The sequence below is a fragment of the Brachionichthys hirsutus genome, unplaced genomic scaffold (assembly GCF_040956055.1).
Source record: "Brachionichthys hirsutus isolate HB-005 unplaced genomic scaffold, CSIRO-AGI_Bhir_v1 contig_914, whole genome shotgun sequence".
Classification (NCBI taxonomy): Eukaryota; Metazoa; Chordata; class Actinopteri; order Lophiiformes; family Brachionichthyidae; genus Brachionichthys; species Brachionichthys hirsutus.
In genome coordinates, this window is record NW_027180409.1 from 13,006 (window position 1) to 85,094 (window position 72,089).

General features: G+C 42.3%; 1 protein-coding gene across 1 annotated transcript; it reads right to left on the reverse strand.

Moving 5' to 3' along the window:
• Positions 1-2,406: 2,406 nt before the first annotated feature.
• Positions 2,407-38,706, reverse strand: LOC137914716 (tomoregulin-2-like; the record flags this gene model as incomplete). Its single annotated transcript, XM_068758214.1, has 4 exons — positions 38,517-38,706; positions 29,409-29,518; positions 10,086-10,215; positions 2,407-2,433 (listed from the first exon to the last, which is right to left on the reverse strand). Coding segments are annotated over exons 1-4 (457 nt in total), but the record flags the coding sequence as incomplete, so codon positions are not given.
• Positions 38,707-72,089: the final 33,383 nt, after the last annotated feature.

The window sequence follows — 72,089 nt, forward strand, 5'->3', positions numbered from 1 at the left end:
TTTTTGAAGAAAATGTAAAAGTTTTTTTCTTTTAATATTGAAATAAAGACGTTCTGAATTCTGTGTGCAGTTGACATATATAAAAATGTATGTTTCATTTAGTTGCTCCTTCCTCATTTTCTTTATCGCCCTCCATCCCCGAATCGCTCGCCTTCTGTTTCGTCTGTTCTGTTATCTATTTTGTGACTTTCCCCGGGCCATTTCTTTGTTCAGCTCCCCTGTCTCCCTCTCCCTCTCCTCCTCTCTGGTTGACCTAGCACCAGTTTCATTTCCGCTCGTTCATCCGTCTGTCTGCCTTCTTTTTTTTTTTTTTTTTGGAGGGGAGAGCGAGGGAACTAATCTCTTTGCAAATCTCTCTCATACATGCTTGGTAAAGCTCCATGCATGAGACTTAATGAAGGAACTGCATGGGTAAACACACAGGGGGACAGATATAGAGGGGTGAGAGTAAATATATGCATGCAGACACACACAGTCTAACAAACGACGTTAGAGCGGAGACTTGTTGGTCAATTAAGCTACAAATCAGAGCTAGAGTAGAGAGGTTTTCACGTGATTAGTTATTCACACGAAAACACCTGCAGCTTTAAGCGCCTTTCCATTGTAAACGAGACAATCACACACTCGTCAACCCCTCAGACTTGTCATCCTCAGATCTAGTGTTTATTAATTGCACCGTTTTTCATTCAGGGAGGAAGAAGGACAAAAACGGCATCTTCATTTCACTCACAGCGTGAGGGAACAGGTGACACTTTCACAGCGTTAAATGAGAAGGTTGACGATTGTGAGGTTGCCTTGATCAAAGTAGTCTGTGTTTGTTAATGGAGGAATTAAAAAAACAAAAGGTAGTAAGCATGCTTGGTATGAATGGATTTATACTGGAAGTCTGTCTCTAGTAGAACAAAGAATGTTATTAATTAACTTGAAATGACGGATCCTAACGGACTGGTGCAGCAATACAGTTGCGTAACCACGGCCATTTCCCAAACCGTCTTCCAGGTCGCAAATTTTGCTGTGCGATTAAAATTATCTTGGATCTTGCAGTAATAAACTTGTTTTTCAATTTTCATTGAAATAAAGGAAACAGCAATCGGAACAAGATTTGTTTCAGATTAGTTTGAGCTATAGAACATACAGCGCTGGCCGGCGGACGTAGCTTTGATGCTGCCTGGCAGTCGCCGCGTCTTGGCATTGAATCAGAAAGCTGCAATGATACTCGCAAAAGCCTGACGTCGTGTGTTTCCTTTAATCACGCGGATAAAGCCAATGGCAGCAGCGGAATCACACGCTGCCATGTGTTATCACATAACGGCGTTTCTGCGGTGAATGCAAACAGATGACCAGCAGGCAGGATTCATGAGTCACTTGCAATGGAGTATATAAAATAATGATGATGAACTAATTGATGAACCAACTTTAAACAGCAAATCATTGTTATTCCAGTCGGACTGTAAATGTTTCATGTTTCGAAGCTTAGCTTAATTGTTGCGTCTGCATACAACTCAAGATGAATACTGTAATATTTCAGTTGTTCTGGATCACATTTTCAGTTTCTTCAACATCAGAGGATATGGGATTTTGTTTTTACATTTTTTTTTTATTTCTTTGGCTAATATTACCCATTCTGGATTTGCTTATCCTGTGTAGCGTCGCTCCGGGACAGGAACCATTCCCAGGAGAAGGTGGATTTAACCCTGGAATAGTTGCAAGTTTATCCCAGCAAGACAAAGAACCATCGCTCACTCGCATTCAAGCCGACGGTTAATTTAGAGTCAGCAGTTCACCTCTAATGCGTGTTTTTAAGTGGTGGGAAAAAGCCAGCTGGAAAACCCAGAGGGAACCCACACAGACACAAGGAGAACATGATCCACCCTGCTAATATCAGCAAAAACAATAACAGGCCAATCAAAATAGCAAAGATACCCAGGCGCACACTCATCATGTTCCACTCCGCAGCACAATTGGATTCTAGCAGATTAAAATATACAATAACAGAGACGTGACACTGCTACTCAATGACCTGGATCAGGTGAGGAATCAAAGGGATTCTGTGTATCTGTTAAAGGTGAGAAGTTATATCCAGGAGAAAAAGGTAAATCCAGATTCTCCCTTTATGGAAAATCTATTTTGTTAAATAATTTCTAAATCACTGATGATGAATATATGATGACAAATGTTTGCTCAATTATTATCTAGTTATGGAAAACAGTGTTTAAATCGTGCCATCGCGTCTCCTTCATACAAAACTGAAATGATCTCGGATTGCAGACGGCTGCTTCAATGTCACCGGGTCGTGAATATAGATTTGCTGGAGGAAAAACAATGACTTTCAGAGCAAGAGATGGGAAAAGTAGCCGATGCGGAGTGAACAGAGGAGGAGGAGGAGGATGAGGTGAGAAATCTTACCGTCGTCTCCTGACCCTGAGCCAGCATCTGCGGAAGAGAACAAACAGTTATTAACCAGAGGTTGAAGGTGCCACATGCATCGGCTGAACAAGTGCATGACTGGGCATATTTCAGCCCGTCTCTGGGTCGACCCCAGTGTCTGCTTGCGAGTTTATGTGTGAAAAAATCAATTTGCATGGTTGTTGGTAAGTTTGAACGTAGCATTTCTCTCTAACTGGGAAAAGGGGAAACTCATGCAAGAGATAATCGTGAGGCTGCCCTGAGGCATTAAGTATCGTGCATCCTCCCAATTCCGCGGCAGCTCATTGATGCCGACACCGCCGACCTCTCTATGGCAGACCTGTGGGAGGGCACTCTGATTCCGGCTGTTCATTTGTTTGTGTGTCAGCGACTTCTTCTCCACGGCTTTCCCACTGGATCTGTGCAACCCGGCCTCAAACACAAACCGGGCTTCTCGACTTGTTTCACAATATATGGCGGTGAAAGGGATAGCGATGAGTACTTAGGAGAACGGCAGCCGTGTAACCTGAGCTGTAGTAGCGGAAAGCGATCCGCTAAAATGCCCGGGGCAAGAGACCTGGAGCGAGTCCTCAGAGGGCTGCAGGCGGAGGAGGGGGGGGGGGGGGATAATAGCTCAGCTCCATAAGAATACTAGCTGGAGTATTGGGGGCATCGCAGCTCTGAAACACTTGGTGTCTGATACACATGGTCCTGATACTTTAATGGCACAAGCCTATGGTTCGATAAAATATGTTGGATGAAACCATGATGTAAATGCAGCAGACGGTCAGACGTCCTAAGGGAAGACGCTCTGAAGACATACTCAGTTTCTATATTGCAAATTTGACAGTCACACTTTGGAAAATAATTCAGTAGTGCGTGCCAACTGTTTTAAAATAAAATGCAATTTGGGTCTGGAATTACAAACGATCCAGATATGAAAACCTGGTATACTTGCATAAAAAAAACAAAAAAAAATCAAATAACGCGTGTCCGTTTTAGCTGTGGGGCTTAAAAATAGTCAATTATTAGCCGCGATATTTAAATACGATCAAGATTCCACAGGCTTTACAATAATTCTGGCGGGGCTGTGCATCTCTGACGGTTGCGCTGGGTTGCCGGGATCGTCGAGTTGGTTTAATGCACACGCAAAGTCAGGGTGGGAGCGAAGGAAAAATACTCAAAAGTGTACACTTGATGCACTTGAAGCCTTCTACAAGTTGAAGACGGCGGTCCTTTAAGCCAATTACTTTCAGTGTCATCACTCTCTATCCCTGATATGAAAAGCACTGCCACATAAATATTATACTTGCAAACTGGAAGTGGAGCAACTATTGTCATGATCTCTTATTAAAAGCTGCATATTGCAGCGTATACAGTGCATGGCGTTGCACATGTCCTGTCTAAACTCGGATTTCGTTAAAGTGGCTTGTAAATTAACCCCTCGATGTGTATCTCGAGTGTTCAAGGATAGTAGGCATAAAATGCAAGCGCGTATGCACGTTCCCAGCAAAGCCGGTGTAACGTGCACACACACACACATGCGTAGTAGCGGCGGTCCATGGATGAAGGCATCTGAGGAATTTCAGAGACCTTCAAACACAAGGGACGCTAAATGTGCAGTGTTTCATGAAAAGGCTTAGCTTGAAGGATCAGGCTGGAGCCAGAAGGGGTTCAAGGGAGATCAATAAAAAAAAACGTTAGTATCTGTGCAGGAGCAAAAGTTCGAGGAGAGAAAAGACTGGTGATGGAAAAGAGAGCAAAATGGCAAAAGAGATGGGCGCAGCAAGCGTATTTTTCTACTCGCTTGTCTGCCAAACGAAAAGGTCGCAAAGAGGAGATACCACACAATTTCACTTTGTGAGAGGCAACGAGTGAAGGCGCAGAGGCAGAGTAACGAAGGTTCCATTCCCTAAAAATACACGAGTTTTATTATTCAGGTTTAAATGGATTGATTCTGGAAAGGGAATCCTTAAAGGGGAGCTGGTATTAACATACAGTACCTTTGATGCTGTCAGCGCCAGTACAACATCACACGCTGCACACACACACACACACACACGCACACACACACACACACACAGTCAACCTTGAGCACCTTTGAAATTGAGCTCCATCAAACTGTAACATGACAGGACCATTTTCAACTCAGGAGGAAACACAGGTTTTTAATAAAGTGACCACAGCCGGAATATTTAGCCTCTTGCTGAGCAAATTAGCTTCCGAGACGGGCAACAAAAACAGACCCTCAAAAGGGGGGGGGGGGGGGGCTTCAAGCTAACTGCAATTGTAAAAAAATAAATAATAAAAAGTCCCAGCAATTAAACAAAGCTTTTTCCAAACTCCCAGTCGCCCTGGGAGTCGCATGAATATTTAACGACTTGGCATTTCATGATTCATGTTGAATGCCAACACACAACAACACAAAGGCAGGTGGTGCTGTACCTTTCATTCAGCGAGGCGGTACGTATGGCAGGGCGAATGAGAACACAGCTATTTATATTTGCATTGGATGTCATCCAGAATTCAGCAGAATCATCCAACACTGACATTCCGGTCTAAAGACAAGGAGACAAACCGGGCGTCGCCTCTGGGGTTCTAACTCTTCCGTTCATCTTCACCTCTGGCCTCCCCGGAGGAGATCAAGCGAAAAAGGAAATCTCCCCTCAGATCAATAACAAATTCGATTATCACTAAAAGTAGTCCGAATTCACAGTGATCTTGGACACTAATTGGAAACAACGAGACATGAATCCTTTGTTTAGCAGACAGACAATTAGTATTGAATTGATTAGGCGCGCTACGCTACAAGCTACACCATTCTACTCGTTGTCATCCAGCTCCTTGTCTAAAGGTTGCGCGTCTTAAAATAACCAGCGCAGCATATGGCTCCCGTCAGCCTTCCGCGCTGGGAGGATAGCACAGAAAATGCTGATTAAACATGTCATCGACGTTTTAAATCGTCAATTAAACCTTCTCCTACCTCCCCACTTAATGCATTCCTGGAAGTCACCCTGTTCACTTTGCAAATGGACTTGGCAAACGCTACATCGGTACCTAGTCGCCATTTTTGCTCAATCCCTTGAGGAAAAGAGACGCTGCTTGCTTTGTTCCCTTCGGCCAAGCTAACGCCTTGTTGCTCCTCGCTGGGCTGGGCTCGCGCCCGATGTCAGGAAAGCGCCGTCCTGCGCTGATCAGGTTTAACAGCATCGGTGCCACCTGAGATCTCGTCCTGTCGTTAACTCTGGGCTCAGAATTTCTGTCTGTCTGTGGTGACACAGCCACAGGAGAACGTCTGGCCTCGAGCGGCACCGAGGAGGGTTAGGGACAGTAGGCTACGGGAGGGTTCTTCAAGGATATCTTATTTATGGTAATTTAATGTGATCATGTGTTCTTCTAAAATAAAATCCCAAGTGTTCTTATCAAACCTGAACCAACAAAATTCGACAAACAACCCACTATCGATGTTGCTGAGATTCCCTCCACCAAAGGGCTGATGATGCAAGTTCTGATTTAATGGAGGGTGGCGTCCAGCTCTGCATGTCCTGTTTCACCTGAAGACACGTCACAATGCAGAAGCCAGACAGCCCCCATTCCAGCTCGGATGTTACAGCTGCAGCAATCCCCCGTTTTGCACCAACAGTAGGGCAAACGACGACTATATGTAAAACAGTTGCTCAGAGTTATGATTCCCTAAAAAAAAAATAACAATAATATCTACATTTAGAACCTGTATAAACTTTGTACACACTTATGCAGATCAGGTGATGAGAACGTTTATTCGACATGAGCATATAGCTTTCTATTTTAAACCGACACCCCTGAACAAGGAGCCAAAGTCTCATTCTGAGACCCCCCCCCCCCCCCCCCCCGCCGGGTTTCCCATGAGATCTCTGTTTCATGATATTTCTTACACCGGCAAGAGAAACAAGTATTGGCAGCGGCGAGCTGTCATACATCCATTACACCGTGTACTGTTGCTGCTAATGGGATTTTGGAGGATGAAAACGCAAGAGAGGACAGCGAGAAAGAGGGAGAACAAAGGGTTTGTGGTGGTTCTTGCGCAGGTCGGGCGAAGCTGTTTTTTGATGCTACGTGGTATTATATATTCAGATTGCTTGTATTTATGATATATTAATGGTGCTGCGCTTATTTTAGGTGGCTTTGCTGTGGGTATCAAGTAAATGGCTAAGTGGCCAAGAGAGCCAGAGCGGGACTTCCGAAGTGGCTGCCTGGCCTACTTTTCCACATGAAAGCTTTGGCACTGGATTATGTAAGACAAGCCCCCACACAGAAATCCCATGTGCTCAACTTTCAAGCATTTGTAAATGTATAATCCTTCCTTTTAGACATAGTCACACTCTCAGAGATTTCATATTTCAAGAAATCAGGATTAATCTTTTTTTTTTTATCACAATCCTCAATGTCAGGGTTTGGTAAGTCTGATGATGATGATGAATATATTTATTAGATAGAATGCTGGAGTACAAGTACAGTCACACAATAGCATGTATTACAGTACAAATAAAGTCAAACATCCTGTCTAAGAGGAGCATTTCAAAAAAGTCCTTGCGGTCTTGTTTCCGTTGAAAGTCCTTGGTACATAAAACATCGACATTTAACAATACAAATTTAACAATACAAATAAAACTAAAAATCAGAATCAGAATCAGAAGTGGTTTATTGCCATTGTCAGTGAGGGTTCACAGACTAGGAACGTTTCTCTGTGAAGTCGTGCTACATCTAACATTAATGACAAAATACAAAAACCATACAAGATACAAAAACCATACAAGAATTACTTTACGATCAACAGATCCATAAACTTAAGAAAAATAATGGTCAATCAGGAAACAGGAAGTTCAAATGGTGTGCCACAGGGGTCAGTTTCTGGACCATCTCTATTTTCTTTACACATGCTTCCACTTGTAAAAAGTGTTTTCTCTTAAATTTGTTATTGTTATGATAACGAGGCACAAGGTTTTGCCTTGTTATGTTGAACTCTCCAAACAAACACTTCTGTGATATCAGGAACAGGATGTCGTAAAAAAATCTTCAGTCAAACTCAAACAACTCCTGGATGACATCACATGAAAAAACAAATTCAACCCCCTGTCGGTTTCTAATTAATAAAATGAAGCCTCTTGCAATGATTTCTTTTAAATCTTTCCATAAAGTTCATTCGTATGCTGCACACAGCTATTTTATACACTTAATTATGCTGTCCTTGAGAAGCACTCTGCACAAAGCACAATATAAAAAAATATTATTCTTATCATTAATATAATTAGAGCCATGCATCTATAATTACATCGTGTGTATGCCTTTCTGCTGTTTTGTAAATTTTCAAATAATTACTTCACTCAAATTTACACTGCGTACCCATTCTGAATCTAAAGCAGGTTTTCTCATTTGCAACTTAAGCTGGAAATCCAGTGAGTCCAACACCTTCAATAAAAGTTCAGCTCCAGCGTTTGTCACTGTTCCTCATCTGGAATCTACGACCACACTCCATGACTTTAAGTCACAAATTAGACAGCGGGTTTAGTCAAAAGCAAAAACCACTGTGCAGAAGATCAAAAAAGGAAGGACGTGAAGTCAACAAATCAGGGCCAAATCCAATTAGAACCTAATTACCCCGAGAAAGGGGACGTGTGATGTTGTTTTGCAGCCTTGCTTTGGATGAGTCGCACATGAAAGAGGGTTCTTATGAGTGTAACATGAGATGGTGAATAGCGCGAGTCACACCACAGTCACAAGCTGTTTATCAGCAGACTGCGACATAAAGGCATCCTTGTTGCCTCAATGAAAAGGGCCCTTATCTGTTTTTAATTTGAAATTGATACACAAGGCAACACACACACACACACACACACGCTCCCGCCATCACATGTCCCGTGCACAACCTCGCACAAAGCATGCAAACTGACATTTAAGAGGTAGGTTATGACTATATGCACAGTACTGCAAACCAGCAATTAGACGTATCCATCTCATTCTCTCATATGTTTCCCCTGCAGCTTCAACCGGGCACATCATTCAGTAAAAACGACTCGCTGATTGGTAGAATAAGCACAAATTCTCCCGTGGGTCCACAGGGACTCTGAAGTATATGCTCATCTATTTGGATTTGTCATCACAGGATTAAACACATTACAGAGGCCAAACCCAATTACACATGTTGTAATGAAATACAAAGCAGAGGGGAAGAAATCAGTACTTGTTTGTTTCTGTAATGAAGCTGAGTTTCGTTGCTGCTGCAAAGACAAATGACATAAATGTACTGTATATATAAAAAAGAAAAGATTAATGGATAATATTTATTGAATGGCATTAGTTAGGTTAGGTTTTTTGGAACAGACGCTCAACCAAAGGACAGCAAAGACTCCGCGCCCCCAAAAATGTTCATGAAATCAGACAGCTCATGAAAAATCCTTAAGATAAAAAAACAAAAACAATTCTGAGCGACCTTCTCTTCAGTCTAATCAACAACATCGTCCAAGAAACTTTTACTGTAGTGCTGTGGTACTACGAATACCAGTATTCGTCTTCACCGTACAGATAATGAAGCAGCTGACCTATTCCTTCTGACGATGCCTACTCAGCAGCTTAAATACCAAACTACAGTCAGTAAAACAGAAATCCCAATTATGTCAAACAATTACGCAGAGTGCCAAGTCTTTCCAGCTGAACGTAGAAATGAGGAGGAGTAAAACAGAATCCAACGCTCTGAGAGCAACAGTCCATGACTCCGGAGTACATCAAGTATTCTATCTATACTATAGAAATATTCTTTATGTCGTGATTTGTAGTTTTAGTAGATACAGAGGTTGTGACAGTGTAATTCAAAGCTAATGACAAATCTTTGACATCATGCTTATGTCAACCAAGGAGGTTTATGTTTGAACCCATGTCTCTGTTTTTCGTAGATGGTTTTCTAATAAGATGGCGGGAAAAACGACCAAATTAAATTGCGTTCTCTTTGAAGAAGATGAAAGAGCTAAAAAAAAAAAAAAAAAAAGAAGTCGATACAATCCGGAAAAGATGACACAGCTATTAAGATGATTTATGATTCAGTCATTCGATGTTCTGCTTCGTTGAGTACGCCCCCCCCCCTCGCCCCTGGCTTGGCGTTTACGCAGCCACCTAAGACAATTCGGCCAGTGTTTATATTTGATGAATTCTGACATTTATGTAGATGTTACATAAGAAAAGGTCACAGCCGGTCGAGCTTTGCTTCTACTTTCTGTTTAGCACAGCGGATTCAAACAAACCCGCGGAACGAACTCGTTGGACTCGGGCAAGCCTCTCGGGCCGGCTGCTGCCTCCGGCTCACCTCGTGAAGACATTGATGAAATCTTCCTCAGCCTGATGCTCTCAACCAGGGGAAATTACATCAGTCCGTCACCTCCAGCAAATGATTCCTATTTGTAATTCCTTTGAAGTGATGCATCATAATTAGCGGCGCCCATGCACCGGCGCTATTTGCATGCGTGGATGGCCAATATTTAAGTACATACAGCGCTCAAATTGGATTACATTTCTATACTTGCAAGATGAGCATGCAGCAACTGTTTTCTGCTGGTGTAGATGTTCGATTCGCTCTGCAGGGAGTGTCGTATCAGCGCTCCTCGTGTGTGCGGCTGTATGCACGGCGGCGTAGACGCCAATGTACATACCAGCAGGACAGGCGCCTTCTGACATAATAAGCACTTCAGACTGCTGCTTGCAGGCATCCCTCCGCAAGAAGCACTCGTTCTGGTAGTTCTGATTGTTGGAGCCGCACACTGGGGAATAGTCATTGTTGCACTGCGGAGAGAAGAAGGGGAAACAGAAAGGAAGCAGGTGAGCACAGAGCGCTGAGGCGGGCATCTGACAGAAGGCGAGAGGGACGTGTTTAGTGGCCGGGAGAGTCAGTCAACGCAGTCATTTCATTAGGACTCCGCAGCGAAGGATTGGTTTTCAAAGCGTTCGTGTTTTGGTTTGCTAATCTCCCGCGCACCCTGAAGTAATCATTTCAAATGGGACATAAGAGGAATTCGCCAAACAAACGGAGCTCACAAATAAGAGATGAATGAACATCATGCATTTGGAAAAAAAAAAAAAGGAAAATTAAAACACAATTAAAATGAAGCCTCTTGAAACGCGCGGCTCCGGTTTGAACCTTCAAAAGACCTCTGCGTCGAGGAGACGCAGGAGCGCCTCCTCATTTGAATTCCTCCAGCTTCCGTTTCCTTGTTTTAATCAAGAGACTTAAGTTTGTTTGATGCTGGGAATTGAATGTGTGGTAGGAAACCAAACAGAAATAAATTAGTCATTGGAATGAGGAGACAGGATGTTGATTCAAAGCCCCCCGCGTGATTGACACCATCAGAACGGCTTTCAACATAAATAACGGGGTTTAAATGGTGTATATGAATGAGAAAATGCATGCTGGGTTCAGATTGGACAAAACCGATATGTGCATTGAGCTAACCTTGGGCTGATACCCTGATTAGATTCACATGTATTAATAATAGTAAAGTAGGTTGTAAAATTAGAACAGCCAATTCTAAGTGGGTCATTGCGGTCGCGCTAATTAAATTATGTAGAAAATAATGTAAAGTTATTTTTTTTGTTTTGCAGGTTTGCACTCTGTTTGGGAGAGCAACCGGATCCATGCCTCGTCAGCACTAGATCTGATTACTAATCTGAACGCTTGTCAACTATACTGGTGCTGACTCAGCGTCTTACATCATAAGCATATTCCTGTCGGTTCAGATGCCTTCCCAAAGGAGACGTGATTGTGCACTGTTGTCTAAATAGGCGAGGCCAAACTGGATACAGCAAATGTCAACATTTGGATCTGAGGAAATCTGATCAGGGTTTTTTTTAACTTGTCTTTGTTGGTACTTATTTTGCCACGTCAATCCATCTGATTTCAGCGCCTGTACTTTTCGCCGCGCTTCCTTTTCCTCGGACGTCTTCATGATGCATGCGTCTCCGAACAGCAGCTGCTCGCCTCTGTTGCAGCTCCGCCGGAGCAGCTGCAGGTTAAGTGACTTGGCTCAAGGACGCCAGGCCTCACGATAGAACATCACTTGTTCATTTCCCCCCCACAGGGGCTGTTTGCTTTGGAGCTTTCAGATGACTGATGACACAAAAGTGCCGGATCTCAGTTTTCTCTTTCTTCTTTTCGTAGAGGAGAGACATTCTTCTGATGTGATATTGATTTTCCTGTGCGACATTGCAGGAATAACGACGGTGATTATTCAATTGAGAAATGCTCCAATGTATTTGCTGAAGAGAGAGAGAGAACGGCCATCAGAGGGTCCCGATAAATGCCTCGGCGTCGTCACGGCCAATAATCTGAGGATCTTTGAAAGCGCTGAACAATGTCATTGACAATGTTTACCTGTTGTGAGGAGATGAGCTCTTCTTCCCTGCCATCTTTGTTCTCCTTTAACGCCTGCACCCGCCCCCCCCATGCCCTCACAGAACATTACATGCTCCCCTCACGATAACAGGCATGCAGCTTTGTGCAATGCGAGGATGGCTCGCGTCACTCCGATTATTCAATTCACAGCTGAAATCGCCGCCGTTAAAACCGCGGCGCTCATTTCAAATGCCCGTTTATCTCCTCAGGGTTTAGTTTATTTTTTGCTGGATCATTAAAAAGTGATGCAAGTGACACTCCACGCACAGGAGCGCAAAGAGTTACTGCTCATCTGGTTAACGGGCAGCGTTTACGAGCAGCTGTTCCTATGACTTGCGCTGAGAGGTTGCATAGAGGAGATGGGACTGAACATAACATTAAAGCTAACAGGACACAGGCAGCCGCATTTACTGTATTTATATCACTGCTAATAATAAAGGAAAGAAAAACTCCTGCAATCTCAACACAAAGATTTACAGACGGAGTAAGGTGCAATAGTTTCCAGGGGGAAATCAATGTACAGATAGATACATCCAAAAGGTCAATAACACATAAAGGACAGTATACGCTCACCGAAAAAGGAACACCTCTTACATGTCATTCAGATTTAGTCAACAAATCTAAATATCTGACAGTGTCGTCATCGATCCATCCACAGGATTCCTCACATTCCTCTCGACAAGAAAAGGTCACAGAGTAAAATGAACCAAATCCGTCGAGCGCAAGGTTTGTGAGAAAGTGAGTACTTCCTGGCGGAAAGCATTCAGCTATTTCATGCTTGCCCAGTCGTGTAACAACCAAAAGAGAAAACCCTGTAAGACTAGGATGAGGGTTGAGAGGGCAAACCACCACCACCGCCGCCAAAGTCGCCAAGGCTTCTCTTCCACGACATGCGAATATGTTAGCGTCACCACATGTGGATATTCCCAAATAATGGAATGTAAGACGCAGGATGTGTGCTTATTAATATTTCTTTTTATTTCCATGTCAGGCCTGCAAGAGGAGGGATTAACCATGAATGAATTCTAGCTCCTCAAAAGGTAGGTCAGCACGAAGAGAAAGATAGATCTTTACGAAAAGTACCTGAACACATAAACGGCTTGTTTTAAAATCTAGTTGGCTCAGTGTGGATGCAATTTAAGGCACACAGACATAAACAGGGTCTGATGGCCGCCAAGAGAAGCACAGAAATAACCGTGCCATCGATTCCAGAGCCCCGGAGCATCCTAACGATCCAGTGCGAATGCTGTTTTTGACCAGCTTGTGGGGAAGAGATGAGAATAGACATGAAGGGAGGGAGAAAAAAAGGAGGAAGAGAACAGAGTGGGAAAGAAACCGCACTCTGGGTCTTGATCAAAGGGATTGAGAGGCGGCAAAGAAAGAGGCTGCGGAGAAGACGGGAGGTAAACTTGAGCGAGATTTGCCTTGGGGCAAGAAGTCAGTCGAAATAGATGAGAGCGAGACAGAAGGAGAATGAGAGGTAGAAAAGTAGAGGGAGACAAGGAGGAAAGATGCAGACAGAGAGAAAGAGAGCAGCGGAGATGGAGCCCTGGCTCAACAGAATTTGGCACGATGAAAAAGAACCAAGGCGCCTGAAGAAATCAAGGCTAAGAAAAATAAAAGAACATCAAAAAAATAAAATAAAAAAAGAGGAATGGGAAGACGAAATGGGGACATGGACAGAGAGACGGAGAGGAATAGAAAATCCCCTCAAAGGAGAATGGAAGAGAATGAAAAAAATGGCAACTCCACAAAGGCGCTTACTGGAATGGCTTACCGCAGGGCTAGCACTGTTTCGTCTTCCTCTATCTTTCCCCCTATGTGTCCTCCCCCTCACACTCTCCCATCTGGCTCAGAATGTTCTTAACCTGGGGATTCTCACTTTATGCCAGGCATGATGCGACGGAAGGGAACGCTGCCCGGCAGAACCCTACGGGTGTATTTTTTTTAAACGACCCGCCCCGTCTCATGATCATTGTCCCCGACATTCGGCTGTTGACCCTTTTGAGAAAAGAGAAAAGCGATGAGAGGATGGCTGATGATCAACTAGAAGGAAACATATTTCACTACCACTGCATGGTATTTTTGTTCGGAGCGTCTGTGGACGGTGCCCCGCCTCTCGCCTGCAGACTGCTGGGATAGACTCCGCCTACTCGCATTAATCGCAACCTCGACGCAGTAAGATAAACCAAGCTTTTCAGATACGGGCGACCAGAAGCCACGTTGTTTGTGCAGCCATGAGTTGAAAATCTTTTGTTTTCTTTGCAATCACCTTCTTTAATAGCTTCAGCGCTCCCAATACAGATATGATATCGCGAAGTATCGATTTGATGACATGTTTGACAGCCGGACTGCGGCAGGTGATTGAAACTTCCCCCGATAATCACTGTTATCCATCCAACGGAGAACCACAATACTGGAGAAGGGACGTGTCTTCTCAGAGCCCTGAGGATACTAAAAGACATCTGCAGATGAAACTGGGGTATAGGATTTTCTTTTTTTTAATCTTTTGCAATCTTCTTTGCAATGAAACAATGAACCATCTTCATTTCCTATCAACAGATTCCTGAATGCAAAATAAGACAGACACTTTTACCAGACTTTAAAATGATCTTTACCCAGCCTTTGTGGGATTATTAAAAAAGAAAAGACAAAGCCTTGACATTTCTCTGCCAGGCTCTCATTTATCCAACTCCCTTGATGTGAACGACAAAGAAAGTGAGCTGAGGTCACGCTTTCAAACTTTCAAACTGACTTCACAAAGCACTCCCTGACTCGGCACGTGTCTGCATTAGAGGCAGCTTCGATGCACGAATGTCTCGAAAACTGACTGTCGTGTTGGCAGTCGGAAAATACAAGCTTCATCGGCTGTTGCGCTGTAAAGTCGGCCCAGACGACGTGTCAGCAAAATGTAAATGAAGCAAAAGACAAAGGTGTCATGAAAAAATTAAAACCCTAAGATGTGCCTTTGAAGAAGACGCGGTCCATCTCGAGTACTGGTGGACAGGAGGAGAGATAAAGTATGATAATGAGACAGAAGGTGAGAAAACTTGATCCTCCACATGTCTCTGTAGACAGGAGAGTGGGGGCTGTCGACCAGGACCATATGGCGTGGCCTTATGCGCCCGCTGGCTTGGGCTTTGCAAAATTCGCAGACATCGTCCCACACCTTTCCTGTGAAAACCCCCCCCCCCTGCAGAGTCCTGCAGAGTCCCAACCAAAAACACAGCCGCGCTAGCGACGCTCCAATGCCAGCGAGTGCTGTGCAAATAAGCTCGTCACAGGAAACACGGTAGAGTCTGCAGATGAACTGAAGTGCTTTTGATTTTGTTTTATCAATATTATATTTGCAGAATTTTCTATGCGTTTAAGCTACACCCCCCCCCCCCCCCCTCCCCCAGCCCTCCCACCCACTCTTATCTCTGTCTCCAGACATCCAGTTTCCGCAAACCTCCTGTAGGGGCTGCTGTGGTTCTGCCATCTCCCTTCATCTCAGTTCCAAAGGCTAAACTTTGGGATTTCAGCCAGGACCTGTTGTCCGTCTACCTGAAAGGGATCTGTGCATCATGCTAATGCAGAAAAGACACACAGCAAGCCTCAAACTTTGAAGCACTTTGAACAAAAAAGATGCATCTGCGCCTTCCTAGAGTCTAAACACATTTGTTTCCTCCGCAGCAGCTCCCGATGGGTGGTTGGTTGGGAGGTTGATGATTTGGGGGGGGAATGCAAATTGAGAAAGCAGGTATGAAGAGGAATACACGGGGAAAGGGAGGGAGAGACTGTAAGAGGGTGTCGGAGATATAGAGGAGAAAGAAGAATCAGATTTAAAGGTGAAAAACTGCAGGTGGTTGAGGCGGAAGGATGATAGGAATGAGGAGAACAGTGGATATGCACAGTGGGCACCACATCAGAGTAAACAGAGTAGAGGAGACAAAGGAGAGGGGCGATACGGAGTGAAGGCGAGTGCACGCGTCAGTGCCTGACTATGTAGTGGAGAAGAAGAAACATGCCAATTTGAGGGGGAGAGCTCTGCAAAATGCAGCGAGAACAAACATGACAGTACATCGGCATCAATAAGCCAAAAAACAAAAACAAAACCACAACAACCCACAAATGACTCATCCACCCATCCAATGGCGCTCCAGACCCATATGATCATCATTTCAAGCAGCCGTCTGGCTGGAATTTGCAAATCCTGAGCCGGAAGACTCTTAAGAGCTGCAGTACAGCAATTCTCATTCCAGTCTTAGAAGTAGGAGAAGAGATTAGAAGTATACGATGTGACGACCTTTGGGAGTCACGTCAAACACAGAAAGAAATGCAACAGGTGTGTGGATGCAAAAAATGTTCTTATTAATCAAATACTCATTCACCTTGTAAGTCATTTTATTTGAGCAAAGATTTGGTATCTAAAGCCACCTTTAACCTGATAAATTAGTGGCTTCCTGTATTTTAAATCCTGGTGTAATGCCCCCCCCCCCAAAAAAAAGGCTTGCTCATTTTACCGGGCTTAGACTTTACTGCCTCGGATTAATTTAGACTGCGAGGCTGGCACTAAAATCTCATAACAATATCCATGTATCGATCAGCAGTAAAGCTGCCATGCCTGGAGCCATTACATTAAAGTTCATAGAGTTACAGTCCTCTCTCTGGAGGTTTTGCTAAAACACATTGATCTGAAATGGAGCGAGCATAATGTCAGCGTCACGGTGTCACTGCGGTGCATTAAACCAGCAGGAGAACGGCGCAAGCTCCTGCCCCGGGTAGACGTGCATGATTCAGACGCGCTGGACTTTTAGGACAGGAGAGCTCTCCTTTCATTTTATCTGAGCTTGAATTGGGTTCATCAAAAACCCAAATTTGCTCTATACATTTGCTGTACTAATGAGTGAATGCATGTAGACACTTTTAAATAGTCTAAAACAAGAATGAGCAAAAGCCAGAATCGATTGCACACGGCCACTTACATATGGGAAAATGTTTGCAGGTCTTAAATTTGGCACCCCCCGGTCCACCCTGTGGAGCTTCGTAGGAGTCATGTTGATTGTTTGACGGCTTGATTTTAAAAGTCTGCTGTGGAATCCTAAATTTATTGCATTCATAATTCAGGACTAAATATACTGCACTATATACAATATATATATATATTTATGGACTCGTGTCCTCTTCCAGTCATCGTCGTGCTTTTGAATGTTTCGCAAACCAAACATTGGTTTGGTCAAGGAGTAACACGAGCAGGAGAGGCTACCTACGTCTTGGCATTACGTTTTCATAAGATTACAGTGCTTTAAAAGGAGGCGCCAGTGGGACACATTTTAAAAACATCCCTGAACCAACGACGAGGTGTAAATTCCACACTCTCTTAAATATCGCCGAGCTCTTTATGCGACTGCATCGCAATCATCGGATCTGTCAATTAAGAAAACGACCCATTTTGCCCTCACTTGTGAACACAGCCTCAATATTCTTGACCTCAGCAATACAGGCAGGAATCGATATTTCTGCATCGGCGTGATGGTTCTGCATCGTATGCCTCTGGTGTGCAGCTTTGCTGTGACGACAATATTTTCTTGTCTGCCTTCGTCTACATGTAGAGAAGAATCTCAATAATTAGATGTGCTTGCTTTTATGAGATTACTTAACAGGTACAATACAGATATCGATTGCTCAATAGGAAAAGAAGTACGGCACAAACTCACAGCAACAATGGATGGACACCGCCAACTGATGCCTGCGTCCCTATGAAAGATTGTGGACACAGCAGTCCATCCAGATTCAGGACAATCTGACTCTCACATTCCCTGACCACAGTCTTGCTCCTGATATCAAGTGTGATGCGGCAATTTTGAAATGTCATTTTTGTTCGTACTTCCATTATTAAGAGACACATTAGCAGAATGTTGGCCCGACTATTGCTGTATCCATTTTCCTTACAGGCATGCACAATATAATAAAAACAAACAAACAATGAAAACATCTCTCTCTTTCAAAATGTGTTGATAGGCCAATTCTGTTTTCATTTATTTTCACATTACATACATCTGTAAACAATGCCAATGCAAGATTTATGACGCAGCAACATCTCCCAGATTAAACTGCAGCTTTCAGCATGTCTATAACAAGCTACCAACAACAAGCTGTCCCTGTCAGAACATCATTTACTGGGGTTACATCATTGATTCTCAGCTGCCTATATATTAACACTATATAATATGACAACGACTAACAAAAGCGCCACAACTGGTGCCTCAGTGTCATTTGTAAACTAGCCTAATGCTAATGCTACAGCTAAAAATACATTTCCCCACTGTTATCGCTTCATTACAGGTTCATAGCAGGTCAGCGTTGCAGGTCGTGGGCAGTCCAAATTAACAGGACGGGTACAATTAAACACGTAAATGACACAACATGCTTATGAACCTTCAACATAATCGGGAACTACACGTCAACTTGGATAAAGGTCAATGAGTTAATCTATCTTTACATTGTGTATTGCATTCATGCATGTGTTTGCATATCCACTGGAGAAGGTTGCATCGCTGATGATAAATAATAGCTAAAGCCTGTCTCGGCCAGCTAAATAAAATACGACATTTCATTGTGTTTAAACTCTAGTTTTAAATATTTCAAGCCCACCCCCCCCCCCCCCATCAGCCACACTGGTTTGAGTTAATGCCTAATATTACACAAGCTACACTCAAACATGCAAACACATGCATAAATAGAGCGAGAGCCCGAGCCCTAAACAGAAGCCCCCAGAATGCAATAACAGAAATAGATGACAATTTGCATGAACTGAAATATACGTTTAAAGATAATGCAAAGGACTGACATATGACACAACAATAGCGTATTAGAAATAAACTGAACTGAACGCCTTTAACTGCAAAGCACATCTCAAGAGAACAATAATGAATAATGGGTCTGCTCACGAGGCTTCTATATACAGAGTCGGTGACTCAGAGCCGCTGAAAAGGGATTTCATTCAGCTTAAGGACACTCGTAGGAATCTTTCTGTGTGAGCATCTAAGACTCCACTCCAACATAAAACAGGGGCGTGAAATGCTCTGCCACACCGCAGATCCCTTCATCGGCACGCGCGCCGTGGAGAATGAATTTCAATGACAACTTTGACATTTTATGGAGGCACAAAAAAAAAATGTTTCAAGAGTAAGAAATCCACTGATCCCACCTGGGATGTGCAAGACGGAAATTATTCCATGGTCTTCAAATCTGTCCTTTGAAATAGTTGAGTGCATCAAGAATCCAGACTGAGAGGAGACACAGCATCATACGGGTTCGAGAGCAAAATCTGACATCAATGAAGCTACACCTAAAGAAGCAGAGGATAAACCGGAGTTATCCTATTCCACCTGTTACAATCCGAACAACAAACCAATATTTAGGTTTATTTTTTAGAACAGCATAATATCTAGTGGCTCAACGATTCCTTAAGATGAGCTGGGCTGGAGCTCGATAAGTTTCAACAAAAGGCTAAGAAGATAAAACAAAATATGCATGGACTTCAGGAGCACACAAGAAAGGATCTGTCATAGAAAGCGTCAACTGCAGCCTCGTCACCCACAACAGCCGTGCACTGGTGTGGATGACGCAGATGAGTCGTGCACAATATGCAACATTACAGCTCAAACCCGTTCCATTTGTTCCATCGTCTCAAAAGGCAAAATAGATATCTTGACCGATTACAGTGCCAGGAGAACGAGGAGAGAGAGAGAGAGCTTTTAAGTGTCCCAACAACACTCATATCGGTTTATGCCAGTTTCTGCAGAGCATGCGTAATAATGATGATACTAATAATAACAATAACAATAAATAAAGATTAAGAATCTGTTCATAGTTGCAAATTCATAACCGTTTTCTTATTTCAGTACCGGGGCTTTAAGGCTTCCATCTTTCAAAGGAAGTAATCACAGTTTTCTGAATCACATTGGTTTTGTAATAAGTCAGATACTTGGAATATAATCATAAAGCCCTTTTTCATCGCATTGTCAACGACAACCAAGAATCTCAAACCTGCAAATACATGTTCGGATAACCGCCACACAGTGAGCCCACGGTCAGCCTTAGAAGGATATGACCGATCCTGTCCTCATAAAAGGACCATCAAGGGAAGAAAGATGACGGCGGAAAATGTGCTGTAGCGGGGATCAGGGAGGAAGATGGAATTGGAAATGCGAATAAGTGAGGAGTTGTAGATAAAAGGAAAAAGTTGCTTGAAAATAAGGAAAGAGGGGATATATCTTGTATGGATGATAGCTGTGAGACAGTCTGGATTTTCAAGGATACACATGTAGTAAGAAAGTTTGCAGCAGGAAAACTATAATTGAATGTGTCTCAAAGCGTCGCTGAGACAGCGTGACCAAGATTTGTGTATTTGGAGATTGCAACTGTGTGACTTGTTTTCCCCTCTCGGATCCACTTGTAAAGAGGAGAGGACGAGAACGTGGCGTACAACTGTCAGCAAAGGCCTCATCAGTTTGAGTGATTCAGAGAGGAGGAAAAAATGAAACGGTGTCAGAGCAATAAAAAGAAAAGAAAAACAGGAGTATAAAAGAAATGGTGCGAGTAAGGATCTCTGCATGAACAACAAAGCAAAGCCACTGCATGGCCAAGCAATCCATTGAAACCCGTTCCAACTGCATGTCCAGAATGTGTGCTATTGACACCATCATCATCTGTGTGTTCACAGACGGTGGTGAGTTAACACCTTTAAACGCAAAAAAAAGGCTACCTTTAAATGGCTAATTCAGTCCAGGCAATCGAATTAACATGTTAGGCTTTTAGCTGTGTGTCGATGGTGATCATCCAACCTTCGCGCAAACGCATACAAAGAAGGAGAGACGCATAAAAAAATAAAAAATACAGACACATCCTTCATCCGAAGAGACCTGACTGATAGCCTGATCCATTTCCTGCATCCATTAGAGGCGGCTCTAGATTATGCAATTCATCCCAAGGCTATCATCCACCTCTATCAATAATAAACATCTACGCAGAACTAGGGCTAGCCTCAGGGGACAGCGACAGCACCGCCCAGCACGCCCTACTTCTTGTGAATCCCTCTGTCTGCTGGGCCTGTTCTGCACACCACATTTCGTTTTCCACAAGACTTGGTCTTCAATTTGCTGTGCCCCTCCCTCCACCCAAGCACAATCTTTACTTATGCAATCTTTACGAGCTCTGACAGAGAGCCCTCAGTGCTCATAGTGGAGGCGGAGAGCACCTGTGGCTCATGACAAGAGGAAGACATTCCCTTCCAGGATTCCTCCACGTCTTGGAAGCGTCCAATTCCAGAAACATCGGTCAATAATCAACCAGGATAGAGGAACCAATTTTGAAGCTCCATTTACTGTAATGTTACCAAACATTTCAAACTGATCCATAATCCAGGATCTCTTCTGGATCATCACCAAAATGAAATCATCTGTTCCTGGTAACATTCCAAACATTTCTTGAAAATTTCATCAGGATCCATCCAGAGCCTTTTGAGTTATCTTTGCTAATAGACAAACGCCGGCGATTACATAACGTAATTATGCAATTATACCGAAGCAGCCTGTCAGATCTTTATCTTCATGCCGAGGGATGGATCACATTTAATGCTGGAAACTTGGACAAACAAAGCCCATGTATGAGTGGTGTCCCTGATGTAACTGTCACTGAGAGGTAATCAATATCAATCAATCGTATTGATCAACTATATCAAACTACACTAAAGGTATTACCAAATCATTTAAAAGGGTGAAGGGTGTCAGAAATTGGCTGTGCACATGACCAGTTCATCTCCCATGATGCCTCGCTTCAGTTTACTGACACTTGGTCAAGTCCTCACAACTGGAAGGAAAGCCAACGAGAAAGTAGCAGAGGTGAAGCCGGAAACAAGTGAGGATGAGCTACTCAGACAAATGAGGGAAAGAAAGAGAGAGAGAGAGCGACAGGAGTTTCTGTGACAAAGGGAAGATGCAGAGAGATAGAACTAGACCAGGAGGTGGCTGGCTTGCGCTTCTGCTCTTTAACTGCTTGGCAGTCTCCTCTTGATTAGGTCCTAGCTCTCCAGTCCCGGCGGAGTCTTCCCAGCCGAGTCACAGGAGACAGGCTCCTCTGTAATAGTGTCTGACAGGCCAGCCAGAGCCACAGTACAGCTGACACAGATGCTCCATTTTTTAGTAGAAATAGCCAGCACAACCCCCCCCCCCCCCCTCTGTGTCCCCCTTTCCATGCCTTTGCAAGGTGAGGAGAATCATTAATGATACCAACCACAGGGATAACGGCCCCTCATTCCCCGCTGCAGTCAGGAAGAAGGTGCCGGATACCTCAGGCATGCACAACCAGCTCCTGCCCTCAGGATCACTGAACCCTCCATCCTCCTCATGCACACATATTTATTAGGCTTCCATTTATTTTCTACTAATTTTCCAGTTAACGTCTTAAAATCATAAATTGAACTGCCAGCAATACATCTGAAAATCAACTGACTGGAAGCATTCCTTAAACACCAGTGACCATATTTTGGTGCGTCCGTTTCATTTAAGAGAACAAGATCTCTTTATTATCCAAAACCAGGCATTCAGTCCAAACCAGCAGACAAATCAGGATAGGGGCAAGCAATGAGACGGTTCCAAAAAGCAGGCAGAGGTCACAAACCAGGTAGTCAGAGCAAACTGGCAGACAGATCCAAAGATGTAAGCAAACAGAATCCAAGAATCAGGTCGGGTCAGAACATAGGATGTCATTCTGGAACGCTGGAAAGTAGGACTCAAAAATCTGGAGGAGGAGGGTTTAAGAAGGGATGTAATTAGGAGATGGAAGGCAGGTGATCACGGCGGCACAGGTGATGGGAATGAACTGATGACCCAGGTGAAGATAGATCTGTGAGTAACAGGATACGTTATACTAGGACATAGAAAATATAATGCTCGACTGGGCAAAAGTCAAACTGAGCAAAAACAAAGAAAACATCTTCTAACACTGGAGCAGCTGCAGAAAAACTGGAGACTTTCCGTTAAATGCTTTCTTTTAATATGCAGCACAAATGCTTTGTTAATTTTCATATAGCTCAGAATACATTGTAAAAAAAATAAATAATAATAATCAGAAATATAATTAACATTACGGTGAAAGATGCATAATATTACACATTACACATAATCATCTAATTAGCTCAATCAGGACTTGCAGGTGTCAAACTGTCGTTTCATCAGTACCTGCTTTGTCTTCACAGTATGCGCTCACATTTTGTATATGTGATTCAGACACTTGCTTCCTGTACGGACTTGTACCTGCTGATTTTAATTGGTATATTTATCATGCAGAGACAAGAGCTGGTTGTGCCCCACCTTGGAGACCTCTAACCACGATAGAGACAGGAGAAATTAACCTGAGCAATTGCTTGACCAAAGTTACAGGAAGCAAAAGCACACAGTGTAGCAAAGCACTTGAAAAATGCTCAAGAGCCCGAATGTACCTTTTTGACTGGGTAATAATAGCCATATCTCAAATCCAAATCAGTTTATAACAAGCTATTACATCTTCACGGATAGCACGAGAGGTGAATATTAAAAATACACTTTTGAAATCCTGAATACCTGAAGGGACTCGTGGCTCTCACAAAAAAAGCATTGCGTCATTAGCGAGAGGACGACGAGAAAAAAGAAGAGGCAAAAAAAAAAGAGTCTGGGGCGACACTGGAAGAAAAGGCAGGCAGTGTGGAATTTATTCATTTGGTGCGTTTTAACAACAAAGGATTGTTAAACCACAACAAACGTTTGTTTTTGTGCGTATTTTTATAGAACATTTATACCAACAGTTTATCGGGCAGATCAACCACCGTCCCTAATGCACGTTCAGTGTGAATTGCCAACTGTAAATGTCGGTCAATTGAGATATGGTTACGACTACTATATTGAACACTCTCACTCTCATTGTTAGCCTGTCATCTTGTCGCTATCATTAAATATGATTCATAATGCTATTCTGTACACCTTCCCAGCACCACCAAGAAACTCAGCTCAGTTCATTAACATGGGCCTGGATAAAAGGATGATAAATGAATGCAAATATATGGAATGGGGTCTGCTTCAGAAGCTGGCGTCAGTACCACCTGGGTAAATGTAGGTGTTTCATAATTCTACATTCTATCATCGAGGACTATTTGTACAGGATGCAAAGACATTTGTGTTATAAAACAGAGGTGAAGGGAAACGGGCCTGTGTTTGCGTGTTGTTTTTTTTTCACAGGTTCTTGTTTGGCACTATGTGAAGGACACACTGCCCTTCCACAACCTCCCATCATCATTATCAGAACCTAGATTAGCTCAACCTTCCTGTGAAGCTTCGCCAATTTGACAATCACAACCCAAACATTACACGGCTTCCGGCAGCGAAAAGCTGGAGAGTAATTTGAGGTCAGGCGTTATGACGAATAGGAGCCGCATCAAACGACCAGCAGGGAGCATTCTGCGGACCGAATGAGCAGCCAGCATCATGCATCATGTTCTTTAACATAAATATGCTGCACTGCATTGGTTATATGTGTTGGGATGCTCTAAGACACTTCTGCAGGTAGTATCTATGTGATTTAAACTTGGACTGAGTGCAGCAGTTGTGTACAAACTGAGCATGTATTGATATTATATAACCAAATATGCAAAGTACAAGTCAATCAATTCCATCTTATGTGGCAAAAGGCAATATTCATATACATGCATACATAACTTTTTTCTTTCATCATTGTCATTTGGCTTTTCAAGACAAAGAAAAGTATTGTAAAGTGATTATTGTATTGATTTGTTTGGTTTCTTGACGCTAAAGAATATTAGTCTTTGGTCTTGGTCTTGGCCTTTTTCAAATCCATCACGAGGCTGGAATCATACACGTACACACACACACACACACACACACGTTTGGCCACAGCTTTTACTTTCCATTCAAATGTGTTAAGGATGAGGCAAACTCAATGCAATGTAATTTGATAATGAACCCTCTGACACACATAATTATTAACAGTCATGCAGCCACGCAGATGTAACCGCTGCAACATTGTGGCTTTAATCTGAACATGTTTCACAATGGCGTAAATAACCAAAGGCCTGATGGTGAGAGGTGGAAATTTGGGTACTAACAGAGTCAGCATGTTTTTTCTTTTGGAATAAACAGCACAAAAACATCATTCTCCTGTTTTTCCATTAGCGTTGGATCTTTACTTTAATGGTGGATCAAACTTGGAATCATGGCTGCGATATGCATTGATTTATAGAAACCGGTATTACTGTGATGTTTCAACACAGTACTTGAAGCGTAACATAGAAATCTTTGGAGGAGTTGCGCTTCCAAAATAGCCAAAGGGAAGAGACATAAAATCGTGTTGATTTATTTAAGTGATATTTAAACACATTCTTGCACTCTTAACTTGTAGTAGACATGCCGTTTAATGCATCTGGAATGTGGGTAAAACCTCACCCTGGAAGCTCCTGTCAGAACAAATAGTTTTGTTTTATAGTGCATAAAATACATTTATTTTATGCATATGTATAGATGGGTAGAAGGATTCCTTCCTGTAGCAACTCTCAAATGTGTTTTTAATTGTCAATCCAAGGACTACTAAAATATAATTCTGCACAGAATGCGGTTGGGGGTTGCAAAACATAAGGCAACCCTTCATTCGCACGCGGATTAAATGTGGCTGACTCCATATCACAACCACGTCAACAACAGCCACAGAGACGACTGTGCCTTCAGCCGTTCTTACATTAAAACAAACACTTCCCCAGCATTCGGCCCCAATGGTAATTATCATCATCATCATTTATTGTGGTGGAACATCCTTAACAAGCTGGATGTCCTCTAACCACTTCACAGCAAGGAAGGCCCGCGGCCAGAAGCGGCTGGATAATCAAGAAGCACCGGCAGAAAAAGAAAAGCCATGAAACGTCAGGAGCATAATCAGTACACGCAATTATGTGTATTGGTCTTGATTATCCTGCAAGTAGATTACAAGCAAAGCCTGAGGATATCCCAGCTGACTACAAGCTGCATCTCTGGGAACACATGTTTCATGTCCCGACTGATCCACATGCAGATGATGTCGACCGCTGAAAAAGAATGATCAACCACTGAACTTTCTTGTACTGGGCTTTTTGTACATCAAACGTAAATACGCATGTTTTAAATCATCCACTCTGCAAAATGGAATGTACTTTTTGACCCGAGTCTGCGGTCAGCAGCATTGAGGTGTGAGCAATACTGACATAAATGGCCCATTATATTACTCACATCTGCTGTGTCAACGCCTTCGATTTATTTGAAACCACGGGTCTTCCGCGGGAGTCTTTGAAAAAGGTGAGACACTGAGACAATCTGAGCTCGTAAACAAACCCAGAGCATCAATATTAAAAAATACACTGAATTGTCCCACTCTCTTCCCTCAAAAGATGCGCCTCGACCAAAACTGTTTGATATTAACACTCACTGCTGAAAAGCTGTTGCGTGAGTTCATACAGACATATGCATAAATAAAGGCGGTTTGGTGAACACTGAATCCTGATTGCTGATGTTATTTTACGCTGATCTACTTCATGCCAGAGTAAATAATACCCTTTAATTCATTTGACCCTGTAAAGCTAATTCTAGAATTTGGGAGTTTATGATGTATTGACCAGAACCGGATTTTACAGAATGGATAATCTGGATCTTCTGCATTCAGAGTGTGTTTACATTTGTATTTTGTGTTTCTTTGCTTTAGATCAGAGCAGGACTTGCTCAGATATTTTGGAGAAAATCCTCTTAAACTCCAAGAATAGGTTCACCTTTTTGGTGCACAGTTTAATCAAATGTGTGTCACAGTGCTTTTGAGTGCGACAAAACCTTTTTTGGGAATCGACACTATGATCAGATATTAGTGAAATCAAATGAGCAATAACACAACCTTACCAGGCAGCAATTGTAAGATGAATTCCAAAGAAATACTATAGAATTTGTAAGATTGTGGTATAAAAAAGCAACAAATGATCAGGTGAGTTGCTTTGAATGAAAGCCTCGGCTCTTTTAAGAGTCAGTGTAAGGCGGACCAAATGAATAGTGTCCATTGATTCCACCACACCGTATCACTTCCTTTTCACAGAGCTCCTTGCAAATCTCTTCCTTTGACTTTGTGTGCATGTGCATGTGCGTGAGAGAGAGAGAGAGAGAGAGAGAGAGAGAGAGAGAATTCATCGATATTTCTGGAATAAAGCAAATTCTGTGCAAATTTCACGACTCCTTGACAGTTCTGAAAGAACTGCCGACCGGAGAAAAAACTATTTGACACTGATTAGAAGTGACTCATTACTTCAAGGCAAGGAGGCAATTTCTGGCCAAGGAAGGTCACATTTACATTGTCAGATGAAAAAGACGCAAGCATGCATGAATGGAAGACGCACAGCCGAGTTGACCCGAGGTATTACGCCAGAAATTGTGATTGGACCCGCTGTTTTCTGAGCGTGTCGACAGAGTCGCACGGCGATGCCGGTTATCTGTGCGAGATCACCCGAAGAGGAATGGGGCCGTAATGTCATTTATCTACAGACTCGTGTTAGCGTTTGCGCTGAGGGGAATCGAATTGAGATAAAAGCTGGTGGCCAAATGAGAGTGAACCTGCCTCAGCTGCGTTGATGTCGCGCCGATAAAAGCTACGTCTTGAGCTCTTAGTGGCTTCACTTATCTCGGGCTCTGCATAGCATGTTAGTAGGCAGAGCTAGCATTATGCAAAAATCAATACTCATCTGACTGGTTTGCTCCCATTTTATTATACCCCCTGGTCATAAAGTTAAGTATGGGTCATTATCAAGAATAGCATAGTTTCCCTGGATAAAGACCATTAATGGGGACCTTTCAGTCTTTGGTCTTATCCGTGGCAAACTTGTTTATGGATGTGGAGGGATTTCTGTGGAATCGGATAGTAACATGATTATTTCATTGGGAGTTATAAACTCAGCTCATGCTATTCAACCACTTCCCCTTGGGGCTAATGATATTGTGCAATTATGACAATGGATTTCGACCCAGTTGATTATAGCTCTTTATTATGTTTCACTTTGGAAAAATATGACCTTTCAGCTCAACATATGTTTCCAGTAACATGTGAAGTGCCAGATCATGTTGATGAAAAAAGATCATTGAAGTACCAAGTAAATATTCCAGTAAACCACAACAGTTGTCAGCCCTTCCTTTGACAGATGTTTTACTGCATGAGCATTGCCAGTTACTGCTCTGTCGTGGTTTCGGGTTTGCTCTCTCTAACATGCATTTCACAGATTCGCTACTTGAACCTCTCAGTCGCAGATTCCAGACAGTTGCTCCAAAGCTGGGTTTGTCTTTGAACAGCTGTAGCTATAGGTTCACAAATCTCATCACATTAAAAGGACAATCGCCGTGCCATGATTGCTTTTTCCATGACAAAACACAAAAAAAAGTTCTATCGCTTTACTGACAATGACTGAGGGGAGCAAAATGTGCTGTGATCTCATGTGCCTTGGCCATTTGGAAAAAAAGTAATTTAGGTGTTCTCTATCATAGCGAGACAATCTCCCCCACCCAGTTACATATTCCATATGTATGGAGAATCATTCCCAGCTGACAGATGATGAGGATAATTTTGTAGGACACACCGGCTGTGCTGGCAGGCATACACAGTCTATATAAGGCACCGGTGTGTGCCATCACTCCGACTTTCAGAGCTAGACTTGAGCACTCGTGGTATTGAGACGGAGATAGAGTGAGATAAAGCAAAAGCTATAATAATAAGCAATCTAATCAAAACACAGTCTTATATCCACTGATGTGCATCTAGGACCGCTGGCGTCTCGTTTCGCCTGTTGCTTTGCTTATTTGTGAGTTCCAAGCGAGATTGAAAGCACATTGTAGGTGGTCCAGGGAGACAACCAAAAGTACCCCTTCATTGGTCCTATTGCCTCTCCTTGGTGTAGATAGCTTTGCGCCTCAGTGGTTTGGTGAGCTCTGAGCAGGTCCATGTGAGAACTGCTCAGAGTATGCCAGTACTGATAGGCAGAGCACCATGGGAGCTCAAAACCAACAGAAATATGATTTAACAGTCCCCGACAGTTCTGATTCACCAATTTTCCACGTGAGTTTGGTTGAACCTGACCCCTGAAAGAACTGGCTTCTTGCGGATGGGTCTGACACATATCACCACTTGTATTTACAGCCAGTCTTGTTCAAAGACCAGACTGTTTAGGGCTCTATCCACACCTACCTGCTCGCCTTGTGGCTAAGCCGGCTGGCTATAGTGACCTCTTAAATATGTCTGATGGTTTTGGGATCCTATGCTGCCAAAAACATTCTTAAATGTTCTTATTTATGAGTTCTTGAGTTCATAATATGGTTGCTGTGCGTACGGAGATTCCATTGCAATATTTAACAGTTCTTGTTTAATGCAACAAGAACAAATTAGGAAACAGCTAAACAGGGCTTGACAGGCCTGGTGTAAAGCAAAATGGCCGTTTTAGACAAGAACTGCAGGTCAAAACACACAAGACAAACAATCAGCAGAAGAGGGAAATCTTTGGTCTTACCTTGAAGTCACAAATGCAAGTCACCATGTTTCCAATTCTTAGACACTCTCCATCAAATTTGCATGTGTTGGTGTCGCACAAGAACAGGTCTGTGTCCCGATCATCAAAACCTGGAGGACAAAAGCCAACAAGAGAAATCAGTGACAAAGTTGTTTCTGTGTTAATCCCTCAAGCGAGTCTGAACTGAGTCCAATTCAGAGTCGTTCATAATGAGATTCTACTATTAGTCACGGTTACACATACGGTGCACTTTAAAGTGAAAATGATAGTACGCATTTATGTCCCTAGCTGTCAAGATGATACGATACAATTATAAAACACTGGTCTCCGAACTCCACTGGACAAACGAACAAAAGGCTTCTTCATTTGGTGTTAAATGAGGTGGTGGAAAGCGCTGGTCAGAAACCAGCCGTTCAATAGTGGTGACATCCGGTGCCTACAGACGCAACAGTGTGCAAGTCTGACTGCGTGTTGACCTCAAAGCTGCAGTCACTGTGATTATTGTAGCCACTATGTTTTCCTGTATTGCATGCACAACGAGGCAGATTCCCGGGCCGTTGTCCTGCAGAGGCAAACCTGGGATGTGATCCAATTCAGGCTCTGTTAGAGATCTCAAATGACTCCAACAAAGTATGCTGAATCAAATCACGGAGTCACATGGCTATGGGACTGACGACTGACCTTGGGGCTATTAGTCTACCTGAACTGATTACTTACAAAATTACATGCAGGCTTTCCAAATGAATCTCAAAAATAATGAGGAAGCACCAAGAAGCTGGAAATGGCATTGCTTCAGCAGAACGCCTTTAGAATTAGACCATTATGAATTAGGGCTATTTACTCTACAGTAGGTCAGAAAGAATTTTGTGACACAAACGTTTGCCATAGATATAAGTAATGTAAAATCACAGCATAAGAAAATAATATATTTAAGGCTGAATATGATTATGCCTGATCCCTGGGGTGCCGTACAGTCCCAAATGACGATTATTTGTCCCGCTGATTTCATCACTGTCCATATGTAGATCGAAAGACGAGCTGTTTTGTGTTGCAGGGTTAAATTTCCTAAACATTGACCATACACACATTTTAAAGACTCATGCCTAATGTCTGTACAATATTGAATACTGGTGTCCCTAAATGTCTATCTGTAAAGATTTGGTCTTCAAAGAATCAGACAGATACCGCGACTGTCTCAAATTGACAAACAGTCACAAAGGCAGCACATGCAGTTTCTTCAAAGGTTGTGAGTTATTAGATCTCAGTACATATAAGCAAATATTTCTTTTGAGTGCTTTTTGAAGCATTTGAAAAAGCCATCGTAGTAATAAATACAGCACTATAAAGGTCCTGCGTCAGGACCTTTATAGTGTCAGACATAATGACTGAATGTAGATGTCTGACAAACAGTTGTTTGCCAGCATAATGAAATGAAAGCTACCATAAAGAGGACCTTCAGCTGTGTCCGCATGGCAGCTTTTCAACTAGGAAGATTTAAGCATGTATAAAATGTTTAATGACGCGTTAAAGAAGACAAATGGCTCAATTCAATGAGCGCCTAATAGAAGGCATAATGAAGCTGGAGCTTTGAGCTGAGGATGAACATCGAAGATGCTCGTCTGAGATGATCACTGATGAGCAGAGACTTATTTGATACTTAATTGGTCGCAGTTAACGCTTTGTGGTTGAAAAATTGTTTTAACTCCAGATATGCTTGCAAAGTATTCCTGGCATGTGCCCGAATATGCATTGAGCATTGTCTGCATGTTAAACATTACCTATTTCCAGAGCGACATTAGTAGCATTGGGCAAGAGAATGTGCTGCTTCTCCAAAAATGACCTTGTTTCTCGGGTCGAGTCTGAAACATGCTCGGCTCAAGGATGACTACTTCTTCTGTTGAGGAAAAGTACCATAAAAAAATACATTTATAAGGAATACTATGTACGTTTGGCATGAGGACACGAAATATCTAGGGGACATATGGCAATTGTCGTGTTTCACACCAATATGGGACCATTGTGAATTTACATCCAGTAGAGGAGATGCTGGTTCCCAACCCAAGACCCAACCCACTGAGCCACTGCCGCTCAATAAAAGGTCACTCTACAATGTACAGTGTGAAAACAGACATTTATTGGGTGCACTATTGATCTCTATGTCTAGGTCAGGTACAGATACTGCATTTTTTTGAAGGCCAATCAGTGTGTGGTATGTTAAGCATTTATCTTTTGGAGTGCGACACACCACACTCGATGCCTCACGTTGAACATCTCCGCCTCCGCATCGCGCTCTCTTTTCAATCAGCTGGGGTAAGCATCGGAATAAGACTTTTTTGTGCAGAGACAAAAAGCTTTCTGGGAGCAGGTAAGATGTCATTGCCAGGCCAAAGGGCACTTCAGCAGCAAGTCGGCATGTTTAAGTCATTGTTTGCAAATAATTTAAAGCCATTCAACGCAGTCCAAAAAATATATATATATATCGAGTTTTATTATATGAGAGATAATTACTCCAGATGTATAGAAAAAGAGCTCTTTGAAACCGTCCAGCTGCTATTGATCTTTTGAAACGGTGGAAACTTTAAAAGGCAAATCGTGTCTCTGCTTTCAAACGCACATCCACCTTTGTAAGTCAGACATTTTACAACACTAATTTCTATTCGCAGATGGACACTTGGCAACTTCACAACCTGATCTAACCTAAATGGATTATTCAATACCCTCTTTCACTTCAAAAAAAGCCCTTGGCAGGTAATAAAAACCCATGGAAGAGAACCCCAGTCCTAAAACGAATCAAGGTCCTGAACAACCATAAAGCGCAAGCTCTCTGTGCAAATGCGATCATCGAGCCAAGAGCACTGACATGAGAGTTCTTGACACTTGGAGCACATGGATGAAACACAGTCTCAAGCCCTGAGAGGGTTATACGAAGCAATCTGGAGAAGCCACAAAAAAATAAAATAAAATAATAATAATAATTGGCACCCATGCAGGATGCTGACATATTAAAAATGCTCACTGGAGAGAGGCATTGTTATGATTACAATCCTACTACTGGCAAGGTGAATACAAATGACTGGAAAATATCATGCCAGCTGGGAGACTCGAGGGAAGATGGGATGCATTTTTGTTTGTAATCACTCCAAGCTGCTAATTTAAAATTTGATATTTGAGCACATTTTTCAAAGCCTCTCGGGCAACTTGCTATGGAAAACCTCAAAAAGGAAGCAAATGTCTCATACAAAGAAAGGAATAAAACAAACAACGCAGCGGCACCTCAGGCCATTAAAATGTCTTCTTTACCGAGAAACAGATGTGCTGCTCGGACATCTTTTCGAGAGCCATTAAGGACGAGGGATACGCTCACGACTGGTAAACTATCATTCAACGTCCATTCGCTAACGGCAGAGTTTATGGGGCATACGTATAATTATGAATTATCCAGTGCTATTGAGACTAATATATAAAACAGGAACATATATTTTGTCCACACCAGAAGCGCATAAGAAGTCATTTCAACCAACTGTTCACATGAAAGCAAACGGCAGAACAGCTTTTATTGTGGATGTCAAGCATCTGATGGAAACAAGCATAAAACATAATTGAATAAATGTCCCAGATGATCACCTCAGGGCCAACAGGGTTTCGGCTTCAAATCACAAATCTCAATTAGCTATCTGACAATGATTGCCTTAAAGGGAGTACTAATATAGATTTACATTACTGGTACAACCTCAGAGGCAATTCCTCATGTTTGTCAGCCGGGAGTTAAGGGAATATTCGCTGAAATGTTTCTCCAAGAGTAATAAATGACACAACCACACTGAGATGCGGGTTTTCATTATCCATGAGAGGTCTATCTTGTACCCATAAAACAAATTTGGCCATTACTATAAATATTCCTCGATAAAAATATCTCCACCACTCTTAACATTTTTTGTTGTGAAGCAGAAATTTCTCAGCGACGTGGAAACAGGAATGTTTCAGCATTTAAAGTGTCGAATTATAGAATATTTAAGGGGATTATTATTTTTTTTTTGTTCAATGGCCACATTTTCCACTTCAGCTTCTCGGTTTACTCAAACCCCAATTGTTGACCTTGTAGAAGCGAGTAAGATATTAACTCTGACAGCTCTGCACAGTCGTGCCGTTTTCTGCGAGTCACATTCACCTCCACAGAATTTAACAACGTTAAAACATTTCCTGATATTGTTCTCCGACATCTTGGATCCATTTACGAGCTGAAAATCAGAGTGCCTGTCTGGAAAAAAACAAAACAAAGGAAAAATGGTATGTCTTGTAGAAGAAGAAAAAAACATTTGACGGTCAAACACTCAAACAACGCTTTCATCCTTCATTCCGATACGTAGACTCGGGGTTTTGTAAATGGAAAAATGTCTGAAACAACTAATTGAAAAGAATTAGGTTTTAAAATGTTAAAAGGTGACAGACAGCTGACAATTATCACAGTTGAGTTCTTTATTAGTCAACAAGTCAAGGATGTTTTTTTTTTAAATATCTAATTTGATGTGGAATAATGTGGCAGAACCATGGGTGTTAAATACTATTCAATCTAATTCAAGGGATTCAAAAGCAATTTGCTGGTTATAGTTCCAAATGTTAATTAATAATATACTGGAGTGACTATGATGCAAATAATTTAATTTCTACATATTTATAAAACCAGTTGATGCCACTTCAGGAAGAGCGTCGCACCTCAGTGAGAGATGGTTCACAACAAACCGATGCACTTACAGGTAGCGTCCTGTAACTGTCACATGGGTTTGCCTACTGCCCCGCCCCTTTTTGGTGGCTTCCAGTGAAGATGTGAATACAAACGACCATTTCTATTACTCTAAAATCACCAGAATAAATACTGAACCAATATTTCACAGTTACGAATATAGTTACGAAAATATTTTGTAAGTCAACTAATAAGACTCAAAGGAAAAATTAAATACATTAGAAAAAAACTAATTCCACTTCAACTATTTATTTCACTATCTCTTTATCGTAATAATTAAATATTTGTGGAATATAAAGGGCACGTGTCTCCATCATCAACATTCCAGATGGTAACTGTAAGGAACTTGATGGTGAAATATGCTGAATAATATTTTGAGAGTAAAGGATGACAAAAAAATAAAATAATCTGAGGTATGATTACCTCCATCTGTTGTTGCTTTGTTTTGCTGTCTGAATGATTATTCAAAAAGTTAGTCACAGATTTTGCTGGAATTGTTTGCAGATGTTCTCTCATTTTACAGATTTTGCACGATTAAAATTTTTTTGGGGTTAATTCTCTAAATTACACACAAACAAGTTAGGATTAACTCTCATCTTTCATGTTGTGTTACGCATGTTAGTGGATGCTGAGTGATACAGATCTGTGAACAGCCCGAGTATCACTGTGTCAGAGACCTGGAAAACTTAGACTTCCTGCTCCTGCCGTTCCAGGAGGAAATTACAGTGAGCTGAATAATTAACGAAAACAAGCTGGCAAACATCAAATATTGAAAAGGTAATGTTTGTATGCTGACAATTAGAATGGCAAGCAAAGCACTTTCTTGTCTAAAAGAGAAAGCCTGTCAGCCAAATGCATCTCCTCCCACCGACCTACCTGGAATTTCACGACACACAAAAAAAGAACGAGGAGTCCTTCCTCCCCGTTTTAACCATTGTTCTGATAAATAATTAAGCAACCTAAATTAATAATGAAGGTTGAACAACCACAGTGGTGACACATCCTCTTTTGACCACTCTTGTTTCAGTATCTTTGCAACAGGTTTTCAGATGTATGTCGTGGAGAGATTTATGGTTCAGACCCCATTTATGTAGCTTATTAAAAGCTGCATAAATCCAAGCACTAAAACACACACACATAATAATAATGTCCTAATAAGCCTCCACCATCTGCTTTAATTACAACCTTTAAAAGGTGCGTTCCTTCAGGGAGAAATAAACCGTCTTCAGTGCAACAACTTTCATCCCCTCATTGCAGCCACTTGGATTTTTGTGGCTTTTGATCTTTTATTAGACCTTCCTGCCACAGGTGAGTCGTTAAATTTTCATTTTAGGCGTGATCCAGAATGTACTTTTAACCTCTGTCTAGACAAATCTTAGAAGCATTGGAGATAAGAGTAGATTTTAATATGAGACTTAAACGTGTGAAAATTGCGATAAAATATTTCACTGAATTGCTTTGGAAGGCATTCGGCGAAGAGTAACACGAACATGATCGGCTTCTGCTCGTTTGTGATACTGATGAATAAAATGGAAAAGAGACACGAGTTGGTTTCTGGCCAAAATTCTGCGCGTGCGCTCATTAAAGATAAACACGCACGTTGTCATGTTCCCGAAGGCGATGAAGCCGGAACTTACAGGCACAACGCCACCGGCGGTTTGATTGTGATAATTACACGCAGTGTTGAACGCACAAGTCAGTTGTCTTGGATGAACATTAAAAACCTGTCCCATTTATTTAGAAAGAAATGTATTTGCATGTATAGAAACTTAATTAATGCCTCGCCACATGTTTCATGGAGATAAACTCTCATTACCAGACTTCATTCACATTGATTGGTTACTATTTTGGCAGTTTTGTGCAAAACAAAAGTTGATCAAAAAACAATTATTTGGGGGAAAGTTTGGGTTGTGATGAATTATTACCCTAATTTAAAGTTTCCCTCTGCTGCAGGGAATGTTTTAGGGGTCCTTCGGGGGGATTGTTTTGGCGTCATAGCCTACAGCTTTCCGGCTCTGGCTGTGATAGCATCGTCTCAGCAGCAGCAAGCAGCTCTTTTCTACTCTGATGAACCGACACATTCATCAAGTAGCTCGTGAGCATCTAACAGCCGAAGGCCCATTTGTATCTCTGCATGATGCGACAGCGAGACATGAGTGCGGAATAAAGCAAATGGAATCGTTAATTTTAGCATTTACACCTGATCTGTCAAAATAACTTTTTTTTTTAAACAAAATAAATGTGAGAAGTCCTTCCCGGATGTGTGAAATTTCCAAGAATAGCAGCTCATTTTCTGAAATATCGCTCCTTTAATGTGGAATTCTTGTGAAGTTTCAATTTGGCATCTCAAGTCAGGGGTTTCCGGTATCCAAAACATTTCATTGAAATACTTGGGTAATTTCCAAAAAACAAACAGCATGCCAATCAATAAAGTCTCATTTCTGTTCCAGTTTCGCTGGCATGCGACTTGTGTAAGTAAGTGTTGCACAAATCCTGGGGTAGCTTTGCGCAACACTTTTACTCTACCGTGCATGGGCTCACCAAAAGCGTCACGCACATATATCTTACAGAACAAAAGCTTCACTCAGTGACATCATCACTCTGGGATCTTCTGCTCCATCCGTAGACACCAAGCCAACAGCGTGGTCGGAACACTATTCGCCACGCTGAGGTTCTTCCTCCCTCTCGCTCCCTTCTTAATCTTTCTGTTGAAACAGAATCTCATTCAGTTGCTTGTTCCAAGGCAGCACCGCTGGAGCTGCTGCCCTATTTACCCGCCACTATCGGCCACGGTGATCTGTGTCACCGAAGGAACACCGAACTCATCACTAAAAATGCTTTCTGAAGCCAAGCCTTGTTCTCCCCGGACTGACAACCGTTCCTGGTGTTGTTGTTAAAGAGCATGGTATGCATGGTTGAGCGGATAATTAAGGACCTGCAGCAATTACCGTCTGATTTATCGTTATCATTGAAAGGATAATCTTTTCTTTTTTTTGCGCTGCGGCTCCTGTGCCCCCTTGTTCTGCTCTAATTCGAATTGATATGCATGTGTGCGTTGTTACACTTAAGCACATGCACTTAAAGCCTCCTCAAGGAGTGTTGGATAAAAGCCTTTTTGAAACGGCATATGGGCGGTGTGTGTCAGGAAGTGGGGAGGAAGTGTGTGTGTGCTTTGACAGGATGTGTTCCCATTATCTGTCATTAAGAGCAAATCATCGCCATCGCCAACAGCAGCACAAACACGATCCACGCAGGATACGCAGATATGTTTATGCCAGGGTGAACGATGGAGCGTCTGGTGGTCCTAAATCCTAAATTTGTATTTAAAAAAAAAAAGTAAAAGTTGGATGAATTTGAAAAATAATCGAAACGCAAACAATGAATGTCATCCCTCTTCAAAAATGTCCCGAACCACGTGGATGGAAACTATTTTTGCTTCTTAATGAAATGCATCAAACAAAATACCCCCCCCCCCCCCCCCAAAAAAAAAGAAGAAAACCTTTGTTATCCAAATGAAGTCTGAATTCCAGTGGGAGATTAGATTTTGGATTCATCTTTTAATCTGCGATCTTGTTTAAAATGTCATGAAAGCGAATCCATCTCTCTTCTTCATCTATTGGTCCTCTCGGTTTGAGGCTGCGAACAGTCATGACTCCGTATTGATGTGAGGATGTGATGCTCCATATCAATACTGCTATACTGTCTGTGAGTGATGCGGGGATCGGGTCTGGGTCTATTTTAAGGGTTCAGAATTATATGGCGTATATTTGCAGTTCGGTTGCCTAAAAAGAAATACATATACATAGTCCATGTAAATCTGATATGGCGCTTGATTAGATTGACTGTAAGCAGTCAAATAAAGTGCAGCCTTGATTTTAGACGTGGAGCTGTTTTTTGTTAGATCTGGAGGATTCTCTTTCTAAAACTGAGTCAGAATCTTCTCATTTACGCAGCGATGGAACATTCTGATTAACTGGCTGGAAATCACTGGCGTGGCGCACGACACGGTTTCTTTTTTTTTTTTTCCAGTGACACGATTTGTTGCGCGCCTCTCGTGAAACTGATGCTCACTGCTGCCGCTTTCACTTTGTCTCGGATCGAACTTCATCGATCTCTCGCCTTGCCGAGTGATCATTCCGGCAGGCTCTGCTCGCCATCCTGCGAGTGCAACTCAAATGCACGTCGAGCAACGCAAAACTCTGCATCTTTGCGGTGGCACACCGAACCCACAGGCGCGCAGTCGCTGGACGATCACGCGCAGCCACGCCAAATAACTCACTAACGCATCTGCTGTGGGAGCTCTCTAAACTTTGATCCGGTTGAACGTCAAACACAGACAAGAGAAGCGAGACCGAAACTCCTCTCACCGGAGCAGTTCCAACCGGTCGGCGTCTGGCAGTCGCTGAGGGAGGACGGGAAGGCGCGCAGTTGCTCCACAGGTAACGTGGCGAGAAATGAAACCAGGGTGATCCTCAGCCAGCCTCCCGCCGTCCCGCTCCACCGGCGCGGCCGCCGGGGCTCCTCCAGCGGCGCCCGAGCCGCCACAAAGAGACCCATGTCTCTCTCACTGGTCCCGACAGGACAGCCGAGCTGGGAGAGAGAGCCAGGCGCGCAACGACGACTCCAATCCCGGCGGGTTCAGCGGGGCGCCTAGACACCGACGACGCACCATCTTCCGAGCGAGACCGTGCGCCCCATGTAGAAGAGCAACCCCGTGAGGACTGGAATGGGTTCCGCCCGGTACAAGGGAGGCTGCTGCAATGGAACCGGTGCGGTGGGGGGGAGGAAAGGGGGGGGTCGAGGGTTGGTGAGCGATGGAAGGTGTGGGATGGAGTCGGGTGGAAAAGTTAGCCAGACGACTTGCGAGAGGGGATGCTCAAGGATGAGACGAGGGGGGGGGGGGGGGGGAGAGATGGTGAAGAAAAGAGGAGGGTGGTCTAAAAAAAAAAAAAAAAAGGGGGCGCAAACGAACTGGGAAGTTGCAGGTTAGAATATCCACGGGTCGCGCGTGGAGACGACGGCAGCTGCGTAATATCCACGGGGCGAAGCGAGCAGGAGCGCAGCGGTCCTCCCGTTCACTTTGAATGTGCGCGTTGTGCGCTGAGCTCAGAGTCGCTGCGAGGGAGTGACGCGCTCTCCCTCTCTCTCTCTCTCTCTATCTCTGAAACACACACACACGCACGCACACACACACACACACACACAGCAGCTGGTGATCGCATGGAGTATGTTTTTGAGAAGGAGGATACCAGGAACATCTAACTGGTGTTGACGGCCCAAAGAAAGGAGGATCGGAACGAGGGAAGGTTTTAAAAGATAAATAGATCAAAGGACAGAGTGACGCAGGCTTTGCCCCATCAGCGGTGGGCTCCTCCACCATGCTGCCTGTGGGCTAGCAGGAGATGCGCGGCCTTTATAATTGGCCAAGATCATTTTAACATTTCCAGCGTGAATCGATTCGTTCAGCCGGCCTGGGATAGTTGCGCTGGTTTAAAAGGAAACTGACTCTATTCCCGCGACTTTGCCTGCAGGCACCTTAGACCTCAATATTATTCATAAAGTTTTGGCCATAACATGCTGCCATGCGGGACATGATGCAGCTATAATTGAGATAATCTTGGCCATGAAAGTCCTGAAATGCAGCATAATGAGGTCAAGAACACCCGATCTCACTGGATCCAGGAAATTAGAAGCCATGTTGTGACATGGAGGATCACTTAACCTCATGATACTCAGGAAATAAAGCCGCTATCACCTGTAAACAAATTGTGTCTTTGTTGCCTCTCACTTAATGATCATCACATGAAAATAGTCATCGTTATTCTCACATAATGAGCTTCATGACATGCATGGCTTTATCTGCTCTGAGCTGTCGTATACAGCTCAGAGCCCCCCCCCCCCCCCCCCCACACACACACACACGCCTACACACTTTAAAAGGTCTTCTGTGTCATCACAATGAAGAAATAAATAATAGATTTCTTCCTTCACACAACCGTCAGCATGGCAGTACAAACCCTGCATTAGAATATAAATGGATTTTAAAATAATGAATGTATTGATGTATTCAAGATGTATTCAACACATTATCTGACTAAATGACAGGACATACAGTTACGCCCCCCCCCCCCCGTGCTTTCCTTTTAAACGTCCTTCGGGGTCTTTGTTTTGGTTTTACAGCCTGTATTTATCTCATCCTCCTGCATGAATGAAGGCCTCTGCCAGGCAGCCGCCGACAGCAGGAACACTCTGATGAACCTATTGTACGCTAACTGCCCACCACCTAACAGCAGCCAGACAAAGTGTCAGACAAATATGCGGCCGAGGAAAAGAACACAGATTTTTCTCAGCTGTTGTTGGAAACTAAAACACCCAGGTTGGTTTTTGGCAAAAAGGGTAATCGACTGCTAATTTGGCGGCCGGATGTTGTGGATTATTCATGCTTCCAGCAGTCATGAAGCAACATTTAGCATGCCATTCTCTGAAGTCACCTGATGACCGCAGGTATATCCACCACCAGCTCCTGCAGGCAGCATTTCTCAGGCTGCTCTCCAGCTGTTGGCTTTGCAGCAGGCTGGAATCTTTTGTGATGACACCAGAGGCAGCGGCGTCTCCCTGCCAAAAAATCAAAAAGAAGAAGAAGGAGAAGAAAAGCTGGACCAAACTCGGTGCAATCTGTCTGCAATCACTGACAAATGAGTGAAATAAGTTGTTTCAATGTGTTTTAGATTAGCTACACTCATGCACTTTCATCTCATTTCTTGGCTCTCCGTTGTTTGGCTGATTCCAAGAGTTGGTTTGTTTTTTATTCTGTTGCAAAGGTGAATTCACTGGTTTGCCTGTTCACCATGTATTTAATGCAACTTATATTTGCTTTGTGTCCTGGATGCATGGTTAAATGTGATTAAATTCTCATTATATTTTATTATCTTCCATTATGTTTGCAGTCAACAGCAACAAAGACTGCCCAAATGGTTTTTATTGCGCTCTTCTGAAGAATGCGTGATCATAAAATTGTCTTCCTGTCGCTTAATTATATGTTGACTATCTTGATTCAAGTGGCGAGTGGGTGTAAAACCATTCAAGCTCAGCGTTGCAGATGCATTTCTGTTCTACTCAAAAGGTTGGCAGGTCTGCAGCTGGTTTCTGGGGATTTTTGATTTTCGCCGCATCTGGAATTGATGTGAATATAAAGGAAAGGAAGTCCAAATGTTCCAATTAAGCTGAGAGGAACTGAACAATCTGCCACTGTGAATAATACCTTTCACATGCAGACCGGTTTTTGCAGGTACGTGTATTGATAGACGCGTTAATGTAATCATGCACGTATGGTTGCCGATCTATCCGACAGCTACATTGAAGTATTTCTGTCAAACAACAGCCACAATGTGATTCATGCAGCCTTACAGTTTTGGGTCCCGTTTATTTGGACTAATTATTTTAGTTTTCAGAAGGGGAAAAAATGACTTTCAAACAAACCGGACAGGTTGACTCTTACGTTATGGCTTGTGTTTACATGTTACACAGAGTGCATGATGAATGTTTGGGTGTGTACCGAGTATGTAATCAGTCATATTGTTTGGAGCACACATACACAGTTTAGCTTGATTTACAGGTTGATTGTTGACCCTAGAAAGAGTATGGAGTTTTAGAATAGCGGCCACTGGTGATGCAGAGTCTGAATGAAATTCTAGAAGTCGAATATTGTGCTGTAATTTCTTTAATTCAAATTTAAATGCGTATAAATAATGGTGGGTTAGGGTTAGCTTCACTTAGCATCGAAGCATTCAACTTTGCTTGAACAACATTGCTAATTTCGGAGACATGCACCAACCGACGCCATGATACATGGATTAATAACAGCCACGGTGGCAGCAGTGACCGCCCAGCATGGCGTTGGGCCGTGACTGGAGGCGTCCTGAGTCAGCATTTTAGGCAAGTTGATGGTTGACCGAAGAATGATTTCTCAAACTCACTGTATCATTCTAGTTCAAGGTTAATGATTCCCCGCGTACGAGAAGGGAAATCATCCATCTTTCTTTAGCGACCTCTGCACAGTTATTCCTTGGGTGACTAACTTTTTTTTTTTTTTCTTTTGCATGCAAGCTTCTTCTGGGATGTAGCTCTATTACCTTATTCTATTGCAGTTAAGGAGGGGTAGCTTGGGATGAACATACTTGAGAAGGAAAACACGCTGGTATCACGCCGTTATATTCCTGTCAAGAGCGGAACATTCCGTGCTTCCCGTCTCGCCACTTCTTGGAACAGAGATTCTCAACAGACGAGATGTGTCACTAGAATTCCGGTTGTTTTGCTCGTCTTCGCTCCCTTTATGACACGCATTGCACTTGTCAAGATTTCAACATAACGGCTCAGGAGTTGTGCTGCTATCTTGACTAAACACATTTAATTAATGCATTCCACAGATGCTCGTTTACTTTTGAAGCCACTGCATTCCCAGAGATGAGCCTTCGTGGACGGGATCCGTCAGTCGTTAGTTTGCTATACCATCCAAAATGGAACACATATAAGGCGTAAAGGATAAACTGCTCTAAACTGTTTCCTGATTCATTCTAAAGAATGCTCAAACTTCAACCCAGTTCTGCAACAGAACGCACTTTGCACTGAGCTTGGGCAGTAATTCCCTCTCTAGTCTGTGACTCATTTATATGTGCATTAGCCTGACTGAATACCTGGCCTGGTATCAATGACACACATGCATTGTAAGGAGGAGGTTTAGTCTAAACTCAAACCTAGCCCAAGGCCAAGGGCTAATTACATTTCTGATTTGCTGAAATCCACACCATCTCCACGGAGAGCATTCTGGAATAACACTCAACCCGGTATCAAATATCTGATGATTGATTTTCAACTGGGAATTACGCTAATGTATTAATAAATCATCCATTTCTATTGCAAATCTGGGGACTGACGATGCCATGGAAACATTTGCTGGCGTATGTTACCAGTGGCAGAGGTCAAAAGGTCGGAGCACGAATACGTGATCACATGGTTTATGTGTGCCAGCGTATTATATTGACTGTTACAATGCATTAAGACATGACACGAGGTACTGTTGTTCCTTTGTGTGTGTAACTATTCGTGGATGAAGAACCAAGCTCAGGACAAACTTGAGTTTGTCTGCTTGCATAAATGCACTTTGAAAAAAACACCAAGTCCAAGTTCTTGGAAATTTGATTTCCATGTGAAAACCTCCTGCTCCAGGCATCACCATTTTTTTCACCATCATTATCATCAAGTATCATGATTCTTCATAATAATCAGGCTTATTTTTCCTCCTGGCCAAAATATGTCATTGTCCATTCATTCATGCACAAATGCCTCTTGATGCGACTCAAAACACGTTGTCTTTTGAGCGAGGGGTATTTCATCTTGGTATTTGTCCTCCAATAACAGCACATTGTTATGATTTGAACATTCTGGGTGCTCCAAGAGTGAAAAGTGACCCTCTCTTGTTAAAGAGTGAAGCTGTTTCATTGAATTCTAAACCCTTACATTCCCTGTAATCCAGAATGTTTGTTCTTCTGCCTGGTGGTCCTGTGATGAACTAGGCAATTACCAGCTATGCACCCTGCCTCTCGCCCAAAGGCAGCAGGGATGGGCTCCAGACCAGAAAAAAGAAAACCCACGCCAGTGAAATACTTAATGAATATCAAACCAATAAAAACACCAATGTGATTCCAAATTCTTGGAACACATTTTTGTTGGTCAGTAAATCACATTATGAGGATCACACTATCATGAGACTATTGCTTTTAGTGGCTGTGGCATAATGGGGCAACTGAGCTGCTTTTGGCAGAGGTGCACTCTAAGTGCTATCTGCTTTACATTATTAGAAGACAGATACAAGACATGCCACTTGTATTAAAGTATCAAATGTGTACAAAGTACTTTTTCAGAGCATTATATCGAAAGCCAACAATGACATCTTGATCCTTTTTTGGCAAGACGCTGATATATCTTTAAGCAGTGATACACTAATTCTTTTTCCAGTTGTATTTTCAAGGTATCACACACAATTCCAAGGAAGGTTGATGGTGGACATACCATAAGTATGATATGAAACTACAGGGTGGTTTTGTCCTCAAATGTCCAGGATGGCTGAATCTCTTGAGACGTTAATGTGAATTGATTCTAAAAGAGAAGTGGACATGTCATAACTTTGCAGTAACATAAACATAACTGTGAAATATACAGTGAATTAACTATAAAAACTCCTGGGAAATGGAATTAATTTGAGGTAATTGTCAAGGATTTGTCGTTTTTTATTTTATTTTGAAAGATAGTTTCTTCTTGGCATGTCTCTTTACACTTCCCGTCTTTGTTATTCTTCCATCAATTTTTGCCCTGTTACTTCATTTGTCCCCATTTGATTCGATCTGGGCTTCTTCATTCAACCGTTCCGTGGTTCTGGGTTCTAGTATTGTCTCTCACTTCTTTTGGCTGCAGTTATTAAAGTCTAGTAATGTGGCAGCGCATTAGAGAGCCAGCAATAAAATCGTCTCTTTGCACTCAGGTCAGTGTTTCAGGAACTGTGCATCAGTTTCCATAGTAACTGAGCTTAAACTATGTTGATGGAACCGAGTCATGTAACAATAGAGCAGACTAACCAGAATAAGCCTGGTACATTTGATATATTTGCTTCATGAAACAGGCCTTTTCTCTTTGTCTGCTTTGACGTACTATTTTGATCATCATCATCTCTGACCTGCTGCACAAAATTTTAAACAGTCACATCACTTTTAAAGTGTCTTCGCAGCAGTAACTTGATGGCATTCAAATGTTTTTAAAAGACTATGTTATTTTGAACAAAAAGTGTCTGAAGGCACAATATTTTCCGTAAATTAATAAATCTGTGCCCTTGAATAAATATCTGCTGAACACAAATGGCTCAATTAATTCCCAAAAGTCAACAACAGTTCCACCTCTATGCCATTTGCACTCACTGCTTTCATTACTCACAGGAATTAAACACTGGAGGGAAATGGTTATAACCGGTATATTAATAGCATCATTTATAACAGCGCATCAGCTACAATGTGGAACCACTGTGCAGAGGTGAAAGGCGCTGTATCTCATAGTTTTGTAAATTTTTAATCATCTTAAGCTTCTCATTTCTGGTTCTAATCTTTTATTATTCATTGTATCTGAATTTTAACTTGTTTTTATCTATTGGCTGTATAACATTTTGAAATTACACACAAACTGTTTGAAACAAACTCGAGATGGAAAGCTTCCTGGTCTGGACTCGAACCCAGAACCTCCTTGCTGTGAGGCCACAGTACAAACTTCACCACCCTGCAATAATGGCCAACAATTCTAAAACGTATTATGTACAGTAGGAAAATTCAAATAAAGACAGATTTGAGGAAAAGGATGTCAAACAATTCCCAAGATACTGACACCTCTCTAAGCTGGCATGCATTGCTCATATTTTAACACTATTTACTAAAACAAACTTCAGGACCTACGCTTTGAATAGAATACCAAAGATCATGTTTCACCAATATGCATGTGCTGTATATAAAAAAAAAAAGAGGCAGAAATTGCATTCATCTGTGATACAAAGACACACAGCCAAAGAGATCATAAATATCCCATCGTGCTTTCGGTCAGATGGAAGTTTGAAGGAGTGAATGAGGAGGCAGATTTATCCTCTTTTCCACTCATGGGATCTAAGTGAGCTCGCCTGAGGGTAACAGCCCGAGGTAGACGAGAGCGGCAGCAGACGAGCTTCACCACGGTGGATGCTCACATTCAATCCCGAAAGAGGACTCCTTGCACTTGTTCTTATATGGATGGAAGGATGGGAGCAGTAAGCCCTCTCTTCCTCCCTTTACCCCATTGGCTGCAAATGCATTAATTCAAATAATTCCAATTGAGAAAAAAAATAATTACATTTCCATGGGGGGCCCTGAAATGCCTCTGTATTGATGCGCTGCACCTTTCTTCTATTCTACAGGGACTTGGTAAGAACTGTGATGGTTCATTACGGTTTTGTAATACAGCCATTTACTAGTGTGGGTAAACGCTGCAAGTGTTGGATTCTGCCTGACTCATTCTGATTTAGCTGTGTGTGTGTTGCGAGGGCTCTTATTCTGTCGGGAGCATGACGTGGGATCTACAACCTAATCGGGATGCACATCCGTATGTGAGGTCACAAGAAAGTTTGCTGTGTCTCCCGGCACAGTCTCAAGAGCATGCACGGCTACCAGGAGACCGACCGTTACAAGGGGAGAGCTGGACAGGGCCGTAGAGGGGCATTAACCCAGCAGCGGGACTGCTATCTGCTCCTGTGTGTGAGGAGGAACAGGAGCAGCAACAAAATCACCTCCAGCTGGCTGATGGTGTGCATGTTTCTGACCAAAGTGTCAAAAACCAAGACCTCATGAAGGGGGCGTGAGTGCTCATATATCTCTATCTATACAGAGTGCAAATTTATATATATGTGTGTGTGTGTACATATCGAGTAATTACGTAGCTCAATGCATCTGCAGCATGCATCTAAAATGTGCCACCCACACCTGCAAACATGTAAATTAGACGATCCCCGCAATGGTGGTGGTGGTGGCTGATGGTTCTATTGAGACTTGGGAGGTCGGAGAGACTGACGCAGTGTTGCAACTTGTGAATCCGTGCACACAGCAGCAGCATTACTAGAATCGTATTTACTGAGAGAATCGTATTTAATAAAGACAGCAGCTCGATGATAGGCTGACAATGGTTTATCACGGTGCCATTGGACAGATGAAACCAGCTGATGAGGAGGCAGCTGCTATCTCAAATGTCAGCCCCAGACGATGACAGGCGGAAATTAATACTGAGCAGGATTGAGAGGTCTGAATGGCAAGACGGTCTAAAAAATTAACTGAAACAACAAGTGTACAAGGGAAGTGTAGGGCTTCATTTGTTGACTGTATTTCATATTAGTCGTCTGTAAAGCAGAGATTTGTAAAATAATTTCAGTCCATTATGTTACTTGTCAGGAACATTACATTGTTTGCATAGACACCATTTTATATTGCAATATACTGTAATATAAAATGTGTTCCTACCATTCTTCGTTCTGGAGTTATTGGCCGTTGAAGAGAGGCAAATCTCAATGTCAGGCTTTAGATGTCAATGGCACTCAAAGAGTTAAGAGACATTTCAAGAGGCTTTACTAAGCTCGTTAATACGAATGTCATTTTTCACTATGCTCACTTAGTGCTTGATGTCGTCTGTGTAACTGTTAAAGTAACCATTTGCTGAGCCATAATAAGTACAATTTCTTTTTGCAGTTGAAGTTGTCACCGTGCATGAATATAAAATAATATAAAATCCATGCCAGTGCAAAACACCTGATTGGAATGCATTGAATGTTGAGAGCCATTCTGTTTCTGCCAGAGAGAAGTGGCACTAAAAATATTTGCGCTGACACCTACAATCATGTGAGCATTCCCACGGCAAGGACGTGAAGATGAGTTTACACGCATTGGTGGATGGGTGAAACAATAATTCTATCAGATCCGTGTGTAGACGAGATATCTAAGGCGCGGATGGTTGTGAAACTCCCTGGGGAAGAATGTCTTGCAGGGAGATTGATCAGCATCGCCACAGAGAAGAGCCTTTTCTTGCATAGCCTTTGCTTATTTACACCGAACAAAGCAAATACGACAATATTTTTTATAGCTATCTGCAAGCAGAAAGACACGAGTGTGACACAACACCTATACCTCTGCCAATGAGCGTTTATCTGTCTGTCTGTTAGTAACGTAATTCAAAAGGTTCTGGACGGATTTTGATTAAATGTTCAGGAAATGTTCGGGAATGTTACCAGAAACAGATTATTAAAGAGATCCTGGATTCTGAATTAATTTGAAATTTTCGTTGACATGACAGTAAACGGAGCTTCAAAAATTTGTTCCTGAATATCTTGGTTGATTATTGACCGATGTTTATGGAATCTCTATCTTACTACTGAATTTAATCCAGATCCGGCTCTGGATTGCGGATATTAGAAATATATAGATATATTTTTTTTAAGTGTCCTTGTCCTATCCAACAATGTTTAGTGCCAGCAGAGGGGGAACAACAATGAAACCAAATCATCCCCTTCTAACATTTATTGAGAACACTGAGGGAACAATAGATGAGCAACAACCAAACCTTGAAATAGCTGGGAATGATGTAAAATGTGTGCAAACTTGAAAATAAAAAAGTCATCTTGCCTTCTCTTGAAGCCAGACGGAATACCAGATGATGACTAAGCCACTGTTTTTACCAGTCCGCGAGACAAGCTTGTGATTGCTCGCCACACAGCCGTGTAACCAAATCTCGACGGGTCCAGTGAGGACAGGAATGAACAAAAATCATTGCTGGTAGAGAACAGGACCTCATGCGGGTTTTCAGATGGGTGGATAGTTCCATTGTGCATATGAGCTAATGCTATGAGAAAAGGCTGTTCTAAATATGTAAAAAAAATATTTTATAAATATTAGAAGAGCCTTATACTGACAGTACAGCCTGTTGCTGTCATCCCAATGCATGCATAGCGTAACAACAGAAATGCAGGCTCGCCATCCATGCAGCTGCGTAACTCATTGTGAGCGACAGCAGGCCATAATGAGAAATTAGTGCAATAGCCAGTGGCAAAGGAAGGAGCGGCGTGGAGAAGATGCTATCTCGAGGAAGGGAGGAAAACATCTGCTGTTGTGACACATCTTCGTTTTCTGGGTTGAACCGGTTGCTTTGACAGTTTGCCCTGAACTCATTTATTTCAGTCATGGATGTTGAAAAAGCATCCCCTCAAGGCTTAAAGGGAACTCAGATTAAGTGTGTTTGGTCTCTCTGAGACAAATATCCCTTAGTACAGTTACAGTATACTACAGTATATAGTATGTTTTACTGGCACCAAAGGTCATTAAGTCAAGTCTCAAGATTACGTGTTGGCACTTTGAGTCTTATATCTTTGGAAAATTATGTTTGTAAGGTGTTGGATGTTGTTACCCTCAAAATCAGGATAAGAAAAAAAGTGGTGTGTGTGGGTGTGTGGAGCATGATGGTAAAAATGAACCACAGCAGACAGATGTTCCTCCTTTCCAGAACTCTGTGATTTTTAATTTTGTACAAAACTAAAAGTTTTTTTCTGAATACCAAACCCAATTACAACTTTGTGGCCGAGAGACTCTCCCAACATCGCACAAACATTCTGCACTTCATTATACAGGACAAGCAAAATCAATAACCGAAGAACCAACTAAACAAAAAGCCCAAACATATTGAAGTAGACCAACAACGTCCCCCATCTCTCAAGTCCTCCAGGTACGACCCAATCACTGATCACTGCCAGCTGGTCACCCCTGGGTGCATCTCCAAGGTGCACTTCCTGAACACGCCCCCTTCCCTGAAAGCAGAGCGCCGAGGGAAAAATAAAAGCACAACATAATAAACAAAACGACTTCCTGGGAGGGGGGGGGGGCATTACCAGCTCCATCACACGGTTGTTTCAAAATGTGAACACCAGTGAAAGAAGCGTAATACACTGGCCTAAAGATATTGGAACAGGGTCTGGGTAATACACAGTCACCACTTAATCGATTAAAACTGCACTCAAGACAATTGTATTTTAGTCAACTCAAAGCAGAGGTTATCAAAATATCTTGCCAGAGTTATTATGGTATTAGAGGTAAGTGGAGAACTTCCTGAGCCCGGAGCAAATTATTCATTGACAACACTTTCAGTGTTTGGAGGTTTGTTCAAAGTTCAGGGATGTAACAAGAATAACAACATGCAGAACCGCATCACTCTCATGCAACTGAAAGGAAGCACGCTTTGTGGAGGCATCATAATGTGAGCACACTCTGGATCAGCGTTATTTGTAAGGAATGTTTTGTGTGTTTTTTTTTAACCAAGGAATTTGGTATCATTTCCTTTGAGATGCTATGAAATTCAAACTGCTTGAAGGCTATCTTTTGTTAACTGCACCCGAACCGGAATCAGAGCACCGTGCATTGACAAATGCCTACATATACTTTAGCTGCAACAGTTTTGACTAATATTTATGTGTTGATCCAGTTTCTAACATGTTATTAGTTCAGAACCATGGATTTCTATACATGCCTGGTGGCCTGGATGACTATGTGCAGGAAAAATATAGTTTTTCTAATAATAATAATAATCTGTATGAAAATCAAAAATTAGGTTTAATTACGAGAACTCCCTGATAAATAAATATATGTAGTCTACATATTGTTCACACAACACTTAACTGTTGTACAAATGTACAAACAAACAAAAACAAAAACAAACACACAAACAAACTGTCGTATCTACCGATTTTAATCTAGCATATGAACTGGTTCAATAGTGCCTAAAACTATTACCTATTTGTTGCTAGTTAATGGACGCTCATGTTAGGCTTCATTAAAGCCACAAACAGAGCTGAAGTTTAAATAGCTCTTACTTTTTACGTTATGAATCCGCAAATGGAGGGTTTATCTAATGATTTCCTACAATAATCCACATCAATAAATTATCAGTCGGGGTTTTTACAATAGCCAGACTATCACTAGCGAGACTTCTTAGCTTGTTTAATCATCAAATATAATTGACAGGTATTCTATTGCAGTCTTCCTGTTCCGTAGCTCCGTTGTGATTCTGATCTCTCGCTGATGCATGGATGGGGAGCGTGAGCGGTAGCGTGCTAACTGTGACCTGCTGTGGTGTGGTGCATTTTGAGTGACACTGTTGATCGGGATGAAGAGGAGTCTCATTATTATTGATCTAAGTGAATCTAATTCAAACGTGACATCTTATTGGGAGGGGGGCGGCACGGGGGGGTATCCCAGGGTTGTCTCAGAATGCTTGGCTGCATGTGCCACACGATTCTTTACAAAAGATCTTCAGGCTAATAAGCGGATCCATTTATACACCAGATACCGCTTGCGCTGGAGGCAACTGCTGAAACGCAGCAAGAGAAAAGAAGCAAGCTGATCTGCGTGTGTTTAAGTCTGAATTGCTGCTATTATAGAGCTAGAATTACATCGTTATATAGCAATAAGAGAACGCTTCACAGTCTCTCTCTGATCCTCTTGGCAATTGAAGAACTCTTCAAGTAGCGTTCTTGTTAAAGTCAGCTTGCTTAAAATTGTCTGTACAGGTCAATTGAAGAAATTCAATAGTGCCCCCCCCCCCCACCCAGAGGGCAGCGAGGTACATCATACTTTCAGTGAGGTTTTGAAGTAATTAATGCCGAGTCGAATCAGTAACTGAAAGCTTCCTTAAATATTCTCATCTGTGAGGGAGGGTCCTTGCAAGACCTTGGGGCCTCCTGCAGCAACGAAGCAGCCACAGAACGCCGTTTGTGTCATTAGCTTGAGGAGCCCGCTCGACTAATTGGTTAGGCAGAGTTCATTTGGCTTCCTCTCCGATTTGGCTAGCCACTGGGGAGGGGATGGAGTAAGTAATTAGGAACTCAAATTAAATGGAGTTTTCCTCAATGCTACGACGAGGCAACCGTGGCAGAACAACACAGCTCAGTCCAAAAAGCTGCATTTTCACAAGTTAAAAAAGGAACAACTTACTCAAGCAATGTTTGGTTGAAGTGTGTAAACATTTTATGAATCAATCTATTAAATATCTTTACATTCAGGTTTGTAAAATAGTATGAGGGTGCAATCATTAGATTCTGTTGATGTGAATCTGATTAAAGAAAAAAAACTAGAACGCTAAACTTCTATAACTGCTAGTTTGCTCATTAGTTTAGCTTTAGCTAAGCTTAAGCGTGGAAGCAGGGGAACGGTACAAAGCAAATAAATAAAATCCTCCGACACTCTTATCTTTATGTAGAGTCAGACTTTGTTTCCAGTCCCAATGCTGAGGGGAGGGGCAGGTGTTGGTGTTACATCTTCACCGTTGGGACCCGTGCCCCTGCACGTCCTTTAACCGACTTCCACCGCGTCAGTTGCTTCTGAAAATAAAAGATGCAAATCAGTGGACAGGAACCTGACACCAGATCTTTCCTCTGAGGAATCCGAACACTTTGAGGCGTACTCTGTGGGAGAGCGGAGCTGCTTATGCGCCTGCAGCTCTTCCATAGTAATCTGACATATGCACAGCTTTGCACTATTACAAGCTGCGAGGCGCTGATCAAAGGAATGAGCTCTAATAGGGCCAGGAAACAAAAAAATATAAGCAACAGAACATACGGTTTTGCTCCAATCCCAGCTTGATGTTTACCTCTAGTTCATCAAGGCCTGTCCGCCCACTGATTTCACCCTGCCTCCTCTTTCTCCATTTTCTTCTTCTTCATGCTTTCCCAGTCCCACACGCCCTCAGAGAAGTACCTCCTCCGATAATGTTTTACTCGTGTGTTAGATTTCACAGATCCGCTCGTGTGACTGAGACACAGATTAATATGACAGAATGACACACGTTAATGTCGGATCACAACTCGGGAGCAAATTTAAGAAGCACAATTCAAAAATGTCTTCTTTTTTTGGTATGAATGTTGGACCTGTGTTTATCATCCACTCCAGCATTTTCCCTTGTGCCCCCCCCCCCATGTTCTGTATGAGGTTTTTTTATACTGTGTGTTGTTCCGCTTTTGAAAGGCATCCATAACTAACATTACTATCTGTATTATTAATGTGTGAAATCTTCTGCTCTTCTAAAGGACTCATTTCGTCCTGGGTGCGTTGACCTATTGATTGATACTGAGTGCTATGCATCCTCTTACCTGCGTGGAGAGCTGACTTCTCCTCTGCTCTGCTCCCGAGTGGTTTCAACCTTCTCAGCTTCCTCACAGCAGTGCGCTTTATTCTTTTCCCAGCCTTCATACCGTTACGGCGAATATTACATTATTCTAACGTGCTTCTTTACTAGAGCACATGAGATTCTCTGATGCAACATCATTACATATGACGCAGCGGCTTACCAACTCGCCCGTCCATCCAGTTTAATGCAGTCATGTACCAAACATCGGCTCGATGCTGACACTTTGCTAATATATAAAGGAGTGATGATGCAAATGCACAGTTTGAACTGCCTGGATGTGGCAAGATATGCAGTGTTCAAAGCAGATCAGATGGCACACAGGAGATAAAATTCTCATTACAAGATTCCAGACACTTGATTTGGAGATGCAAAAAAAAAGAAACAAAAAAGACTTGTGACCCACACACATCTAGTATATGCAAATGTGTAGCCATGGCTTCATATGAAACAGATCACAAACACACACCTATTTCCTCCATTTCTCTCACTCCAACACACACACACACACTGCGTCGAATTCATGTCAATGTGTCTGTCCGCCAAATCCAGGGGTGTAACATATCTACCGTTGCACATGCCGTCTTGTAATTAAACACCTCAACGAGCAGATTACGCGTCTCCCCATTTGGAAATGTCATTACCATTTCTATAATTGGATTCCAAATTTAATTAGTGCTCCTGGGCCAAACACGTGATTCCAGGGTGAATGCAAATGCCGACGGTGGTCTTGAGAGTCCCACTTTATCATCTGACATCTCGGCAAGAAACAAACATACAGGGATGTTTGTTGGTTTGTTTGTTTGTTTGGCAGCAGCGGTTGGCAACAGGTGGCGGCCGATTGAGGACCTGTTGTGAGAACCTCACTTTACACAATCACTGCTTACGTACCTCTCACTCTTTGTCTTAACATGAACTAAAAATCTGCTTAAACTTCCACCTGTCCAATGAATTAAACCAACCCTTCATGGTGAAGGGTTTTTAATAACAAAGTCCTTCCAAATAAAGCATTGAATCCAGGACAGGTTATCCAAGCTCTGGAAGCAAAACAAATATCAGTCGAGACAGCAAGTAGATGTATGTGGAAAGTCATAGCTTGTGCAACAGTTAGGACCGAGTTTCAGGGAGTGCGGTAGTGGCTGAAGCCTGAGGTGGAATCAGTGTCGCACACTTTCCCACATGGAGATTTGGCGGCTCCACGTCATGAGCACCGGGAGATATCAGGCTGTTAGTGGGGCCATCTAACACGTCTTCGTCCCGGGTTGTCGGATACTGCCAGTTTGACATGTAGCCCTTGGCATCTCATCCAGGCACACAAGGTACCCCTTAAGCGTCTGTCTGCAATGTCCCACAAAGTCTCTCTAAAAGTCGTGACCGACAGGCTGAGCCACGCACGGCGGCTGCAGCCGTCGCACGAGTTCCTGCTGCTAAACTCAGCCTTATGTTTAGAAATCATTATCACACAAAAGCTCCATATAGAATACAATTTATGCGATTTGACATTAGGTGCAAGCCTTCGCTTCAATATAATGTGAACATATTCACCGCTCACACCATGTATGTCTAACAGTTCATTAACACACATGAGCTTTTTGGTCACATTTAGACATCCTCAATCAGGATTCAAAGATACCCAGTTCTGCTGCCTGGTGTCAGGGGTGCCAAGAAAAAAAAAACTTAAAATTATGTTGCTGATTTATTCACATGCCTGCACAGGAGAAAATGCGGGAAGAAATGATCCTAATAGGCCCTTGGAATGATTCTCCCACAACTCGGGTTAGGATCAACAAACGTTCAGGCATTCCATTGAAATTGTGTTCAAACATTTCAGTACAACACAAACAGTGGACTGACTGTTCAGTCATGCCATCCCTAGTGACTAGCGTGGCTAAAAGGCATCCAAAGCTGATGGAAAAAACAGGAAATTGATTTAGCTGGACAACAAAACACAGAATCTTATTAGAAAAGGAATTTTCAGAATCTGACTCGGCGGTAACTTCAGAGGACTTCTCATGTTGTTTTAAAAATGACCTGTGTGGGAGGTTTGCGTGTTCATGCGTACGACTTTGTTGACTTCCTCATACTCAACTGGAGCGGGATGGAATGGACCCACAACTTTTTCAGCAACAGCTGAATCTGAATCTTCTTGGCGAGTCGCCAATTACATGAAATATATGTTTTTCTTACTATGCACTATCATGGAAAATGTCTTCTGGATCTGATCCAGAATGAGGTCAGGAAATAATATGAAATGTTAATATTGAAAACCCCATTTGTGTATTCAAAAAACAGTGGTATAAAAAAATCAAATCTGATTCAGTTTTACTTTTCATGGTTGCTGTATAAAGACACCAAGAACAACGTATAGCCTTTTGATGACGATCCGGATCACCACGTGGACGGTGTAAATCCAATTAGGAGCAGAATGAGCTGCTTGCCGGTGTTTTCCTAGCTCCAAATGTTTCATTTCGGAAGGGTTACGGCTACGGTGCCATAAGGGAAAGCAGTTCCCAAACAGACAGCTACAGCTTTTTCTTTCTATGTTCAACTATAAAGCCTTTGGAAACTGAACATCACATTTGAACCAACTGTATGATGGATCATAAAATAAATGAGAGATAAAACAGTGCTGCACTAAAGTTAACCCGATACTTGCAGTGTGCTTATTCAAGTTTTACCACAATGTGCCTGCCTCACAATCACATCATAACTTGTCATGCAAAAATGTTAATGCAAGAAAAAAAAAAGATTTTCACTTTTTGGCACACGGCTAAGACTTTCTGGAGACTTGGTGGCTGACAGCTGCAGGCAGGGACACGGCCTCCACTGGAACCCAGCCCTGAGGCAACACAACTGGGAGGACGTTGATCTGAAAGATGGAGCAGGTTGGATGAACATCAGAGGCACATTCCTGCAGGTACATGTAACCTGTCGCCCCCCAAAAAAAGCTAATCAGTCCACACATCAGCAGGAAAAATATTTTAATTGTGTTGACCTGCTAAAAATTAGCTGTTTAGTAAGAGGCTTCCAGATATTTAGAAAGGCTGTGAGCATAAATCAATCTGTTGGTCCATGTAGATAAATATTGTATCCATCCTGAGAGCCCATGGTGACCCGTTTTCCGTTCTACACGAGTTAACTTTTGTTGCCATGAGTCTGGTCTTGTTCTATCATTAAAACTAGGAAGGCTCCATCGGAGCGGCAATGCAAATCGCCCACAGCACCATCATGTCAAATCATTCATCAATCAATTAAATTCAATCATCATATAGCATGAAAACTGCTCATAAAACTGTCAGATAAGGTCACATGATCAGTCACACTCACATTCCTCATTAAAACACTTGCAGATAAAAAAAGAAAAAGAAAAATGGCATCTACATCTCTTTCACAAGGCAGAGATGGACAGTTTACAAGCCTCTGGCAAATGTATTTAATTATTTTGTTTTAAATTTTGAATTGCTTTCAAGTTCCATTCCTCACTTCACCTTCCTCTCGTGTCGAGATCGACGTAGAAATGATGGGACTTGAGGCAGATTTTGAATTGCTTGCTTCTCATTGGACTGAGGTGATCTGGGGGATTTTTCATTAAAAATAAATACATAATTGAAAGTTTTGGACTATGTCTAATGAATACAACCAAGAATTACTTTTGACAGAAGGTTACTGTTTTGTTTTATAGGGATGAAAAAGAAAAACAATGCAAATTGAAATTTGCTACGATAAAATTATAGCTATGTAAAAAAAATTCACAATGATATACCTCTAATGAATCAAACATGAAGTACTTGAGATTTTCTGGACAAGTCAGTTTCCATCCTCAACAGGCAATAAATAAAAGCCTCGTTTCACGCCAAGGTAAAACCATTTGATTGTCAGCAGCGCCTTCACAATTAAACCATGTGCCTCATTTATGCTGCAAAACATATATTAAACGCCAAAGATGAATGAAGGTACCAATTGCTGTAACACCACTTTTACGGCTCCTACCTTGCATAATTACTATTCAGCAGCAGAGCTAAGGACAATCACAATTTCTTTACGTTATAAGGACATAGTAAATTCAAGTGAGGCACTCGATGAAAGGAAAGCTCCCGCTATTTGCTGACAGATGCACACATACAAATTAGCATAAAATTGAGTCTATTTGCAGCTATGTAGTTAGTACCTCGTCTTCTGTCAGGGAGAAAGAAGGGTTAAAATGATATCCAAATACATTTACTTTGACCAGCGGCTCAAGCTGAGACGCGGTGAGGATTAGATCCTGTAGAGAACTTGTATGCAATATCGGTTTGATGTCACCCCCGAGACGCAGATTAGGCAAAATAAATAAATAATTAAATGAGTTGGAATAATAAAGACATAAAGGACTTCTTTTCATGACTAGACATTTTGAAGATGTGAATTAGTGCTGAAAGAAAGAGCTGTCACAGCAAAAAGGGTTATAGGCTGCAAAACCCACATTAGAATGCAATACCCAATGTGTGTGTGTGTGCAGTGTCAGTCCGATCACTCCGATCATGGGCTTTTCTTCTTAAATACACTCTTGTGTAGGAGAAAGTCGTGTTTATCCTCAAATAAACTGGCATTAAGCAGAGACTCTAAGAGTGTGGGAGAAAAGATGATTCATAGGTATAGAGAAGGAAACAGAATAACCCAAAGTAAAGTCGCAGCTTGGTCTGATGTTGCATGGAGAAACTCAATCAGTAACACGTTGTGATGTAAAGACAGCTTTCCCACGGCAGTGAAGGATGAGCTGTGGTGACAAGACCGGAGGAAGTGTGTCGTGTCGGGGATACTCAAGATCACAGTTGATGGATGCGGTTTCTCTAGAACCGTCTCCAATGTGGCTAAATTGACAAACGCCAGTGCAGCATTCAAGTAGCAGGGAGGCACCACGTAAATGTCGGAGGAGTCTATATTTATGGAACAGTAAAAAAAAAAAAAAGCTCTACAATCTATGGTAGAAAGGTATTGCACAAATTTGGGAATTGAAACAAAACCTCTCAAGCATAAAGCAGATATTGATCATTCTGATATTGTGCCTCCTCATGAAACCTCTGACTGCTGATAAAGATTTCTCCAGCCTTTCGAAATGACAAGAGGATGTAATTAACGTGTGTCTTCAGGCAACAGGAAATGATTAAAAAAAGGTCATCCAAGACTAGGTTCATGTGCGCCCAGAGAGTGCTGTGATTAATGCACATATCTGTATAGTACTCAGGGGCCAGCAGTACTGCATATCCAGCTAGAGATCCAATGTTTCCCTCCCTGTCTTCACAATGCACACAGGTCCATAGCAACAGCAGCATATGCACATGGAAACAAGTGATCGCATCATTTTGGCTCAAGCACCTGAAAGAGGGATCTGAGCGAACGCGGGACGAGGACAACGGTAATTAAACGCGGTCAAAGTGGATGGACAATGCTTTAAAAAGAAGGTTCCGACATAGCCATCATCACCATGCGGTTGATAAGAGAAACACTTCCAGGTCGATTGTTTGAAAAATACATGTATCACGTGGAAGGAACTACACACACTCGTATCATTGTGCACCCTCGTGTTGCACAAGGACAAATTAATTACCTTCGATACCTTAAAAAAAAGGATAAATACCTTTCTCTTTTCCGGATTTGAAAGCCCGGAAATTCGACAGAAGATAAGAACAAAGGAATCGCCCGTGTGAGCCATCTATCAGATATATATATATTTTTGGACTCATTCTTGTCCAAAGTCTCGAGAGTGTGGAAAGGTGCGATCGCTTCCGCGTCAGCGTGAATTATGAGATGATTGGTATTTTGTTGAGCAGGAAAGCAAGCCACAAGATTAGCTATAAAGGCTTCTCCTCCCTCTGGAGATGAAAGCCGGTGCCCCACTAATGGCGGCTAATTTGCTAGTAAGGGATAATTGGGATCCGGAAGCATAAACTCCATGGGACTCATGAACACCAGTGGCGTTAGAAGCAGGACGAGGGTGTGTGTAGGTGTGTGCGTGTGTGTAGACGTGTGTCGTTCCGATGAGTTTGCTCACACTATGTGCAGCCACATTACACACAGCGGATCATTACTTTATTTAAGTATGCATTTCTTTGGTGTGTATTCAAAAATGTACTCTTGGAGGGTTTCTCCGTCATCTGCGATGGTGCTAATTGTATTTTATGCGCCTGCGTATTTAGTTTCTTTATGCAAATGAGAACCTGTGGGAGGCAAAGGAAGTCTTCAAAGCAAGCTGCTGGTAGAAGGATTTTCTGCTGCTGCCGGCAGGCGCTTCTGACGGCATTGCCAGGGATACAAACGAAGGAAGGAAGTCATTCTGAAACATTTTATTCACCAATAAATCATAGAAGCAACTAAATGTGTTGTAAGATATGGTTCTATTTGTATTGATCCATAGAGCTGTGGTGGAAGTCCAAGCTTTCAATACACTACTGGTGACACACTTGTCACCAATAGTCACTGTGGGTAGACAAGCATCCTAGATGAGTTTCCTCCCTCATTGGAGGGTGGGGGGAATAGAGGCGGAGCTCTGAATAGACCCCTGCTCCTTCATGTCGAAAGGAGCTAATTAATGTCGTTCAGGCATTTGATGAGAATACCTTCAGGGTGCCAGTCTGAGCACGGCCAACCGGGAGGAGACCCTGGGGTAAAACAGCAGAACTCGCTGGAGGCATTACATCTAATCAGGTCTATGAACCCCCCCCCCCCCCCCCCCCCCCAGGAGGAGCTGGAATGCGTTGCTATGGATGAGAAAGGTTTGGAACACCCTTCTTGACTTGCAGCTACTGCGACACGGCCCCAGAGAACATGGATGGATGGATGGATGATGGATGACTCCGCAATAATGCATGTGTCACGAGAAAGCAGAGTGCAGTGTTATGTGTCTGCATTATATATGTATGCCTTAACGGACTGTTCCTTTATTATTGACAGCTCTCAAGCAGTGATAAAAGCATGATGAAACGCCATGGCGACCGTGGCATGATTTATTGACAGTAGATGTGCATGCGAGCGAACTTTATAGTTAAGTCCCTCGACAGTACACCTCTTGAATTTTCCACCATCTGCAATAGACATCCCATAATGCTATCTTGCTTTCTTGTAAACCGTAAGGCCGGCGGCTTCTTGGAGTGACTAACACAGTGTTGATGACCAATAAGTTTCAAATCTGAAAATAACCTTTCCACAGCATTTGCTGCATCCCGACTCAAAATAGAAAAGAAAAAATAAACAAATGCCCCCAACGGTGATGACTCGGGGGTGTTTATTTCAGTTGTTGCAGAGATTCCATGCTCAGTTCACCTTGTCCTGCTCAATGACACACACTCAGACAGGCTTAAGGTGCCTCGCTCTCCAGTGTTACTTGCTCCCGTTTTACCGACACTCATCAAGTTATTTTTTCCTCTTCACAGAGGATCTTTTACTGATTCTTTTTTTAAATTAACCTTTTGGCGATGATCACTTACGAATCTACAGATTTTTAAATACATGACCGAGTTATTACTTTAAAAGCCAACAATGAGGACAGAGACACACACGAGATGGAGACACTTCTGTGTAATGACAAAGGGGGGGGGGGGGGGGGGGGGGGCAAAAGTTTCACAGTTAGCACTTTGTTATTTTCTGACCCGCATTGTTAGGGTTAGTTGAATTAAGAAATGAAGATGAATAATTAAATTCCACCAACTTTTTAAATTACCTTTCTTTTTTAAGATTTAGGCTCAGAGGAGAGACGGGGACTATATCGGTAGAAGGATGCTGAGGATGGAACTGCCAGGGAACAGGGCTAGAGGTCGACCCAGGAGAAGATACATGGACGTGGTGAGGGAGGACATGAGAGAGTTGGGGAGGACGATGCAAAGGACAGGGTTGAAATGGACAAGGTTGGTTTGCTGTGGCGTCCCCTGACGGCAAAGGCCGAAAGTACAGTAGTAGTCTGTTGGAATTGGAACCAATGGGCATACCAGGTAATTTCTTATTAATAGAAACCTTATCTCGTGTGTTTGAGATGAAATTGGTGCATGGGCCGCTGTGTCACACCAACCTGGAGCTGGTAGAAGCTTTCCATTAGAAACCTTGACAAGTAAATTGAGTTTCTGCCGCCTGGATACAAAATATGAAACTTTTCAGACATTATCCAAAAATCCCAACATTTTACCAGTAAAAAAAAAAATGTTAAAACAAGACTGAGACTTCGATCGTGAAAGCGAGGTATGGAGACCACATATGTGTCCGTGCCCATTTATGCATGTACCTGCTTGTGCGTGATTGTGAGGAATCAGTCTGCTTTGGGCCCGAGCTGGGATCAGGTGTGGGTATGGAGCTGCAATCAGGCCACCTTTCTCTCAGCTGACAGCTCTTTTACTCTGTCTGAAGTCAGCCTCTTCACAGGCAGCAGATATATTACTGTTGCCTGGCCACAGGCGCGTCTTCGGAGAGTTTTAGCCCTTTTCCAAGATAACCTCTAAAACTCCCCACGAAAGACAAGCTGGGCAGCACACACAAGACTTTTTGTCCCCCCCCCCAGGACACCCTCCCTCTGCTTTTAACGGTTTGCACACTTCCAGAGATTGATTTCCTTGCCGGTCAGCTGCGATTCCTGAAAATGTATTACATATTGATATTAATTCTGTATCTGTGTAATCCACAATGAATAAGGCATTCTTTCTACATTAATATTCTATATTTGGATGACTGTCTGATAGGATTTGGAAGGGTGACTTTCAGGCACATTCTGGGGCCATTCTATTATCACTGTCTCAACTTCAACATCGGGTCGAGCATGCATTTATTTCCTGGAGTCGGTGGTTCGATTCCTGCAGTCTACATGCTAAAGTATCCATTGCTCAACCCCAGTTTAAATTCAGTAGCAAAAATGAATGGAATGCAGACCAGTGGAAATCTGCACCATGGTCTAATCTTTTGGTCATGACTTTTTCCTCCATCTGTTGTGTCTTTGTTTTACGCAGGAAACAGGAGTGGATGATTTTCTGCATCATGAAGGAGGAGGCGTGGGGACGCTTCGATGGTGACACTGTTGGCCCACATAACCAGCACCAATACCACGGCGTTCTGCAGAGACATTCCATCTGGCTCGTGTTTAGCGGGACCATAATTTGTTTTTCCAACAGGCCATTGACCCAGAACACTCCTCCAGGCTGTGTGAGGGCTATTTATGTTGGAGATTGAAGGAATGTTGCACCACATGACCTGATCTTCATGATCCCCCTGAACTGAATCCTGATTAGATGGTTTGACATGAGTAAGACAGCAAAGTGAAATAAGTAGAAAAATGGTGTTTGCAAGGTCTAAGAAAACCTTCAAGACGTCAGAATTCTACCCTAATATAAAATGAATAAATAATTACAGATGCATGTAGGCTGGCGGATGATAAGTAACTTCATTCTTGTTTCCTGTAGTCACACTTTAGGCCTTGTTCGATGAAAACTCCGCTGCAGTTTGGACAGTTTTCCTGCCAACAAGCCGTATGTTTATTGCAGCGCAACACATAAATGTTTCATTTCTAAAATATGGTGCTTTTCATCCACGTTGCCGTTAATACACTTCCAGTCTTGCGTGTTCCACTTTTGCAAAAAGGCCACGGACAAAACTTTGAGCGAGTGGTCACACTCCAGCGGATTTTGTGTCAGTTATTTTGGGTAAGCGTTTGTGTAGCGCAAGCCAACAAAGTTGGATTTATCAAATACACCAGAATGCACAAGTTTGCTGAAGAGTGTTTGTTGCATATTTCCCCCAAAACATTACACAAATGGCTGCCATGCAGGCCACAAATTAAAACTTCCCAGGCATGCGTATTAGCATTGTCTTATACCCAAATCCTCAGATCTCTTTATTTAAAAGCTTTCGGCAGCGTCTTATTTAGACATGAATTCTGTGTATACTTTGTGCCAGTGAAACTCCATGAAGACATGAAATAAGGCATTCACTGACGACCAACTCTTGGCAAAACTATAAAAGCAAAAGATGTTTAAACAGCATAATGTAATCCAAACACCACCGAGACCGCAACCCAATTATGAGTCGGCAATCTGTTGAGTTTATGGCCAAATAAATACATAAATAGATATCAGCAACTAAAAAAATATATATATATATATATTTTATAATGCCCTGAATGCCTTCAGATCCTCTTCAAAGCCATTCTTGATTTTCTCAACGCGTTAGTGAGGATGACAGCTGTCCCAGCCGGGGCTTTTTCACTGTGGGAACTTTTGACTGAAGTTATACTCACGTGGTATTTTATGTTTAGAAAGCTAAAGAGAAAGATAGCCTGTCAACAAGCAGTGTTTCGTGTTACCAGAGGATGTGATCATTTCTTCTTTTGTTGGCCTTGAGTGAAAAATTCCAAAAGAAATCACACCACAGATGACAGACACGATCCAGCCTAATACAGCAAAGAGATATTCTGCTCCACATACGTTTAAATCCACAATGCCGAGGATTTTCTCTTCGTCCAGATCATCCATACGCCTGATCATGGTGATGATTGATTTCTATCCAATATGAATGGCTCTATAGAGCAGAAGCACCAAAATCCAGCCATGTTTCGCAGGGAAACAACTAAATCACAGAGCTTCTGCAAAGACAAATACTTTTTTAAGTAATCAGCCACTTTACTTGTAGTATTTCAGTACATCTTTTGTAGGAAAGTGTTTTTTTTTCTCTTTTTTTGGCTCATGCTCTCATCTTTGCATTAAGTGCTGCAGAAATCAGTCGCTTTTGTGTAATCCTGCTAACAAACAGGAACTATAATGTAAATGAATCTGCAAAAGAAATAGTATGGCACAAGGTGTACTCTATTCTATTCATACACCATCAGCTAAAGAATGACTTTACAATTCATCTCACAATGATTGCATTGTTCAGCTCTATAAGAGTTGATTGGGACCGTGACCTCTCACAAGAACCTGCTGACCCAATTCTCTGCTCTGGCCTCCAACCACAGAGAAACAAATTTCTGTCAGGAGTTTTTATAAATCATGGAGAAACAATGTGGCCTTTCACCAAGACGACACTGTGAACAAACTCTCTTTGCAATTAAACCCCTTCCCTCGCGGTGTCAAACAGGATTTGACGGCTTAAAGACCTCTTTCTATCAACTTGCTCCACTCCTAAAGAAAAAGGAAAACAAAAATTGAATCCATTGAAAATTTGAACTTTTAATGAATGAATATTTGTAACCGCTCCTTCGGTTTACGTCAGTGAGCCACAATTGAAAAACGTATCCTTATAGACTACAGAGCATTTCATTTTTGAGCAGAAAGTTACAAGAAGAAGAGAAGGAGAACTGTCCACGTTAGCTGAAAGAAGTTTTGGGATATCAGTTGACAGAGAATAAATAATATATATGTATATATATATATATATATATATATATATAAAAGCTGCAAGGGTGATCATTTTCAAATGAAGATGCCTAGGACCAATGGCAAGTCAAACATGAGCAAAACTCTTTTGAAGAACTATGTAAAGAAAGTAGGATATAGCACTCATATATATACATTTATATATACACACACACTTATTTTCCTCATCACTGAACCTACACAAGAATAATCTATAGATCACGAGAAATCATGAAGGACCAAACCCCTGCTGGGCACACCTGTCAATCAAACACCTACCAGTGTGACTCAGTGAAGGATGATGTCCTGTTCTCAGACGACAGCAGCGATCGCCCATTTATCTCGAGGCCGTGCTAAGAAGCAGCAGGGCATGATCACGATTCAGAACCTGTGACTAACCCTGCTTTCTCCTTGCTACAAGTTGCACATATTCAGTAGAATAAAACCCTTTTCTCCATATGGAGCAGATTATTTTTTTTAATCACGATCTCTGCTCCAGACATCAGCGCATCGTTGATAGGTTCCACCTTCACCAGCCTATCCGGATCCATTCCTGCTCCGCCATTCCCTTTAGTGATATATAGGAGCTTCCGGCCTTGGCAATAGAGGTATATAAATTTGCACCAAATCAGTCATGAAGGTCGGGTCCTCCTCTGCACTCAGAGCAGGTTTGCTGCTCCTCACTTACAAGGCCTTACATGGCTGTGATCCAGCCAGTCCCATCTGTCAAAGCTCCTTAACGCACACTGCACTGGGCGATGCCGTCTTCTACAGCGCTGTCTCTCATGCTCAGCGTTAGCATACGGATCTTTAACAGGTGAAGTGAAATATTTTCGTACATGCGATGCAGGTAATTATAGATCTAAAAGAGTCACTTTTTTTTCCTGTATATTATATAGTATGTTGTGAGTTCACCCTTCTGTTATCCATGACCATTTGAGTGGACACAAATGTCCACCTGTCATTTAGCCAAATGTAAATGTCACTATTTGTACTTAATATTCTTGAAATCTTTGAGGTGAAAACATTTTTTTTTTTTTAGTTTAGCCACCTCGCCAGCATCCTGTTTTCAGAATCAATAAAATGAATATTCGGTACTAAATTTAAAATAAGAATAGGGAATTCAAACAAAAACATCAATCTTATCAGCATAAATGCAAGAAATAATACACAAAACCAAATAAATTTTTACCTGTCACACAAGCAAAACACCCATTCCTCCATTCATGTAGCAATTTTGTTCCCCATTCAGTTATGATCTATGATTTCTGCAGAAGCACTGTCTTTTCTTTTCACGAGTTTAAGGAGCGCCTCCTTGCATGATCCCCCCCCCTTAAATTGGCTCCTTGCACCTGAAATTCTAATGAGTCACTTTGTTTCAGGTTTGTGAGCGAGGCTGTTGTGACGCTAATAATGTGCTTTGCAACCAGTGTGTATGTAGGACAATCTGGAATACCTGACATCAGATTTTAAAGCCGCTCTGATTTTGTTTATCAAATAATCCGAGCACGCTTGCCCACTTCAAACACCGTAATGATAGGAAAAACACGAGGAGCTTTGATATGCAAATGCTGTGTAACAGGATATAAAAAAAACATTCTGATTTCCTTCCTTTCACCACATCAGGCTACGGCAAAGATGCCGCTTAGTCTCAGTTCTGACACAAAATGCTCCATTTAAATCCGTTTAAAGACGGCTCTGGTGAACCCCTTTGACAGCAACTCCTATACAGCAAGCACTGCTCAAAAGCGTTGTGGCATCATTCTGTATTGCGCCTCCATTTATTTTTATTGGCCTGTGCTTTTGCGCGTTTGTCGGCAGAACAAAGACAAATTGCCCAGGGATTTAAGTTTGCATACCTAATCCCATAAATCTAACCCATGACTCTTTGTCGATCCATATATTGTCATTGCCTTCATAAATCAAAATATATATATATGCATTGTCTCACGCGATGACAGGTGATTGCAGAACAGAACAAATTGTCTCTGCCCTGAAGAAAACATTACGAATAAGCATTGAAACAATGATGCCTCGCGATTATCTGGCTGGCAGCCATTATTTAATGCAACGTGGCGTTTCATAGAAATACAGAAATCATGCTAGCTGCACCCCGAGGGTTACTTTGAGACAGACAGCATGCTAGCATGTTCACAGTGAAACTCATGAGTTCGACAACAAAAAGCTAACGTCACGCATTCCTTGCATTGGTTTTAATGTCTTAATAAGACATTATTGCACACACATACACAGTGCATGACAACATCAGGGTGAAAGGAAAGCGTTACTTACAAGTGAAACCGACCAGTCAGTCGAGGCAGCTCGTCAATTACCTTGACAATCCCCGGAAAAGCGCTCAATCACTTTAAGCATCCGTCCTGCAGAGCAGGCGTCTCGGCGCTTCACGCAACCTGCAGTCCTGGCCTGACATATTGGCCGCCTTCAAGGTTTTGTTGTGTTGTAATTTGATAAAAACATAATTTATTACTGAATCAGCGCCATTGAGCAGTTGCCTCATTTTGCCACGCTGCCGCATTGTGCCGCGCGTCAGATGCTTTATTGAACCTGACAAACAGAGAAGTCCTCCTATCAAAGCTATTATAGTCTCACGCTTTGGGGCTAATGAGGACGCAACATCACATTTGTTGAGGCCTCCCACCAACAGATTTCAGGGAGCACACTGCTTTTTTGCAAATGTCAGAGATGAAATATAAACAAGGGGTAAGAATGGCCTTACAAAGACTTTACTGTTCGACCGTACTGCCTCGGTTTTACATTATTTTTTTTGATAACTTGCTGTATGACAGCCAAAATGGCTCCTTTCCTCCAGACGTTCATCGGGATCTAACACTGTTAGACGCCCGCTGGGCTAATCTAGCATATTTAAAGATTTGATGAGATCACTTCATCAGGAACAATAATAATAAGCACAAACAGAAAAGATGGCCGGAGGATAAGGCTCTGGCCTGATATGTTAATGAACAGTCAAGCAAGTAGGGATGGCGGTTTTCCAAAGGATGGCTGTCTACTCTACAGGGGGAAGTGAATGAGCCGAGAGCAGGTATAAACACGCGTTTGCCTCCGTCGCATTGAGAGAGAGCGAGAATGATAGCGCAGCATGCCTTCTCCTCGTTCCCAAATGGCTTTGTCTTTTTCATTTCACGTTCCCTTTTTTCAATAAAGAACAGAAGCCGTGAGCCAATGTGTCTTGAAAAGGCAAAGCAATGGGCGTGAAAGACATTAGTGTGTGCATGTGTGTGTGTGTGTGTGTGTGTGTGTGCACACTTGAACATGAGCCTTTGTAAGTAGGGCTTTCGCAAAGTGTATTTTGCATAATTTGTGCCAAGCTGCATGCATGTCCAGCCATGTGCATCGGTTGGTAAGCAGAATGAAGGGCCTACTGGGGTTCAGTGGGACACGGCTGTTGGGGTTGGGGGGGGGGGGGGGGGGGGTAAATGATGTGTTTGGGGAAAGGACTAATGTTGGTTCTGTGGAGGCTTTAAGCTGGAAAGTGCTGGCAGACTTTCACAACTTGGCACAGTGAGGAAGCCTCATTCCCTCGGAAGCTGTAAACCTACACGCCGCTGGGACGGCTATCATCTGGTTGTGGATGGGACTTCGTTTTTGTTTTGTTTTTTTACTGCTGGTTGTTATTCACTGCGCTGGCAGGCAACATCTAGAGAATCACAACTTGAGGGATGCAGACGTACCACAAAAGGGGCACGTTTGTGGTTTAACATGCGGCATGCGAGAAGGCACAAAGCAATCGCTTATGTAATATCCAAGCTTAGTTTGCAGCATTTAAGCCTTTGCCGTTTGCTATGTTACAACATCATGAATGTCAGCATGCTATTTGAATTAGCACAGTAATCTCGATGAAACATGGGCTGAAGAGTCTTTGCTTTTCTAGCCCGAGCTGGCTCTCAAACTGGATTGATAAAGAGTCACACATCATAGTGTAACGTGGATGGGTAGACAAACCTTTGCACGCCATTGAGGCGTTAAAGAAAGTATCGCTCAATTTACTGTTTGGCTTTCTTTCAAGATTTGCAGGTGGATATTCTAAACGGCCCGCAAGAACTGGTTCCCTCCTTGTCACTCTGATAGCTGCCAAATGGGCAAAAAAAAATAAAAAATAAACCCCAGCAACAATATTCCCCTGTGCAGAATGACTAATCTGCTCCTGAAAAACCTGCTAATTGCCCAATTGGTTAGAGCTGGGCGAACACAAAAGAGCACCACTCTCACCAAGCGCACTTTACACCCACCCAAAGCCGTCTTGTGAGAGATCAGTGGATAAAGCCTGGGATGGCGAAGCACCCATTATTTCTGAAAACGCTCTAAATAAAGCTGAAGCAGCACCAAGTGTAAAGGAGATGAGAGGCTGATAGTTTGTCCAAAACCTAAGAGCAACACCCACCATCATGCGTGTTTAAAAAGCAAATTATTTTAAGAGAACAGGAAGAAAACAAGTTTCTTTACAGAGTCTCTCTGAACAAGACGCCTCGGGGCGTGAGTTCCAATTAGGCTGTCAGAGGAGCAGCTGGTACAGTAATGTCCTGGATGTAAGAGTTAGTAATTGCTGTCGCCAAGTGCTGCAAATGAAAAATGAGAAGGAACAGTGCAGCATTTCTTCATTAATTAACTCCAAACCAAGTTTACAAGCTGGTTTGATTGCTACCCAAGCAAGAAAATTCGACAAATATAGTGCTAATGTGGCATTTCTGTCATTGTGGGGTTCAAATTTAGATCTCTGTTCACCAAACTGAGGCATGTTTAAATGTTTCTTCTATGCAGAATTCAAATATGGGTTGATTTTGTCTTTCCTCTTCCTTCCCATTTTCTTGATTGCAGGAAACCAATTTATTTACAAAGTCTGGATTTGCAAAATTGTACTTCCTGTCTGCACATGTGCATTTACAATGTGGACACAGAGTTCGCAATTGTGATTGGCTGTTGCTTGGGATTAAGTGGTGGGAGACATTAAAATCCAATGTACATGTGATCAGTAAGACTAGAAGTATTAAAAGTACTCAAACATAACATACAGGCAACAAAATCCTTCATTTAATAATATTTAAATGCATTCAATTCACAAATCAAAAATGACAGTCATAAAAGGGTCCGATATGAACCATCATGCAAAATGTCTTCTGGATCTGATCTAGAATGACGTCAGAAAAAAATATTACATTTAAACATTGAAAACTCCATTTATAGATTCAAAAATCAGTTAAAAATACACAAATCAACTCCGCTTCACTTTTACATTTCATGGTTGGTGTATAAAGATACCAAAATCAATTTAGAACCTAATCTAGTTTCTTACTTTAAAGGGTTACTTTCACAGCATTTACATTTTCAACCCTGTTTCCCTTGTATAATGCTTTTGTGCTTTTCTCCTCTCATTTTCACATCTGTGGATTCTTTACTTTGTGTTTTTTATCACAGTCGTTTCCTCCCCCTCTCTTTTGAGTTTTGTCTCCCTTTTGCCCTCATCTCCTGATTGTCTCCACCTGTGACTCGTTTTCTCCCCTGCCACCCGTCTTCTCTTGTCTCGCCTTGACTCTCGGGAGAAAGTCTGTTTCTATCCTCCACTGCCAGATTGTTGTTGCATTTCTCTGTAGTCCAGTATTTTCCCTTTACATTTAGTAAGTTCTCCGAGTTCTTTAATCACCAGCCATGTTTCTGTTACTGCTTTTTGGCATTTTTGATTTTTAGAAACTTTAGACAATCATTATATCGAGCTTGTGTAAGATCGACCTTCAAAATTAAACCACTGAATCTCCACCGGAGTCTGGAGGAGTGGGAAACGTGCTGTGGAGAAGACGACTGACCTTCAGTGACCTTTGTGTGAAAAATTACAAAACTCAGTGTGTAATGGTTAATAATTTACCTGATATGTTCTGCACAAGGTGACACCCTTCAGACTTACAGATTTTTTATTCTTATTTCCCATGAATAGAATAAAAAAACAGCAGGAAAAATGAATCAACCCTTTTCGTCAATATAAATGTTTATTTTTATATTTCAGAATCAAGATGTCTGGAATAGATTAGGAAGACTGGAACGTCATACATATTTTACATTTGCATTCAAGAGATGAATCAACAGATCTCCTTGACCTTTTCTCTTCTGCGGCAAGACAAGGAATGTGCTTCAATTTGCCATGACGGGGATTTGACAGGGCTAAATTACATTAAGGATGTCCTTGCCCAGAGGCCTCGTCCCATCTACAACTTCGCTCTGCCAATACAGAATAAAACTTTTACTTATGGGATGGATTGACTCCAAACCACTGAAAACAGATATCCAACCAGGAAACTTGCTCAGTCTTTTATGATTAAGTAATACAATAATGTTTTGAGTGACTGCTTAATATGAGTTGGATCCTTTGGTGTGACAAATCCACAAGGATTTATTCGGGATTTTATCGCGTTTTTTACGGTTTCACGGTTCCCAACTCTTCTGTTTTGCTGCAGTCTCGCATCTCTAATCCGCCGTGTTTTGTTTGGCCCGCAGCGTTAAAAACTCCGCTAATCCACTGTATGCTGATCAACAGCAAGTGACAATGGGAGTTGGCCGCTAGTTGGTGCACATTGAGAAACAAAGCTGCTCGACAGCCACATAGTTTGATTTTGCCAGAATTAGGCATGCAATCGACTAGAAGGTTGATTTGCTGTGGCCAACCTTGAGAAGAGGAAGAGGATGAAGTGCTCAATAAATGATTTTGACCTCCAGGTGGACGTTTCCCATCTTTGTTCCCTCTCCCTCTGGTTTCAGTCCACCCAGCTTGACTCCAGCTGTGTGTGGGGGAAGTTTGAACCCACTCCCACAGTGCCGGAGAGAAAACCACCGGCTCACTACAACTTTCAAAGTTCAGTTCTGTGTGTGATTATTAATATTAATATCTTCTGTGGGTCTGCTCATTGACAGCCATTTCTCTCCTTTCATTAAACAGAACAAAAAGATCCAATGCCACGGAATTCATTACCGGTTATCAAAAAAAGCAGATCCCTGGAGTCCATTTAATTCACATTCATTATTAACATTACCGCTATTATTAATATGCCTCAATTGAAGTATTCTGTGATGCGCTGAAATGTTAATCCATCCCTTTGACAGGCTTCTCTCACTGAAGGCAACCAGAACCTGGAAATTAATTCATCACACAGGTGTCTTCGTCTCTAAAATGCATCTGAGAAGGCAACACATTTATGGAGGCGAAATGTTCTCTCATAGATCAATCAATATACTTGTACACAGCACGAAGCAAACGTAACTCCCCTGCCAGCCGTTCAGAAGAGAGGCGAAGAATCAATGTTTGGAAGTCCAGTTGACTTTATTGAACACAGAAATCTACCACGATGGACAGTTACAGAACGATGGCACCGCTGTTTTGTGATAACTGCATTCCCATCCTGATGCACTTTCTTACGTATAAATGTGTAAAAATCTGGAATACATAATCCTGTGCGAGGGTGAATGAGTTCGTCTTTGCTGGTGTCTGATTCGGCACCCATTCTCTTCTTCCTACAGTTACCATCTTTAGAGATTCTTTTCTAACCAAGCCTTATTTCCATCCAAAGCCGCGGCCACCAGCCCCCGTACAGTGAAAATCAGCATACAGAAAGGCGATCCATTACAGCCAACTTCACGTCTGCTTTAAAGCCAGACTGAAGCTCATCAAAGAGTCTATTGTCATTCATGAATGCAATCAGCCTTTTTGATTGTATTCATTATTTTTCAAGGATTTAAACCAGAGAAGATTAGATTTTTTTTCCATTTGTCAAAAAAAGAAAG